At 35.1% G+C, this 67,687-nt stretch overlaps 1 pseudogene; it reads right to left on the bottom strand.

Moving 5' to 3' along the window:
* Positions 1-30,578: 30,578 nt before the first annotated feature.
* On the bottom strand, positions 30,579-51,278 carry LOC102026267 (annotated as a pseudogene).
* Between the last annotated feature and the right edge of the window lie 16,409 nt (positions 51,279-67,687).

Below are 67,687 nucleotides of genomic sequence, written 5' to 3'. Positions count from 1 at the left end.
TCTAAATATTAAAACAGAAACACTAAATCTATTGGAGGAGAAAGTAGGTAGAAATCTTGAAGACACAGGGGTAGGCAGAGAGTTCATGAATAAAAAAAAAAAAACTGTAAGGGAAATACTTTAAAGAATCAATAAATGAGATCTCATCTTAGAGAATTTTGCATATCAAAAGAAATCACCAACAGTGTGAAAAGAAAACCCACAAATTGAGAAAAGCTTTAGCCAGCTAGCCCTCAGACAAAGGATTTCTATCTAGAACATATAAAGAATTTAAAAAAATTGAGTTCCCCCAAATTCAAAGACCCAGTACAAAAATGGGCATCTGTGAGGAACACACACTTCTCAGATAAAATACAAATGGCAAATAAATAAATCAAGAAATCAACCAATAACAAATGCTGGAGGGGCTGTGAGGAAAATGGAACTCTTTCCCACTGTTGGTAGGAGTGCAGGCTGTGTGTAATCACTGTGGAAATCAGGCTGGAGATTCCTCAGTAAACTAAGGTTAGAGGTCTCATTCAACCAGTTGTTCCCCTTCTGGGTATTTTTCTGAAAGAACTGAAAATATCGTACCATAGTGATATGTGTGCACCCATGTTTATAGCAGCACAATTTGTAATAGCCAGATCCTGGCAACAATGCAGATGCCCATCAACTGAGGAATGAATAAAATAAGATGTGGTATTTTGATACAATGGTGTATTTCTCAGCTATAAAGAAAGATAAACTAGGTTTGTACAGGAAAATGGATGCAACTAGAGACCACACTCGTAAGTGAAATAAACCAGACTCACATGTGTAAATATCGTATTGTCGGGGCTGGGGATTTAGCTCAGCAGCAAAAAGCACTTGCCTGGCAAGTGCAAGGTCATGAGTTAGGTTCCCGGTACCGGAGAAAAAAAAAAAAAAAAAAAAAAAAATCGTATTGTCTCCCTAGCGTAACAACCTGAGAGTAAAGAAAATCTGAAAAGTACAATAGATATTGTGAGAAAATCTGAAAAGTACAATAGATATTGTTACAATATTCAAATGGTTGTCTTTGACCTACCATGCGGTGAGAGAAAGAAACTGCTCAAAAGTAAAGAACACCTGGGATGAGAGAAAGGAGAAAAGAAAGAAAGAAGGAAGGGAAAAAAATATATATATGATAGCTAATGTAATTATACTACTAAGTTTTATTGGTTTATTGAAATGAACATTTAATGTTTAATTGTTTCGTCAGTCTTACATGCCTAGATTTGGTTACCTGAGGAACCACTTTGAAGATAGTAATACGTAATACAACAACCATTGTTTATTTCTGATCACCTTATTTTGAAATTCTGTACTGTTTTTATTATGTTTTTTATGTCTTTGTTTTTATTATTTTGTTTTTGTTCTTTTCTCTTTAAAATAAGACAAATAAAATAGATATAATCAGGTATGAAATAATTCATAATCTGCCAAAAGCTTATTATTTTATACTTCTGCATCCTAGTTCAGTTGTTAGCCAGAGAAAACAGAGCTGATCTACACAATAGAATCTGGAACTCAGAATGCTCAATTTGTCTAAAGAAGCCAAACTTTTTAACTGTCCATTTAACCATAAATTCTCCTCCATTCAAAGGACTTCCTGAGAAATTGGTTGTTCTCCCAAATTTAGTATTTTTCTGGCTTTTCTAGATTATTCTTCTCAGCAGAGAATATGTGAAAATTCTTCTCATTACAAAAATACACCGCTCCCTTTATACCACTTCATTTGTGTGCTTCTGTCTTCCTTTTCAAAGCATTAACTCTGTTTCAAGCTTCTTTCCTCTGTTTCTCTTTGAAGCTGCTGCAGTAAGGAAGTATGCATTGCATCCTGCAGAAACTGTCATCAAGGTCTCCAGGAGCACAGTCTGGCAGTTTCTACAATGACTAAACATAGAATTGTGCATGGATGCTCACATGAAAATCATTTCTGATAGACAAAAATATAAACAATACAAATATCTATCAACCAACAAATAGGTAAACAGAATGTGACATTGTCACACAACTGAATATTAATTTGGTAATAAAAATATGGAACTGCTAGTACATGTTAGAACCTAGATAAACATTGAAAATCCTATGCTGAGGAGTCAGTCACATAGGGTCACATATTGTGTCACTCAATTTATGTGAAATGCCCAATGTAGGCTAGTCCGTAAAAACACAAAACAAATTAGGGATTAATTTGGGGAATGAAGGAGCAAAGCAGGGAAGGGTGAAATTTGTATAGTAATTTTGAACAAGCATGAACTTTCTAGAGGTTATGAAAATATTCTAAGGTCAGGTGATGTTGAGAATGCTACAACTTTTAAATACACTAAAAACCAGTGAAGTGCATACTTTTAAAATCTATTGAATGATTCAATGGTAGATTTTACCCGTAAATTACATCTTGACAGAGATGTCCTTTAAACAGAGTGTTTCAGAAAACAAATACATTCAACTTTTATCCTAGTAGTTCATAAATTGCTTCCATAATGTGCATACTGGCCACATTACTATCAGCAGCATTCATAAAAGGAGCCCCTCTTTCTCATCTGATGCTGACACTCTTGAAAGACCATATTACAAACTAGGATACTCCATTCTCAGATTGCACTCTTTACGAATCACATTAGAGCTTTCTCCAAAAATCACTTTGCACAGAATGGCTCACTGAGTGGTTACTGATTCAAATGGTTGTCTTTGACCTACCATGCGGTCTTCCCAGCAAATACACTTTTAGATGTTTACAAGGCTTAAAACGTCTTTCACATTATCATATTCTTTATTAGGTATATTTGAGGAAATGCAACAAGCCATGCTGAATCTTCAGGTCATGCATTTGCCTGTGTGATAATCCTTGCAGTTTCCCTGACAATGCAGAGTTGCTGAGTGTGACGACGACAATCCAGCATTTAAAAAGTGCATCTACTTTCCCACAAAAAAGCCAGTTTGAAGAGGCTGAAGCACTTAATTATGATACTGAGTCCAGAAACTTTACACTTCCTCACTAGTGACTTGAAAACTCTTTCACTGTCTTATAAACAATATTAATAGGGCTGGGGATTTAGCTCAGCCGCAAAGTGCCTGCCTGGCAAGTGCAAGGTCATGAGTTTGGTTCCCGGTACCGGAGAAAAACAAAACAAAACAAAACAAAACAAAAAAACAGTATTAATAACAAGTCTTTAATAAGTACTTACTCTATGCCAGACACTGTTTTAAATGTTGTAACTGAATTAGCTCCCATACAAAAGCATGAGTGAATATTATTAGTCTTTTAAAAATGAGGAATATAATAGTTCAAGTAATGAATAAAACCCCACAATTTATAATTGGGTAGATGTAGGTATAGACATACTGTTTAAATATTATACAACTACAAATATAATTGAAAATTGATATACTTATTTCAAAAACTTGTAATACCTTTTTGTTGTTTATTTCATTATTGAATTTCTAGTTTAACTTTTTTAATTGAAAGATTCACTTTAATATATTCTTATAGCATATAAATGAGCATTTGGCGTCTTATAAACTACTATGATATTTTGCCTAATATTCAATATACTTTTACAAAGTAAATTTTAAAGTAATATTTACAAATGAAGTTTCGACTTTATCTGAGACTCAACTGTGAACAAATCATTCATTTAGGAACCTAGTACTTATTTATATTTATACGAAAAAGGAAAATTCTATGCCAGCACTCATCCAAGCTAAAAGTAAAATTTCAAAGACTACGTCTTCAGTGTTTTTTACTTACGTTTAAAAATGTTCAATTCATCTTTTAAAGACAATACATTTTCTATTTAATCCTGAAGAAATTTTTATCAGCATAAAAATTATTTCTTTATAAAAACAAAGAAATTTTTCTTTATAGGAACAGAAAATTATTTAATTGGCATTTTATTAATGAACATGCCCATATTTATAAAACATGTTATATTACATACTTAAATGTTAGGATAATAGTTTTTAAATTAAACATAAATTTTAATATTTTGTAAATATTTTTTCTAAAGTGATCCTTAATTTTTATTTCATATATAATAAAGGATAAAGTAGAGATACATTTGTTCAAGTTTTACACATTTCAATAAAGTCTAATGATTTCATATTCTTAATATGAAATATTGCTCTACTCTCTAAAACTAGGTATTGAAAAGAACATAGATAAAGTTAATAACTTTTGGATGACCACACTTTTGAACGTTTATCAAGGAAGAATTAAAGGCAATACTCTAATTAGTATCATATCCTAAATAGTGCTTTCGCAAAGTTGCTGAAGAAGTGGAAAGTTTTTCATTTCTAAGATTCTCTTCAATAGCGGCAACGTCACAGTTTAAGTACTAGACACTTTACTTTTACCAAGTAGACCTAAGAAGAAATGAACATAAAAATGTGATAGGTGAAAATATTAGACAACTGTAAGATGTGATGTTTAGAATTAAAGATTTTTTCTGAAATTTTTTTTGAGTGCAAGTATCTTTTTTCAACTCCAATCACCAATTTTGAAATCTGAACATTATTTTTATTTATTTTGTTGATATTATTTGATTTGTAAGTTATTGGGAAATTATAAATACAGAATATATTTTTAATGAAGATTGTGTTTCATTTCATTAATGTAATTCTATAAAATATGATTCCCACTAATAAAAATTCTGAGCCAGTATAGATAAAAAATATATCTCCAAGATAGAAGCTTTGCATAGATTCAGCTCCCTGACCTTTATGGCTTGTTCCATGAGCACTCACCTTGTCTTAGTGTGGCTCTTGAACAGCATCCCTGCGAAGAAAAGTTACTATTCCATGATTACATACACGTTTTTGAACCTGTGACCAACTGTAGTATTATTATCAATTTTAAAATATTAAAATTAAAAATATTAAAATTACTTCTTGATTTCATCAGAATTAATGATAAGCCCAGAACTGTGCATGTACTTATGGCTGCTGCTATGATTTATTCAGGTTTATCAGAATAATTAGTATAATTTAATTTCATTACAGATAAAAACAAATGTAACATTGGAAAGCTCTTTACTTTTGTAAACAACATAATACAATCAACAACATAGAAGATGGAGTGAAAAAATAACCTTTCTCGAGTTCACTTTGTCATCTGTGTTAAGTGAAAAGAAGGAAAAACTATGATGTAAACTTAACGATAATATATAAACTCTATTACTGATAGCACACAAAATATATTACTTGCGTACGTATGTTAGAAGTGACTGCAGATAATTTTCTTGATTAGCAGAGACAGATACTCAGACACAGAGAGTTAAATGTTCTGCCCAGTATACTCTGCTGTTTGAAATCAAAGCAGGGAAAAGACAACTTCTTTCACAAGTGGCACACATTTACCCTGAAGTAAATGTGAGTAGCATGTTTCATGAGATGTCGAAACCAGGACTTCACAGAGAAAAACCCACAGTCACACACATTTTAAAGACATTAAATTTAAAATATCTCTCTGAATTTTAATATAATTTAAATTTTATAGCATTATTATGACTTAGAGTAGAGATACAATGGTTAAACAAGAGAGTTCACTGCACAAAGTCTTTCCCTGAAAAATTGCATGTTTTGTTTAACAATCAGGCCAAACCAAGCACCGGAGATGTTTAAACTGCTTCCTTCTGCTTGTCCACTCATTATTAGCTTTCTATAGAAGTATCTTACAATTTAATGGCTGTGAGTATGTTTTAACAAATTTTTCAAAGTTTTTTTATTTTAACATGTAGTTTATCAATTTTCTTTAGCATTTTCTTGAGTAAATAATGATAAAATGTATAAGTAAAATGAGGTAGTAGACATAAAAGTAGCAGCTTTCAGGTTAAAATTGCCTATTTGTGGTATAAGCAAACATCATTTTATAAGCAAATAATTTTTCTTTGCCAAGATAATTTCACCTATTATTATAAAGTATTTGGTCTAAAAATAGTTCATGCTATGTGTTTTTGAAAGTTTTACTTATAAAACATAAATCATTTGTTGCTACATTTTAAAATTATAAATTCTCAGATTATGTGTATATTAAATAATTAATATAATGAACAAAGTGCATATTTTTGTGTAGTATGACAGTTATGACACAGAATGTTAGTTTTGCCTTTCTGCAGGCCAGGATAGTTCCAAGTATAACTATTTACACTTTAAATTTGGTTGTCAAAATTCACTTTATGAATTCAGCTCAATAAAAATCTTACTTAAGAAGTGGGAAGTTTAGTGGATGAATTCACATATCCTTCTGCCTTGGCTCACTGGGATTTTCTTTAGATACTTTTTATACCTCTGGGAAACATTCTGAACTAAAAGTTGTCAAACTAAGTGCAATAAGATTTGGCTATAAATTGTTTGGAACTGACTGCTTTTGAGTTCTCAAGGACCAGGTGAATAAGAAAGGTTACATTTTCATAACTGAATGGAAGATTCTTATGGGAAATTCAAGATGTAAGAATTATAATCAATAGATATGGGGTTTTTAGTAGGGATTCCTTTAGCTTTCCAAAAGTGGCTGAGAGCAAACAACTAAACCTAGAAAAACAGACCTAACAAGTTTTTAAAATTATCCTCTATGTCAATTTAAAATATTGCATTGTGAAATACTCTTGACTTGAAAATATTAGCACCACAAAATTTATAACATTTATGTAATTTTATTTGTTTTATTTCCTCTAGTTTTAGCTAACTTTTCTTAGTAGTGAAGAACTGGATATTGAACCCGGGTCATTTGCACTGAACTACATCCCTTTTATTTTTTTCTGAAGCAGGAACTTACTAAGCCAGTCAGTTGCCCAGACTGGTTTCCAATTTATAATCCTCCTATATCAGCTTCCAAGACTACTGAGATTTATAGGCACACTCCACCATGTTAGGCTTTGATTGATTTAAAAAAAGAAGAAAATTATTCCCAGGTTTTACCAGAAGCTTATTAAAATATGCTGAGATTTATGATGCTTTTAATGAACAGTTCTATTTAAAACTTTAAAATGCTTCAATATAAAGCAAATGTCACACAATGTACAAAGTGGTAATTTAAGAATAGATTAATAATGTAACAAAACTTATTTTATCTTAGCGAATAATACCGTGTCCTCAGTTTCTAGTAATGTATGCAGGTAAAATTTAAAAATATTTCAAAACAAATATTTAAAATTTAAAATTATGTAACTTTGTCAGACTGTGGAATTTGGGATATCCAGCTGGGAACTATAGTGGTTAATATGAAAAAGATACAATTAGTGAGGGGGACATCACATATAGGTGATATAATATCTAAAATTTATTAGTTAAGAAAAAACTTTTTTGAGAGATTTAATTCTTTTAGCCCAAGAATACCCAGTGATGAAGGGTGCAGCCGCACCATTGATCCCAAGATAACATGCACACCTCACTCCTAACCTTTCCCTCAGTGATCCCACAGGATCATCTCCTTTTATTACTATTTCACATTGCTCCAGTATACCAATAGTCTGGGGAAACAAAGCCCTCATTCTAGTTACAGCAGTCTGTGTTTAGTGGAAGTGTATCCATTTGCAAAATTCAGCAATTCTCAGTCACTGAAAATTCAATGAAAGCTGGTAACAAAGTGCATTTTTTTCTAAATGCGGAAATTAAGAAGCACGCATTTTCATGACATGAAAGCAGAAACTCTGAACTATGAAACTCCAAAACATCCTGAATTAAAAGGTAAAAGCAGTTTCTTGAACAATTTCAGAGCGATTGTGACACTATTACCTCTTTTCTCCCAGCATTCCCATCCACACAAAATTTAGTCTATATGAAATGAACTTGGCTTGGACTTTTTCATTTCTTGAGAATCTCCTACATCTACACATTCTCATACCATTAAATTAGAAAGAATTTCTGAAGAAAAATATAATATTTGTTAAAAGCAGAAACAAGTATCTGACCCTAAAAACATTAAAATTAGTATAGATATTGGAGGAAAAAAGGGAGAGGTGACTCAAACTTCCCTAGCTCCTACCATAATAAAGATGGGAGTGGCTGGGAATAAAAAAAGCTGACAGATACACCACATAACTGCATTAATCTGCTTTCCCATCACTGGGACAAAATACCAGGTATCTACCTTTGTTGGTCGTTGTTATGGCTTATATGTGGATGTGTCCCCCAAAACTCATGTGATCCTTTTGGCGGTGGCTGGGTCTAAAGTGTGCGGGATGCTGAGATTGAAGGTGAAACGCTGGGGTTAAGGGTCCCCCCACCCAACCCCGCCAATGGAATATAGGGGACAGAAAGAAAGGTTGCTGCTGCTGCTCCTTCCCTCTCTCCTTCCTGCTTCAGTATTTCTCCTCTGTGATACCCTCTGCCGTGCCACCACACCCTAAAGCCAGCCAGTTATGGACTGAAATCTCTACAAACTGTGAGCCGAAATAAAACTTTACCCCTTTCACCTTGAGTGTCTGCTATTTCGTCCCAGGAATGAAAAAAGTAACTAAGACAGCCGGTTCTGAGGTAGAAACGGCATCATGAAGGTCATGGTGCGAGAAGCCCCTCACAACTTGGCAGGCAGGAGACAGAAAGAAGAGAGACTCCAGGGACAAAAACACAGCCTTCCAGGTCACACTCCAGTGGCCCCCTTCTCCGACAGGGCCCCACCTCCCAGAACGCTCAGCTATGATTAACCTACTATGATTAATAGAACCCAGTGATCCCACCACTTTCCAAATCCATGAAGCTTCCGGGGGACATTTCAGATCTAAGCCATGACAAAGATGCACCCGTGAAGCCACGAAGAGATCTGTGCCCACTGTTTCCTCAGCATTTCCCAGGGGAAGGGCTCGAACGTTGCAGAGCACCAAGTCTCCTGCGTTGTTTAAGGGGAATCCAAGCTCTTCCCAACACAATCACAACCATACAAGATTAAAATTAAATATTAGGGGGTTATTAGATTAGAAAACAAATTGCATTACATTCATTTAATTATATGACATCATATTATTCAAAATTAGAATTCCTTGTAATAATTATAAACTGAAGGTTCCACATACTGAAGCTGGTAAAAACAATCACGCCGTCCTTTTAGTATTGACAATAAAAATGAGGAGAAGACTCTGTTGATCAGTGGGATATTTTGGTGTCAAATAAGGAGGTAAGGAGCATCCGATCCGCGTGGTTGTGAAGTGCAGCAAGATTGAGCTGCAGCGTGCAGTGGTCACGAATAATTGGTAGTCATGATGAAAAGTATCACACGGGACAGTGCAGCTCTATTTCACAGCAAAGAAAGCTCTAGACAAGTAGAAAAAGAGCTGAGCAAAGCTGCACTGACAGCGTCTTCACACGTTCTTGACTAAAGCTGACCACGTGTCATCGTTGCTGGGCAAATATCGACTACTCCTTACACTTGTTACTGTCTGTGCAGCTGCTACCACTCACATGAGAAAGGCGCCCTTAAGTCACCGAGCAAACACCCCAAGTCAAGCCTGTGCCTGGCGCCACCAGCCTGCCACTCCCTTGCTCCGTCTGGAATAAAGGACTGCCCAAGGAAGGTAGGGTGACACAGCAAACTGGGAGTCCTGACTAATTGTGACATACAGCACAAGGTGACAAATACTTTTTCATGGATAATATTTAAAGTCCTGAAATTTACAAATGCTTTACTTTCAAAGACTTTTAATTAAATGCATTTCAAGATGTTCTTCTGAAATAATCCACGAGTACTGTCATTATATCTAGGAGGTGAGAGGAATTAAAAATGAACAGAGTTTGTGCAAACAGTACTAGAATCATGCACAAGCCCAGAAAAGTCAAAAGAAATGTCTTTCACAAGCTAAGGCATCTTTTTTGTGTGATGAAATATAAAACAAAAAATGTTTGGGAGTTGCATATCTAAGGAAAATCACATCTTTTTAAACTGGCTTCCAGGCAAGGTTTAAACTGGGTTCTTTCTTTGTTATATGTTTCTGCAGATGATAAATTGCAGGAAGAAGAGGGTGGCGAGTGTTGATGCGTTTGATTTTTGTGATGTGGGCACCAAGGCCTCCCGGAGCCTGGGGACAGCAGTAGATGCCAACGCTTGGCTCCCTGTTTCTTCTGAAGATCAACCCAATCAGCACCCTAACTGAAGAGTCTTTTGGGTATTACAGTAAGACCAGGACTGAAATCCTCAGCAGAGGAACCAGTGCTGAAAACTGCAGCCGTGGGATCTCACCGTGTACTTTGATTACCAGAGGCAGTGGATATATTAGTTATGTGAAAATAAACAATGGCAATGTAAGTTAGTAAAGAAGGCAGGGGGCGTTACAAGCCACAGGACACTAGGCTGATGTTACGCATTTCTATTCTCACCCGTCTCTAAGAGTTTTGCAGAGACCAACTGAAAGCTTTAGCTTTTGTAAACTTAAAACCTGTTGTACAAAAAATATATATTTTGCACAGATCATTTTAAACCATGGAGAAATAAAATAGAAGCATGTGAAAATTTTCCTTGAATTCATATTGCTAGAACTCTTTTCAGTTGAGAATAATTAAGTTTCATTTTTAAACTAAAAGTTAATGTACTTTAATATCTGTAAAATTATTGTCTATTCCTCAGCCATTGCCAAGTAGTAGATCATTGGTTTCCAATGACACAGAATAAAGAATTACTCAAGAAGCTTTTTAAAATATGGATTTCATGGTTCATTCTAGACTAATGAATCAGAATATCTGTGATTAAAGTCTGGATATCACTAACACTTTGCCAAGTGTTCTGTTGGTTCTGAGGTAGCCCTCCTTGAACTGCTCTGTGAACAGAGTTTGGAAAACACTGAATTCATTACACCGAGGTCAGGGTTTACTAGAGTGATGTCTGGAGGCCTGCTTTTTCTCTTCTAAAAATATATGTGTTGATTTCCTCGAATCCCTTTCTACTTCTTTTTTGTTTGTTTATTTTTCTTCTGGTACCAGGAATCGAACTCATGATCTTGTGCTTGCCAGGCAGGCACTGTGCCTCTGAGCTAAATCCCAGCCCCCCTTTCTACTGCTTGACATTATAACAGCATAGCTCATTATTCCTGAAATATTGACATTATCTCTCATTTCCATTTATTTAGATATTTCCTAAATATAAGATACTGAACTCTTTTTATCTTTACAATATGTATTAAGAAGCCTAAATTATAAGCAAAATCATAAAATAGTAACATTGCAATAACATAGAAAACAAAGAAGGCAATTAGAACACAAAATTGATATTATAAGTGTAACTGACTTTGAAAAACCAATAAATCAGTGGGATCCTGGATATACAATTGAGAATACTGTTTTCTATTCTCGCACTGGCCACCACGCTGGGCTTTATTTTTAAAGCACAGGTATAGAAGTAGGAGATCTATTAAATAAAAATAACCTTGTGTGGCACCGTGTTAAGGACATTACACTCAGGGAAATCAAGCCTCAGAGAAGTTAAGGAATGTGTCAAGATCACAAAGCTATTGAGCTCTGGTGCCACGATCTGAACCCCTGGACAGCACAGTCTTTGGGTCACACTGGAGACAGTTAACTGCACAAAGCATAAGTTTTTTTTTCATAAAAACAACTTTTCCTATTTGCTATAATCTTTTTTTTTTAATACATGATGTTCAATGTAGTAGAATAGCTGTCATAAGATCTAATAAAAACACTTCCTAGGACTCAGTAAATTTTTGTAATGCAGTTGAAATTTCATCTCAGCCTAAATTAATTGATGATTTATGATAGTAGAGAAATAATCTTATTTTGGGCTTTATTAAATCTACAGTCTTTCTTTTATTTTAAAAATAAAAGGAGGAAAACATTAACAGACAGACAACCATTTACAAAATAGCAAAAGAACAGTACAGACAATACAGAGTTACAAAGTGGTAGGAAATTAACAATGTTTGTTGTATCACATATTGATATCTTCAAAGTTTTTTCTCATGAAAACAAATAGAGATATACGGTGTTGATCAATCAAGGACATTGACAGTTTCTTTCAGCAAAGAAACAGAAGACAGTAGAACAACTATGTTAACTATCCTGTATATACATACATACAAAATTTTTCCTTCTTTCCCTTCTCTTTTCCCACATCCCAGTTGCCCTTTAGCCTTGAGTGTTTTCCTGTCATTTCACAATGTCTATCATACCTCCATGTTTAAATTAACTCTTTCAGGTTTTATACTAGTGAGACAATGCGGTGCTTGCACATGTAGGTCTGATTTATTATTTCACTTAGTATGATCTCTAGTTGTGACCATTTATGTACAAAGGCCTCGAGTTTATCTTTCTTTATAGCTGAGTAATATTCCATTATATAAAAGTTCCACAATTTTCTTATCCAGTCCTCGGTGGATGGACATTTGGGTTGCTTCCACAATTTAGCAATGACAAATTGTGCTGCTATGAACATGGGTGCACATATATCACTGTGATATGATGTTTTTAGATCTTCTGGGAAAATACCCATAAGGGGAATAGCTGGGTTGAATGGGACCTCTAGATCTAGTTTTCTGAGGACTCTCCAAACTGATTTCCACAGTGGTTTCACCAGTCTGCATTCCCACCAGCAGTGGAGAAGGTTTTCTATTTCTCCACAGGCTCGCCTGCATTTGTTATTGGTTGATTTCTTACTGCTAGCCATTCTTACTGGGGTAAGGTGGAATCTCACTGTTGTTTTAATTTCCATTTCTAGAATGACTAATGATGTTGAACATTTTCTCATGTACAACCTTAATATGTCCTAGAAAACATCCACAAAATAAAGATAACAATATTGGAATACGTGCAATATGCTAATATTAGAATATGACCTTTCTTAGTGTGGCTTTTCCTTGCATTAACATGAAATCCTTTTTTCCTTTAATTTAATGAATAAGAAATGCACCTGTGCATTCCTTCTATTATTAGCAATACTGTAATGCATGCTGTGTCAGTTATCTATTGCTACATAACAAACTACAGCAAAACAATGATTTTGAAAACTTTCTGCTGACTCCACTGGCTGACTGGACATTTCTTCTGCTGGTTTCTGCTACTTCTGAATTTCAGTTTGAAGGCTGGAGTGGCTGACATAGATGGACCTCTCTTCTCTCTGTGTAGTTTTTTATTCAATGCTTCTTCACAAACTACCAGAAACCTTTCAAGAACATGAGATTGGAAGCCATAAGACATTTTGAAGCTGGAACATACAACTCATGAAAAAAAAAAGAAGTCATGAAATATTGCAAGTCATATATAAGAAAAGTAATTTACAGAATAGGCCCAACTTAAGGGGTAGAGGAATATTTTTACATCTTGAGAGCGTGAGATGAAAACATTGTGGTCACATGAAATGAGGCCCATCTGAATTAGTCAGACTAGCCACCAAGACGTGTTGCTGTGGTCATGTGCAGGATGACGTGAGAGGCAGGGCAGGGCAGCCTAGAGAGAAGAGGCAGACTTTGCAGAGCACACATCTGACCTGATGCCCAGCCACGATCTGCCTGCTGAACAGACAGATTTAACCAGTGCCTTCACCTCATAAACTTGGAATTTTCTTTTTCTCAACTATTAAATAAAGGTGGGAAGCACTCCTGCACAGGGTGGTTGTGATGACTCAGTAAGATTACAGACACAAAATAAGTTCATAATGTATTAAGTACTACATTAATATGAATTACTGAATAATAACAAGGTGAAAAAACATGATTTTTAGTAAGCTTTCTTAGAATATTTTAGGATGAACACTGCTGTTCGTTTGTGTGAAATATTTTTGTGAGCCACAAGCAGGGAAAGTGACATATTATTGAATATTTAGATGTTAAAGGTGAATGTTAGAGTCTTTGTATCATTATTAGGAAATGATTTTGTTTTATACTTTAAAGGAAGAAGAGGGAGGAAAAGAGAGGTGAGGACAAGGGCAGATATAGAGAGAACAAAAGAGAAAGCAGGACACTGAATGTTGAACTTATGTACAAAATGATTCCTTCTATTAACACTATACACTGTGTTACTTTTGGCAAAGTAAGTTAGTTCATTGAATTTGGACTTTTTTAGTTAATAATTTTCCCCACATTGTGGTTAGACAGGATATTACAGAAACAGCATGCAAAGGCTCAAGAGTCTGGCCAAATAGACCAGGGTAAGGGTAATATCATAGAGATCATGAGGATGGCGTCATACATACACAAGCTGTGGAACTGGTTGTTACGACCTAAATTTGTCTCTTTCAAAGAGCAGGGATTTAACAGCTGATTTCTAGATTAAATCTCAACAGATCAGAGGAAGATTTTCTAGACTGTCTTGTGATTTAATTTCAAATAAACAAGATTCACATAAACAAGAGGCTAAAACTTCCATTTCCTTCTTGAGTTAAAGTTGTGATTGTTTGTTTTAGAAAACAAATGGTGCAAACTTTCTGGTTTATAGAGGAGCATCAGCATTTTTGCCTTTCCTAACCACAATGGAGAATAAAGGTGAAGCTTGGAAAAGGGCCCCACTTAATTAACCTTTAGGAGACCAGAGGCAAGTGTATCATATTTATGCTGCTGAAATGTGCAGTTGTCACTGTTACTAGGACAGGTCTCACTCACTAGCTGACACCGAGTTACAGAGCAATGAGGCTTTCAAGAAAGGCAACTACAAGTTTCATTGGTACAAAGAGAGCAATGTTGCAAAATAATGACTTCTGTCCCTTTAAATTATGGCCGGCAGGGGTTTGATCCAGTGAGGCAATCTCTCTGAAATGGCCCATCAACATCACCTCCGCTGCCATCAGCGTCAGCAGCACTTTGGCCCCTGCCCTTCTGGAGCAGGGCATCTCTCTGGAGGCAGGTTCAAGCCCTTCATTTCAGGCTTAGTTTTATCTGTGAAATATTGCAATGCCTGTGGGTGAATGGGGGAATCCATAACTTTGATTTGTTTTCAGTTATCATTTTTAAACTTTTCTCAGAATCTCATGGTGGAATAAATTGCAGATTGGCCTGAGACCAAATAGCATGAATAAATGTTAATCTTAGTGCAGCTGCAGCCTGTGTTCTCTGCTATCCGCCTTCCAGGTACGCAGTTTGTCACCAGTTGAGGCAGCAACCAAGTGCCCCTACCAGACACCATGCGTTTCATTCCTTTACATTTTCCCTGTTTCTTCCCCAAAGTTCCTTAATGGAAATTATAATTTATTACATATCTCCTCCATTGGGAATTCCTTTAGGTTGTAACTCAAACCTTATCAACTATTTTAAAACATTGTATGCACCACTAATGTTGACATATTGTCAAACTTTTAAATAAACTGTTTCACTCCAGGTCTAACAGTGACAAGGCATTTACATTTAAAAGTAACTTTTTAAGTATTTACACAAATGAACAAGGAAGTGGAGACTTCACTTTCATCAGTATGGCTGAAGAAAGTCACGTCTGTACTCAGACCTATTATAAAACCTCTGAGCGAGTACCTGCCCCGGCTGGAATTTCTGCAGTGCTCATGAATTTTGCGTGACTTTCTCTAGGCAGAAGTCTTCTCATGTCACTCTCTTGCTTTGTTTGATAGTCACTTCTTTTGAAGATGCTCAGTAAAACAGTGATGTCTGCACAAGGCGGGACCTACTTCAGAAGGTCCCTGTTCATGCTCCTTCTGAGCGCATGGACCGAGACCCACCTTTACTACAGTACTGGCTCACCACCGTTTATATCACAGCTGCACAGCCACCCACGAAAAGAGAGCCTTAATCTTCAAGCCCTTACCCTCAGTCCCTTAAACACGACTGAAGACAAAAAGGATACATGTCCCCTAAACACACAACAGTTTTTAGATTGAAAACGGTCCCAGTGCTTGCTTATGAAACAATAAAAGCTCTCTCAAGGGACCAACATCAAACCCAGTTCAGCCTAGTGCACAGCCATCATTTTCTGTTATTATGCAGAGTAACGTATTCCTCGGCACCACCGTGCATCAGAGAGATGCCTTTTTAGGTTCAATCTCTAAAGTATTTACGCATACCTGAAGATGTGGTCATGGGTGATTCCCTCTATACATCAGATTTAGAATCCTTAAAGTTGTCTTCAAGGTTTTGCTGCTTGTAAGAGGAAATCTATACTTTTTTGCTACTTTCCACGACAATGTTTCAAAAATCTGATGGCCGAGTTTCACTCTCAAGAGTGAGCATCTTTTGCCTTCAGCCATCACTACCAAAAATGGACACTGAGGCTTAAGAGACAGTGCAGTGCATTGTCTTAACAGGTCTCCTGATGTGCTTTTGGGTCTTCCCATCAGCTATAAAAGGGGAACTCTGGATTCTGCTTGGTGAATGCCAATGACAGAGTCAGCTTCACAGTATGAAAGTGAATATCCCTAAGAGAGTGAATAATCTTCCTCCATTCTCATGTCCAAGAACACCTGTAATATCCTTACTTCCTCTGCCTGCCTTTCATAGGCTGTTTCAGGGACTCCAGTAGCTATGACACCTCCCTACTGCTTTACTTGAGCCAGAAAAGAGAACACAGTTATTCATATTAACGGCAACTACTCACTATCTTCTTTTGCTTAGTTCTCCCATTCCCATGGTGCTGGATCCAGATATTTCCCTGCTCTTTTGGAAGAACTCAACTCTGTGTTCTTGTTTAAAAGAAAATTTATTTTCCTTTGTTAAAATGCAACTATGTACAGAGTATGAGCTTCTGTGCAATTTTTGGATAACTGTCAGATTACAATAAATGCTAAATTTTAGCTAAATACAGAAATAATTTTAAAAACTTTTGCTGTTTTTTCTCTTTGGCCTTAAAGTGGTCATGGTATTATGTGCTCTCAAATTAATACATCACAATAGAATGTTGAGGAAAAGGGCTTTTTCTCTTTATTCCTCTCAGTCTCTTTCGTGCTGTGCACATGCACAATACAGAAGATTGCAGGGAGCAATAAGAATTAAAGAGGAACAGCTAAGAACTTAATGCTTTATAGCCTGTGAGACATTTAGCTGTCAGAGGACAGCACATTCAGTGGAGTCAAGTAGAACTAAGTGCTTCCCTTTTTATTCTAATTTAATGACTTGAGTAACAAAAGAAGAACAAGATAAAAGACAGAGGGCAAATCTTCATGTCATCAACCCAAAACAGAAAGGTTAATATATTTCCAACTACTTGAATTTTTTTCTTTTAGCTTAAATGTAGTTTTCCTCTCTTCTGATGCATGTTTAATGCGAATGTCATTCTTTCAATTGGTTCATATAGACCCACTGAAAATTAGGTGTAGCTATTGAAAAGAACATTAGTGTATATATTTTTACAACTTCAAGAGCTACATTTTTATGCCATAGTTCACCAAATATTAGTCACGTTTGATTCCCTTATGAATATAGAGCTCCGACAAGATCGATTTTATCATTTTGCTTTAGTTCTGGTGATGAGTGATGTTGAATTTTAATTTTTTCTGCCAACAAATCATTACTGCAGGTAAATGTTTTCAAATGAATTTTTAAAAAATGAATGGTATTTTAAAAATACAAACTTTGCCAGAAGTTTCGTTATTGATATTTGTTAAGATTATGGTTAATCTGTAAAGAAGAATGTTCTGAGATTTTCAAACAGCAATATACAAAGAAGGTCTTCCTACATAATTAAAACTCAGCACTGAATACAATACAAAGCTGTGTCGACTAGTAAGTGTGTAGGGAATATTGAAACTGGAAAAAATCATCATTTTATAACCATGATAATAATGATTAGTTCAGATATGAACCATCGGTAGATGGTAAATACAGGGCAATATTTTGATGAGAAACAAGACAGTTGCATGGACTCAAATTATTTCCACATGGATCATCAGTAATCACATTGAGGCAAGAGGTTGGGGCATGGCAAGGTGGCTAGACAGTTGAGCATGGTCTGTCAGTCATGGAGCCCTGTCTGTCTCAGCTAAGATGCACATACAGAGCCCTGTGTGGGGCAGCTTGGATCTGTGTCAGAGGAACATTTGAGAAGTAGTGGCTATTGGCCACAGGGCCACTGTTTTCTCACTCTTACGGTGGCCTGCCCTGCATTCAAGGCATATCTTTTCTTCTCTTGTCTTCAAGGTATTTCTTTAGAGCACTTCTTTTTCACTTTTTTCTTACTCTTGTATCTTTAAAAAGAGTAAGAAAAAGCTTCACTTTTTAAATGAAGCTTTTAAGTACTTCATTTATTCTGTCCATTTCTTTGAACAGGACAGTAAGAGCCTGGAAAGGATCTCTGGGCACCACAGCTGGTAACAGTGTAAGAATATATAATTTTATGTTATAGAAATGGACAATATTTCAATAAAGGGATCAAACTGAAGGATAGTGTACCGGAAAAATACAAATTGATGGGTTATGTTTCCAGCAGAGCTACCTTGCAAAAAGTGATAAAAGGAGTTATTTGAAGGAAAGACAATACTACAGATCAGACATTACGATGCATGTAAATAAAGGCAGAGCACTGAACATGTAATTAGTGAAGGAAAATTAAAGTTTTTATTTTTTTACTGACAATTAACCTGAGCAATAGCCATTTTGTCAAAGGTAATAGCACTTATTGTATCTTATTAGTATGTCCATGTATCCCTTTTGTTTAAAATAGTGTGATTATGTATGCTCAAACATAATGAAAGATGAATGACAGCAATAATACAAGGGAAAGAAAGGAAGAATTAGCATTATTTATTATAAAGTAGTCAAAAATGCATGAAGTGGCACTGTGGAATTCTGAATGGACTTGTGTGAGTTGTAAATATATATTCCAAACTCTAAGAAAGGAAAGAAAATGATATTATGTACAGTGGTCAGTAAAGGCAGAAAAAGAATAGAATTGAAAAAAGGGAAGAAAAAACATGGGCAACAAATAGAAAACATATAGTAGTTATTCATCCAGTTGTATCTGCAATCGCTGCAAACATCAATAGCATAAATTTAAAGCAGAAATTGTCAGACTGGATCCAACCCAAGCAAATGTTGTTGACAAGAAGCTCACTAAATATAAAGCCACATAGATTAAAAGTAAATATGTGTAGAAAGACATATGATGCTAGCATCAATCAAATAAATCATTAGTAACCATATGAGTTTCAGACAGAACAGAATTCACAGCATGGAAATTTGTCAGGGGCAAAGGATATCACATAGTGCTCAAGGGGTCAGTTATCCAGCAGCACACAACAACCCTTGATACATAAGACTGGGTCCAGGGGCTGGGGATTTAGCTCAGCGGCAAAAGCACCTGCTTGGCAAGCGCAAGGTCGTGAGTTTGGTTCCCGGTACCGGAGAAAAATAAAAAAAAAAAAAAAAAAAAAAAAACTGGGTCCAGCAGGCCCATCCCTTACTTTTCTACTGTAAATTTGTATTTTAGTGTAATACTAGCCAGCTGTTCATCTGTGTACCTTTCCTGAGGTATACAAGGAGCATTGTATGTGTTTACCCACTCAGTATGACAAACGGCAAGGCCGTGGGAATGTGTGCAAAAGTGGCAAAATGGGATTTTTACCCATTTTATGCTCCATGTAGCTTTGTTTGTGGTATTTTTATCTGGGCTTCATAGAGGGTCCAACAGACCCACACCACTCCAAGATTTGTTAAAAAAAATAAGTTTTCTTTTCATTTTTCTAGTAGAAGTATTCCATTTCAGTACAATGGCATATGAAAAACCAGATTTGCAAGTTTTAGAGGAGGTCAAAAGTTAATCCTCACATTATTTATGCATGGATAATGAGGATAATCCATTATGATAACATATATGCTTTTTTTAACAGAAGAGCAGTGTGGGTGTATGATGATGATAATGATGATAACTTTGACTTTGGCCATGTGTGCCAAAGCTTCTGTGACAATGACATAGAGCAAAACTTGACTAACACAGACACAAGAAATTCATACCTCCTTGATTTAGATGACAAAATTTTAAAAAGCAGCAATGTGAATACATATTTGACTAGGTAAAATGTTATGAAATGGCCATGCAGCTAAACGGAACAATCCAATGTTAGAACTAGGTCTGAAAATATAGTGAGGTTCTTAGTAGGGGTGAAAGATACTGGAGAAAATGCGAGGACTGCTATTCAATGCTGGAAACTGTAACAGATAAAATACTACAAGATGCTGTGAATTACACAAAGGCAAATGCAAGTAAAACATTCTGTATGCACCAATAGCTATATTTAAAAAAATCTCTTATGACATCTCATTAGCTGATCTGAAAGCATTCGTAGGTCTGCCGTACTTAGCAGGGATTTTTAATGATGATCACAGTAATGTAAAAGACATTGAAAGCAATGGGTCAAAATATGACATAAAAAAATTTATGCCCTTATAGATGCAAAGGCTTATTATGCTTTCAATTTAAACATTTATCCTGAAAGTCAGCCCTCAGGTCCTCATTTGTATAGTACGATGCTGTGAACAGACTTGTTGCTCCCATCTCCCAAACTATGTCGAATGTGACACTTGACAATTGGTTTATCAGTTTCCAATAGATGTTACGTTTGTCAATGGAGCACAAACTGACCAATGCAGGGACTGTGCAGAGCAACAAAGCAGAAATTCCAAATGAAATGTTGCAAGTTTAACACAGAGAACTGAATAGTACAATCTTTGTGTTTCAGCAAGATGTAACAATGGCCTCGTATATAGCAAAGAAAAACAACCTGGGACTGCTGATGTCAACATTGCACCATGATGGAAATATTGATAGGGAAACTGACAAAACTGAAGCCTAAGATGCAAATGTTCTATGATAAACCAAAGGCGGGGTAAGCGCTGGTGATGAGTTATGCAGAAACTATGATGTTACTGGAAACAGAAAACATTGGTCAATGGTTGTGTTTTACTTGATCCTAAACTTGTGTTGCATAAAAAGTTTAGTAGTGTTATATTGGTTTTTCGTTGTAGTTAATATAGAAATTTATTTCTGATGCTACCTTTTGGGTTTTTTAAGCAAGTACATAGCTGCTGTGAAATTGTTGGTATTTATTCTAATGCATAATACATATTAAGAATCTTGTACTTTATTTTATTGACATTTTATATTCCTGTTAACAAAAAAGGCCAGTGTTACACTGTATAATATAACTATAATATAATATGATATAATATAATATAATATAGTTGATATGATATAATATCCTATATAACATAAAGGGCCAAAGTAATACTATATAATATAATAAGAACTTCCTAACAAAACAGTTAGACCACTGAGTAGTCCTACCATAAAGCCAGGAGAGGAAACCATATGCACTATCAGTTTAGGGAATATGTGTGTATGAAGCTTGTTGTCATGTGTGTAGACAACCTTAGGTGGGATAATTGAAGGAAAGGGTGTTTTTGTAAATTTTTATTGGTATTTCCATTTTAGTCCACATAAGAATTTATTTGTGTTGTTCTTTTTTAGACTTAGTACACCAAAAAAAGTTGATGTTGAAAATTTTGATACTTTTTAATAAACACTCAATAAACATTAAAAATTCAATATTATATTTTTATGATATTTTTCCTTTTAATTACTCATTGTTTAATGTGAAATTAAAATTAATAGTTATTCCATAGAAATATTCTAAAGAATAAACATAGGTCTAACAGACCCATGCTTATCCACCTTGATGACAAAATTATTCTTATGCCATTAATGTGTATAGGCCCAACAATACCTTATCAAAAGACATGAGGCAAAAAATGATAAAACTTTGAAGAAAAAGATGTGGATCCACTATTGTAGCTTGAGACTTTATGCTGAATGAATGTGGGTTAAAGAAATATTTTAAACTTCCCTAGAATCTTTGTATCATTTTCAAATAAAATGTTTCCATTATCAGGAAGCCACTATATTTTGAGGACACACATGCATATGCACATTTACATTTATTCTTATTTTAAAAATTTTCCCTGAATATAGAATCAGCATTGTAACTAAAAAGATGCCTGCTTTTATTGGACAAATTAAGTTGCAACACTCTCTGAAGCCCAGAAGATCCTTAGGGTATGAAAGCCTTAGATTGCTACAAAACCTTCACAAATGAACTAGTGCAAGAATTGTGAATACTCCTTACTTCCCCAACGCAGAAGCACTTAGGAGCTGAAGAAACTTGCATTATAACTGAGCCAGGGAGCAGCTGGACCTTATGGGGAAAGAGCAGGTCCCATGCCCAGAGGATTGCTGGAAGTGAAAAAGGAATAAATTCTGGGCTGCCTGTGAACTGATAGTTGTCAAAGCAACCAAACACATTCAGCACACTTTTGGACAGTGCCAAAACTATGATCACAGGAGAATAAAATACAGCAATAGCTGTGATCACAAACCTCTCTTCATATCCATAGGTCAGAGACTGTGAGGGAAGCTTTGATTTATACACTAAACACTCACCTATGAACACTACACACACCCCCATAAGGCAGCAAAACAAAAGGGTAATATAAAACAAAAGCAGATTTTCTTTTGTGGTTTTTTTGTTTGTTTGTTTTGGTTTTTTTTTTTGTTTATTTGTTGTTGTTGTTTTTTTTTCTTTTTTGGAGTGCTAAGAATTGAAACCAGAGCTTCAAGCATGCTAGGCAAGTTCTCTGCCACTCAGCTGTATCCCAAGCCCCTTTAAAAATTTTTTCCAATTCCTGTTTTATGTTGTTTGTTTATGTCCGTGTGTTTGTTAATATGTTTTGGTTCTTTTATCTTTAAAAATAAAATTTAAAAAATATATTTTTTCCATTCATAAATATAAAGGCCTCAAACAGAGTAACAAATCAATGTGAAACCAGAAAGAGAATGCAAGTCTTCTGGTTTTGCAATCTGATTGTCTAGAGAGCGCTGCTTTTGGGACTATAAATAAAAACTATCAAACAATGTCCTTCAAGAGTTCCCAACAACTACACTGAATGCAGATGTTTCTCTGCTGGATCACACAAATGCTTACTGAAGAGAAAGGAGAAAACTTGCTTAGGTGTACATCTCCTACATGTGGGAGAGCTTTTAGAAAAAAATTTCCTTAGAAAATATTACTACTTGCATCTAGATGTTTCTTCAAAGCCTCATGTGGTCATAGGTGGGGCTTCTGGGGGTAGCTGGATCTAGAATGTGTGATCCTGGGATTAAAATTGTCTTGCCCTGTGTGTAGGTGCCACCAATCAACAGGCTTACAGCCCAGATGGAATGCAAAAGCAGGTTCTGCTGTACCATTGCTGCTGTGCTTGCTGCTTTGCTGTCTCCTGCATGCTGTACTCTGTGATTCCCCTCTGTCATGCCACCCTGCCTTGAGATCAGCCAACTATGGACTGAAATCTCTACAAACTGTAAACTAAATGAAACTTTTTCTTCGTTTAACTTGTGAGAGTCAGGTGTTTGGTCTCAGGAATGAGAAAAGTAACTGAAACAGAACAGTACTATTTAGGGAAAAGGAAAAATTGGAGAAAAGTAGATAGTATCACAAGAGGTAGGCTCAAAAGTCTTAAGAGGGGAGTTCATCTGAAAGGAAGAAAAAAAATAAAAGAGAAATAAGATCGTTATAACGTTATAACGTTATCTTACCACTTCCCTGCTTTCTTTGAACTGATTTTTAAGTCATATTCCATGGACATTGTCTTTGCAAGTGAAAATAAACCACAAGAGAGGAGAGAGAAAACATGAACTTTGGCAAGAAAGTATTTGTCAGTGTAGTAGAAAGGAATTTTTAAGTGACATTAAAAGTAATGAACTAATGAGGCATGTTTAAACTGCTTCCAGCTCTCAATGGATCCGCCAGAGTTAGCAGACTTTAAAAAAAACCCCGAAAGGTCTTCACCTGTGAGTTTGTTATAAAATCAGTATCTCAAAACCCATTTACTCAGAAGCCCTGCTTATTAAAACAAAACCAGTAACATCGCTAATCTTTAAAAGCAGTATTTATAACAAAATGTGAAAAAAATGTTTGAATAATATACATCAATCTGAAATGAACCAATTTATCATAGAAATACTCTAAGGCAGACAAGTTTAAGTAAGTTTGAAATGTTCCTTATACTATTTATGTAAGGGTTCTGGGCTTAAGCAAAAGCTGTATGATACACTCGCCTGTAATCATGATATACTGGAGTTAGCAACCACTGCTGCTGAAAGAATATGGGAGAACAGCAGTCTATCCACAAAACATCAATGGTGTCCAGCCTCATATATGGGTCCAGGCACACTTTCAGTCCTGTCACACACGACATATAGATCTTACCTACCTTCTGCTAAAACATTCCTTCCCCAGAACAACTTTCACAAAATTTTAGTGCTGATCTTTTTAAAGTACCGTGTTAAGTTTTTTTCTTGCTAAGAACAAGCTCACTTTTTCTATTGAGGAATATAAAGTCAGTGAATGAGATCACTCAAGTTCCTGGGTTTCTCTGATTTTCCATCTCCATCCTAACTAAAAAGTGTTGGGGATGTAGTTCAACAGTGCAGCACTTGCCCAGCAAAGGTAAAGACCTGGATTCAATGTCTGATATCAAAACCAAAAAACAAGAGAAAAGGCAAAAACATTCCTGATTGATGTTTCTTTTCTCAGATAAGGAGATAAATGCTCCAAATTCTCAAGAATATTTCAGTTCTTTGGGTTTTTTTGCATAATGTTCTGCTCAATTCCAGATATTCCACAATTCTTCCCAAAATATTTTGCCTATTGCTTGCTAAGGTTTCTGATGTATGATGTGAAATAGCTTAGCTATCATAGCCTCTATAAAAAATCTACATTTAGTAGAGATTGAATTTTGCTCCTCAAACAGATGTATTTTCAGCTCTTATTCCCAGAACCCATAAATATAACCTTATTTGTAGGTAATGTCTTTGCAGTGCAATTAAATTACAAAAAGATCACACTGAATTAGAACAAGCCCTAATGCTTAGTGTCTGTATAAAATGGGAGAAAGTGTGACACGAATGCATGGAAAGGAGAGTATCACAGAAAGATCTAATAAGAGAGTTTCAAAATGAAGACAGCAATGTGAAGACAAAAACAGAGTGTGGAATGACTCATTTAGAAGCAAGGAAGTCTGTAATTTCTGGACACTCCAAAAGCTAGAAGAGTATCATGGAATGGATTCTCTCCAAAGCTTGCAAATAAGACAAATTATGCCAACACCTTAGTGTTAGAATATATTTTAGAACATTAATTTATGTAGTCTAAAGCACCCAGTTGTGGAGTTTTGATATAGTAGTCATGAGAAGCAAATAGAGGAGATAAAAATATTGTTACATTTATTTTTATGCAAGGATACTACCACAATTGCATAACTCTAGTTGAATTTAATATATTTTATTAAATTTTTAAAAAAATTTTAATTTTATTTTATGGAATAAAGGTAAAACAAAATTTCATAACAAAATAATAGGAGAATAACAATAATTAATACATGGCATGTTGTTATTGTTAAAGTAGTTGCTCAGGGTACAAGATAGGTGTGTAAAAATTTCTCTAATTGATATTACCACATTTTATAACACTCTGTGATTGACTTCCTGCTCTGAGGAAATAACTAGTTTATCTTTATTTTAATCGATCGGTTTTATGAAGACTAAAAATGGTGTGAAAAGCAGAGATGTTAAATGAGGAAAAAAGTGATGTAAAATGCTGTCACTACTGCATATGGCTTTTTTTAAATCTCAAGGTAGTACTCGGCAGTGATATTACATGCATCATTGACTAAGCTGTCACATTGCTAAGCCACTTTAAATGTATACTAAGCTTCACTGAATCTTTAAGAATTTTTGAACTCATTTTCTGATGGATTTTGAATCTTATTCAAGCATTAACGTTAAAAAACATGAAGTATTAAGGTTGTTTTTTCATAAGAACCTGAAACAAATATAAAGAGAGGAATCATTTCTTGTATGCTGATAATGTGCCATGCTCTGTGCTAAGTATTTTATAATGTCTTTATGTCCACTCTATGTAACACACACCACTCCTACTTTAAAAATAAGCTGGGCCTCAGGAGGGCTATAAGTGACCTTAAGTTTCACAGGGAATAAAGTGCAAACTTTACTGGTAGGTCTGCTTTAGACCCTAGCTAATGCCATTCTATTCTACTGAGTAGATGGGGCATTTGCAATCAAGGTAAGAGCTTAATGTATAAGATTCCTGCTCAAGAATGAAATGAAGTACAAGAAAATGTATATTTTAGAATAAAAGTAATAATGGTGCAAAAAAGCAAGAAACGGTTTTAGGAGAAGACTCGACTTTTGAAAAGTTGAAGAGAAATGGCTAGTGAGATTGATAGCTAAACAAAACAGACAGCCACAGCTCCAGCTACAAGAAAGAGTGTGGACCTTTCTCTCACAGCAGATAAACAAAAGAAACAATATAGAGACACAGGGATAAAGGCAATTTAATAAAGAGTTTCTTGGGGACAGCTGTCTCTGTTTTCTCCATGTAAAAGGACGGCTAGTAAATGTTACTTAGAGCCACATGAAGAAGCCCATGATCAGCTCCCTAATGAAAGAAAGCCACCTGTGCAGAAATCCCTTACCAAAGCCAGTGGGACCCAGGAAAGAAACAGAGCATGACTGAAGCATGATAGAACATTGGTTCTTCTGAAAAGAAACAAAAAACTATTCAAAGGTTTCACATTAGACCAAAATTTTTCTTACTTTGCAACGTGGTAGTCCTAAAATTGCCTGCATGGAGTTGTGAAACATGCTGTGATAAGGAACTCATTCTCGAAATGCTGGGGTGTTGACCACTAATAGCCTTAAATGTGTAGAATTTTGGAACATCACTTTGACTAAAGAAAGCCCCTCACTAAAGTCACATCTTCCTTCCATCAGCAGTCCAGCTTCTCAAATAACTGGGCACATGCAAGGGAATAAAAGTTTATCCTAGGCTAAGGTTTTGTGTTAATTCTATCATGGTCAAATGTCTCTCTCTAATCGACCTCCCCCTTTTGCCTTCCTCTCAGGGGTTACTCTTGAGAGAATCCTCAGTAAGCTTCCCATTGATTCTGTATGTTTCAGGGTTGGTGTTCTGAGAAGCCTCATTCACCATGCTGAAGCCACACACTCTCTAAGAAATATTCATTTTACCTACATTTCTTGATCTTCCTTTCAAAGGAAAAGCTTATTGGGGTACTAAAACTTCTCAGGAATAAAGAAAGTAACATAAACCCTGAGTTACTGGTTGTATATCAGTGCAAAGGCTCTATGTGCAAGCCCTGGTACCATTAATACATCACAGCATTTATATAAACAGAAGGATAACATTTGTATACAATATTGTTTTCAAAGTACGCTCAACTATGTAAGGAAATTTTCACAAATAGGAAGTATAATAAATATATTTATTTATATATATGAAATATATGTGAAGGAAAGAACAGAAAGGAAGAGAGGAGAGAGAGACAAAGAGAGAGAGAGAAAGAAAGAGAGAGAGAGAGAGAGAGAGAGAGAGAGAGAGAGAAACTATTCAGGAAAAGGGAAGCATATAAGGTCAAAATCTCACCCTTGGAAAGGACAGCTCGGCTTGGTACCTGTCACCCACTAGAGATGGAAATAACGGCAAGGGCTGCACTACCGCAGGGTTGTCAACACTCCAGAGTATTTTAAAATAATGATAATTTATTCCCCTAGCTTAAAGTTTCCTGGATGTGAGTATTAGTGTCAGAAAAGTAAATTTCAAATGTCTTTAATGGAAATCATAAATTTTTTTTTCATGCTGACTGTATAACTACTCAAAAACACCATATGTTATACATTTCAAGTTTGACATTTTCTTCATGAGAAGAGGTTCATTTTATTGTATACCTTATTTTTAAAATATAAATGATTTGAATTCTATTTAAAACAGCATAGAAGAATTTTTCAAAATTCTGTTTACATTGTCATATTATAGTCTCAGTTCAATTTTAAATTAATCACATTCAAACTTCTTACCAGAAATATTTATTTTATTCTTTTTGATGCATATGAATGTAACAGTTTTAGTTGGCTAAATTTTTCTTTTGATCAAAAACAGTAGACCTAGAATTTCTTAGCTGCAAGAAGCTTATTTTATTGCATTTTGTTTTGTTTCATTTTTTTCCCCAGGGGCATTATGAAAAGAGTTGATGTTATGAACAGTTCATACTGTTCTGTCCAGGAAATTGAAGGCAATAATTCAACAATAAATTTCTTCTTCTTTCACACAATTAAAAGTCCCCAACTGTCCCCCAAAAGTTATTGTGGAATAATGCCTTTTACATAAGTTATTTGCTGCTGTAGGCAGTGGTATCAGCTGTTATTTTAGGAGTAGTTCAGGAAAGAATGCTGGACAAAATCTGGGCATTCAGTGTACTCAACAAGCAATTTTGAGCCACTTTGCTGTCAGAATCACACTAGAACAATCATAAACCTGCAGCAATCTAAGGTCATGCAGCAATTTATAATACACAAATCCTCCATTATAGTAATATATGTTCACTGGTAGAAGAGTGGCAAAGCTGTCATCAACCTCTGCTATCATAGGGACACACTGCCTTATAATCCACTGATTGAAACTTGAAGCAATAGACCAGATAAAGACAGTGTAATGCTCAGGAGGTGGGTATCAAGGGGTGCCAGTGTGGCCGCAAAAGCATCCTGGACTGAGATGTTGCTGACAGCTGTGTGATGGGCTCTACTGCAGATGTCACATTTGTCATCTAAAGCAGTTCCATCATGTCAATTTGTGCATCACACTTAACATTAAAGCAGACCACAATTACCAGCATAGCAGTTCTGGAGGCCTGCTAATTTCCTTGCAATGGAATTATGCTTAGTTAAATTGCTCCTGCTCAGCGCTGCATACCCTGGGAAAGGTGTGTGTTGCATCAGAAGGTAACTGATGGAAGATCCAAAAGGGAGAGAGATGTGCAGCAACTTTTCTGTGAGAAAGTAGAATACCTGCACAAACAAAGAGGACATGAAATGAGGGAGAGACGCACTAAAGTGCAACCTTAGTAATGAGCAGTGACAACCTCTCCTTCTGGGAAACTGAAGTGGACAGGCAACACTGGAAATCAGAGGCAGAGAATGTTGCAGGGATTTCAGCCAATTTACTGTAATTCTGAAGTGCTGATGGTCAGCACACTATTTTCTACCTTTATACTTAATATAATTGATATCTGCCTTTGCATTGCTTTGTATGCTGTAACAGAAAAGTACTGTGGTATTTATAATGGAGAGAAATTTATGCAGTGACAGTTCTGGAGGCTGAAAAGTCCTATATCAAGGTTTCAGCATCTAATGTGGGCTTTGGAGTACATAATGGGAAGGCACAGAGAGAGAGAGACAGAGAGAGACAGAGACAGAGAGAAAAGGGCACACATACAGATAAAAAGGGTAAAAGCAAGCCAACTTACTCTCATGATAATCGCAATAGTTCTACCCTTGACAGGAGAACTCCTGTGATATAATGGCCTTCTAATGGTCCTACACCTCTTAATACTGTCAAAATGACAATTGAAATTCCATATCAGCTTCAAAGGGCAAAATATTCAAGTCATAGCAGCACCTATTACAATACCCCACTTCATCCCTGCCTGCTCTCTCTCTCTTTAATAAAAAAATCCAAACTTGTTTCAACTCAGCATTTGTCACAGGCTTGCTGTATGTCTGAAATTGTGCAAAGGAACATGAGGACGCAAAATAAGAATGATAGGCTTCCTCCTTTAGGGAATCTAGTAATTTTGGAGAGACATGATCCATGAAAGATATGGAGAATGATTTAAGACAGGACGCAATCAAATGTCATAGAAGACATTAGCGGAAATAAGTGCTCTGGCAGGAGAAGAAAAGTAGAGAATGCGGGAGAAGTAAAAGGGAAAGAAGCAATAAGAAGTGCACCACAAGGAAGTAGATGTGGACAAGAGGAAACAAGCACACAATCCATTTAGTGGATAAGAATTTCACAGACAGAGGTAGCAAGGACACCAGGTGCCCTGTGTCCTCCAAGAGACAGACAGCAGATGTAGCCCCTGAAAATCCTGTCCCTGTGGATGACAGCTACTTCTAAGTTCAGGTATCTGAGCAAACTAACCACGGAAAATATCATTAATGAATGATATGGGGTGGTTTATCTAACAGGTGAAAAAGCTGAGACCAAGACATTTTATAAAAGCGTCCACATTGTTTATCTTTCCTCCTACTTTAATGTACTGACATGAAGAATTACATATCTTCCTTAAAACCCAGATTAAAATATTTTGTACCCTAAGAAACAAAAGGAAAGGACGGATTGTGGAGAACTGATCTTGTACTTTGTGATAAAATAAGAACATTTAAAAAATATTAATTATAAACACAGACAAATAGGGACAAGAAATGTGTAAAAACAAGAATGATGCGTTCCTCTGCATAGATGCGAGTCATTGTCCCATTATGTCTTGCAGCTGGCCCAGGAAATCTTCCATGCACTAGCACGCAGGTAAACAACTGAACACCAGTTCTAACCCACAAAATAGGTGAAGTTTTGAGCCATCATTCCTGGAAATGACTGACTACATAAAGAAAATGGCTTTATTCCTAACTTTTTACAACATTGACTATATTGCAGCATTTTCAAATACAGAAATCATATAAAAAACTATTATTTTTCAACTAAGAATAAACTAGTAATAGCCTCAGCAATCTTTTTTATTTTCAGGTCATCTTTTTATTGAAGTATTTTATGTTTCTTAACCAGCTGGGTACTCCACAACACAGTCGCTGATGTCATCCTTAACGTCATGAGGGTGCCGGTTCTCCACGTTGTAGCCCACAGACTGGATGGTCCCCAGGATTGCTTTAATGGTTCCGGAAGTTCTCTGGCTAAAGACCAGTGCCGCATCTGTTGGGCATTGTTGACAATCTCATCAAAAGTGATATTTCCACTATGTTTAATGTTTCTCTGCTTCTTTCTGCCTCTTGGAGGCTCGTTGAGAGCTTTAATGATCAGGGCAGAGGCAGAAGGCACCACCTTGATCTGAGCCTGTCTGTTCCGAATGGTCAGTGTCACCGTAATCCTCAGACTCTTCCGGTCACCAGTTGCCTTGGCGATGTCATACCTATTCTTTTGGAGACAGACCCAGGGGACCGATCTTGGGAGCAAGGGCAGACGTAGCACCGACTTCACCACTGTTGCACCTCAGATACACGACTTTGATCTCGTTGGGGTCGAACTTGGGCAGGATGGTGGAGGCAGCTGGTGTCAGATGAACCTGGAGTCTGGAAGACCAAAGAAAGTTGCACCTTAGCCTCCTCCTAGTCAAAAGCCAAATCTTTCCTTGTCTGTTGAGTGGATTTACATAAGCATATTGTCAGCTGAAATGGGTATCACTTCAAAAATTACAGGAACAGAACTCTAGATTGGCAAAGATTAATATTTTTTATCAGGGCCAAGTATGGCGAGGTAGCTCAGCTCAGATGATTGGCCAAATGAGGAAGCCTGTTGTCAGAGGGTGGAACTCTGAGAGCCCCAAATATAGGAAGCCACATCCTCTTGCAGGATTTTTCTGAATGGTCTAATATGACGCATAGGGTACTTTAAATTCCTTTGCCTTTAATTAAGCATGTTCTAAGAGCCAGCATGTGGTCTGTTTTGGAGAACACAGCTGCGAAGAATGTGTATTCTGATGCTGCAGGGTGGAACACTCTGTAAACATCTACTAAGTCCATTTGTTAACAGGTTCAGTTTTGATTTTTCTTTGTTGATTTTTTGTCTAATTGATCTATCAGTGATCAATTGATCTGAGCCTGTCTGTTCCGAATGGTCAGTGTCACCGTAATCCTCAGACTCTTCCGGTCACCAGTTGCCTTGGCAAACCCTGATCATTTGTTAACAGGTTCAGTTTTGATTTTTCTTTGTTGATTTTTTGTCTAATTGATCTATCAGTGACAGTGGGATATTTTATTTAATGCTTATTTGATCTTTCATGTCTGTTAATATTTGTTTTACGTAGTGTGGTGTGCCAGTATTTGATGCATATATTTATGATTTAATGTCTTCCTCTTGTAATTTTTGCTTAACAAGTATGTAGTGATCTTCTTTGTCTCTTTTGATCAGTCTTGGTCGAAGTTGGAAATGAATGGTAAGGTAAACCTCAAAATCTCCATAAACATATGGAAATTAAATAACACTCTCCTGAGCAACCAATAAGTCATGGATAAAATTAAAGAGGAAATTAAACAGTATGTACAATTAAATCATAATGCTGATACAACACACAGGAACTTATAGGACACTATGAAAGCAGTCATATGAGGCAAATTTATAGCACTAAACTCCCACATTAGGAAAACGGAAATAGGTCACATAAACAACCTAATGTTGAAACTCAAATTTCTAGGAAAAAGAATAAGTCAAGCCTACAGCTTGTGCAATGGAGGAGATTATAAAATTATTCTCTTTCCAGCTCTTGGAGAGAAAGAAACACACTGAGAAGGAAGAGAAGACATAGAAAAGAGGCCCACTGACAAGCCAGCTGCAACAGTAAACATAACCTAGCTCCTGATAAAGTTTAAATCCACAGTAACTGAGGGTAGCTATAGCAAAAAAAACCCTTCAATCCAGATCAATTTGCTGATTAGATTACTCAACTTTCCACACTAAAGACCTACAAGAAGAATAGCAGCCCCATTCCTAAGCATTAAAAAGTTATCTCAATCTGTATAGTTCTACAGGAGAAATCCAGTTTTCAACTCCCTCGTCAAGAAGCATATAAAGCAAGAGAATAAACAAAGACCTTTCCCATGGAAATACACAGTCACACAAACAGAATTCAGTTGCTACCAAATCTTGTAATATCCAACAGAAAATTAAGTAACCATGATCATTATATGTTAAGGCTCTAATGGATAAAGTAGACAGCATGCAATACCAGAAGGGTAATTTCAGGGGAGAGGTGAATATATTAAGAAAAAAGGAATCTAATGGAAAATTCTAAACTTAATCACAATAACAGGTAAAAATTGTCTTTCAAAATGGTTATTAGTAGAATCTTCAAGTTGAAATTGAAAATAGTGCACTTGAAAAGTCTATAGCAGTTAAAAATAAGAGTTCAGAAAGTTTAGAAGGAGAAAGGGCAGACGAAATATCTGTAGAAATGAATGTCTGTTGGGTTGTTTTCCTTGGCAAACCAGCTCCTCTAGAGCCATAATCTTTTGCTAAACTTCTCTCCAAGTAACCTAATTTTGTTTCCCAAGTGCTATTGTCCTTTACAGTGATGAGGAATATACAGGCTGGAGTTCAGTTCTAGTTCCGTTCTTATCTCTCCCTGTGTGAGTTTTTTTTTTACCGTGTACAACCAAGAACAGTGATTTCTAAGGGGATTCAAAGAAACTCTAGCACTAGAACATATTCTATAAAAATTATCAAGAATTATATATTTTAAAACATTATAATCATAAATTTAACACATCAAATTATAAAAGATTTAAATTCTACAATAAAAGAAACATACTTACCAATGCACTGAATGCATTACTTCTTAAATCTGTCTGACCATGTACTTCTTCTTCATACATATTATTTATGAAAATTCATGCAATTGATGTTAAAATGGGCTGGGGATATAGCTCAATGGCACAAGCACCTGCCTGGCAAGCACAAGGTCCTGAGTTCAACGCCTAGTACCAAAAAAAAAAAAAAAATGGTATTGGATATTAAAAAGCCCCCATTTCCAGTATTGATAAGGAGGGTTTGATTTGTCTCGTTCTTTTTGGGTATTGGGGGAGAAGGAAATTATTTTGTTCTCTTCAGGACTGATGAACAGCCTTCCTTTTTAAAACTGTTTCATGTATTCTTCAATTTGTCCACCATATTTTACTCACAGGTCTCTTTGTACATTAGACATTCAAGCCCATTTCTTCCCAAATACTTGGCACTTGTTCTTTCTGCTACAAATGCTTTTGTGTTGAATATTTGTTTGTCATTCTCTCATTTTAATCAGCTTTCTTGCAAACATCATCCACTCAGTAGGTCCTCATTAGCATCCCTTCTAAATTACCATCTCCTTCTAGTATCCTGTATCCCTTCATTCCTTTTTATTTTCTTCATATAATTTATTATAATTTTATATTTCACAATATTATTTTTCACATTTTGTTTCATATTTGACTCTAATAGAAGAGTGTAGACTACATTAAGGCTAATGATTATCTCACCTTAATCACCATCTCCTTGATTCCTAGAATGACAGGGACTCGATGAATATGTTTAGAAGAAAGGGAGATGAACACATCATTGTGGAGCACCTGCAAGAGCTCCGTATTTCTCCTTAGTCTGTTCCACACTGGCCTGTCTAACTCCTGCCATAGTGGATTGGTTCAGCCTTCTATCAGAGGTAACATACAAATTGTGTCTTTGAGTCTTGATTCCTAAAAGATCAGTAAGTATAGGTTAGAGATTCTCTGACTTTAACATCTATAATTTCATTTCTCTAATGCATTTTCTGTTAATTGATCATGCACTACTTTCTTCAAGTAATGCCTTTGGAGAAGGACCTTTTTCAGCATTGTGAGTAAAACATCCTATAAGACTGATTTGAATAATTTTGTATAGATTTCCCTATATTTCAGGACAGAAAAATTGTTATTTAAGAGATTATTCAGTACCTCTCAAAACATGGTTCCTGGTCATTCATTCTCAAATGCCTTGGATGGAGAAGCTGTATTAATTTTACTCTAGTATCTTGAAATAAAATGCAAATGAACTGCCAAGTTTCTATTAACTTTTCTTGTTTTTATAACTACGTCATGTAAAGTTTGACCTTATCATTTCAGCACAATGACATACATTAGACTACCAAAATGTTTTAATTTTTTTCAATTTTTTTATTATAGTACATATTTGCAGTGCATAATCACATTCTTCCTGGGGAGTCAGTTTCTGTACTAATCATCTCAGTTCTGCTATCTGTCCCCTTCTCCTTCCCTTTCTCTGCCCTCCCTTTATCTCTCAGTCGCTTTCCCATTTGCAAAGTATCTGTAGCACTATGTTCTATCACAGTGATACTTTAGTTCATCTGTTCCATGATTCTGGGCAGGATGCTCATGGTCTTGTTTGTCAACCAATGCAGAGTTAAAAATGGAAGCAAAGGGCTGGGGATTTAGCTCAGCGGCAAAAGCGCCTGCCTGGCAAGCGCAAGGTCGTGAGTTCGGTTCCTGGTACCGGAGAAAAACCAAAAAAAAAAAAATAAATAAATAAAAATGGAAGCAAAATTTTGCTGAACACTTCTATTTGTGAATAAAACTGTTTGTGAACTGAGATATTACTGTATCAGTATTTCATAGGTTTCTCATATAAGAGAAATCATGCAATATTTAAGCTTCTATGTACGATTTATTTCACTTAACAGTATCATCTCAAAGTGCATTTGTTTCTCTCCAAATGACTCAAATTTAGTAATACTCTATTGTGTATATTCTATTGGGTATAATAATATTATATGTGTAGATATCACATTTTTTATCTATTTTATCTGTTAATGGACAAAGGCTAAGCCCAAGATTTAGCTATTATTAATTGTGGTACTATAAACATGAAGATATATTGTCACTATAATATGGTGTCTTTAACTCTTTGGGGAAGATATATAGAAGGGGAATAGCTGGAAAAGATGAAATTTCTAGGTTTAGTTTTTTGAAGAATATTCATATAATGAATGTATAATGAATATATTCTGTAATGGTCATCTTAGCATACATTCCCACCAACAATATAGAAGGGTTCGTTTTCCTCCATAGCCTTCCTGCATTTGTTATTATTTAATTTCTTGGTATGAGTCATTCTCTCTGGAGTTAGATGGTTGTTTTCTTTGACAGTGTTGTTTTAATTTACAATTCCCTAATAGCCAGCAATATTGAACATTTTTTCATGTGTTTATTGGCCATTTGTACTTTTTACTTTAAAAGCATGCATAAATACATAGGAATTACTTCTAGGGATTGTGATTGAATAAGTATAGAGGTGGACTTAGGCATTTTAAGCCTAACACATTGATCCTAGTATGTACCAAGATTGTGGACCAATGGATGGTCTACGTTATGGCAAATGCAGTACTACGACTCAGGCAGCTGATGTCTGACAAGATCTGGATCAGAGCAGCCTGCAACTACTAGGAAAAGCTGAAATAAACAGGATAAGCTTTCAGCAAGACCAAGCAATTAAACATTAACTGACACAAATAGCGCTGATACACTAATCAAGTCCAGAACAGTCAGGGTTACAGTTGTCCAGGTCTCTGTGAGAAAAGTGGATTATCTAAGGCAGCAGAAAGCTGGCCCTAGGCTTTTTTTCTTAAAAGCTCTAAACATATAGTTTGTCTTTAGATTGTTAAATGGCTTGTACTCCTATATGGAAGCCTTGGTTTCTGGAACCATGATATCATCCCTTCCTCCTTTGCAAAGTCCTTCACAGCTGCCTTGACCTGGAATTTCCCATTCTGCTCACAACACTATCACTCAACAAGTACCCAAGGTGCTTTATCTGCTACAGCTACTTGTCCTGTAAATTCTTCTCTTTTCAGAGGTGAGAGGAGTGATGTGCTCAGCTTCCTGGAATCTTGGTCTTCAATTACTTCATAGTTATCTCATCTCCAAACTACCTTTACTACAACTAAATAATTTTAAGCTACCTGTGCAAATGAACTCTGGATAATTAAGAACTTATGAACATTTTTGACTTACAAGTTTGTGAAGATATAAACCCACTATAAATTGAAATGCATCTGTATGTGTACAGATACCACAGATAGATGATGGATAGATGATAGATAGATGGATAGATAGGTACATACATACATACATGATAAATATACCCACACTCCATACTGTGAGGAAGTACAACAAAAGCTTTCAATGAATTTAGGTGAGAATTTGAAGCATTCTGAAATTAAGTCTTTCCAACACACAAAATTCCAGTTTTAGAATGATAAGAAATAGGGCTTGGGATTTAGCTCAGTGGCACAGTGCCAGCCTGGCAAGTGCATGGTCATGAGTTCGATTCCTGGTCCTGGAAAACAACAACAACAAAAAAAAAATGATAAGAGACTGCACAGTATAATTTAAGCATTTTGAGCTGCTCAGCTGTGTGACTCAGAGCCAATTATATTTTTCAATCGTGATTACCCCATATATAAAATCAGAGGTTTTGGATAACAAGGACATTAGTTACTAACAGTATAAAACACTAACTTATCTTTTGCTCTAGTAACTCATATTTAATTATGAATATCCAGCACCTCAGTTAGGGGATATAGCTGATCATGTGAGAGAGATGATTAAGAAAGAGAAAAATTGTAAGTTGCTGTGGACAATATATTGGCTTTCTTTTACTCTTTCTGTCCATGAAAACAAATAGCAGAATTGATTTGAAATGACTTCTCTGCTGTTCAGTGGCTTTTCTGAAGTCCATGTCTCTGTGAGCATAAGTGGTGTGGGTTCATGCTTTACTGGGGTTACTCGGCCACATGCTAAAATCGCTCTGCTCCATAATTGCCACAAATAACTGGCAGTTTCATTTCTACTTCTCATTTTTCTGGGAGAATTATGTCAAAATGATACAAGAAAGGTAAGAGGAAAGTTTCTACGTCTAGCTCATCTCGACTCTGTATATTTCAATCCGTACAAATAAAGAGCACTTGAAAGCAGTGAACTGGCTTGTAAGTGAAACATGAAATTGTCTCCCATATTTCAGTGGTTTAATGGTTCCCAGCCTATCGTCTTTTAATTGAGCCCCAAATTAACCTGGATGGAGCATATGATGTAGGCTCGTGTTGCTATGGTAAATCTGAAGAAGAATATGCTACTTGAAACACTACCATGTGACTTTTCTCAGACTGTCAGTTCATATAACAAAGTAGTTGGAAATATCCTTAAAAATTGTCACATGTATTCATTTTAGAGGAAAGGCCCAAATGAATAGTTATAGAACCAATTGTATTAAAATAATTAATTACTTCTAAAAATGATTCTTTTTCAAAGACACAAATGAAATGTTTGGCACTTGGGTGTAAAATTAAATTTCAAATAGCCTTACATTTAAAACAAATCTTAAATATTAAATTTTCCTTAGGCTCAGTAATTTTTCTCAATCCAGACTGTTAGGCTACAAAAGTGCATGTGATTTAGCTTTCATAGCATTTGTCAAGGTAAGTGAAACTGAACACAAAAGTCAGTTAATACGAACTATTATAAGACACAAGCAGCAACTCTGAGGTCAGAATAGCTCTTAATTACTTTGCAGTTTACTCTTCTGCACGTAGTCAGCTAAAAACCCTATAAGCAAGAAAATTAAACTCCCTTCCTTGGACTTAATCTTTCTTAAAGCATCCTAACAATGTGGTGTCACAGTTGGGATTTTTGGACAGTCTTCCTGGATGTATGAAGTTTATCTCCTGGGCTGCGATCAACAGCTTTGCACCTGCATTTAACTTTCTAAACCTGCACAGTCACTTTCTATCTATAATGAATGGAAGAAGCTATCACTTTGGAAAGCCACAGCATGGAGAATATTGGCAACCGAAGCTCTCTGTGCAATTTGAATTACAAAGCGCACAGCACTTTTGAAGGAAAGTTTATTTACTTTTATGTTTCCTAAGAACAGTTTTCTTTTAAATCCGTTCTATGCCTCTTGTTCTTTATTATATTAATTAATTAATTTTTTATTTATCTCTTTGCATAGTCTATGTTTACATGAGTACAATAAAACCCTCTGTTTGAAAAATAAGAATTAATTTGAAGGCAGCCTTTTGCTAAGAGGATTTTTGCTGATGGCCAGTGGCAGAGCAGAGCAGAAGTGTTGGGTTAAACTGACAGAAACGACTTGCTGTGTAACTCTTACACACCCGAGGCTCACTTCTGGTTTCCTTTTCTTAAATGTTATGATTTCTGACTCTCTGCAGACATATAACTCACGATCAAACATAGAGACCTAAGTCAAGAGCATAAAGTCCTGATCAGACTACAAAATCCTGTCTGAACAAGAGCAGTCAGGTAGGGCGAGCCAGCGGAAACTGCATGATAATTGATGAGCTCCTATTTTTGTCGTGTACCAACCACAAAGCTTGAGCCAAGTCTTAGTACAGTTTTGGGGTCTCCTGCCAACTAGCAGATTAGAAAGAAGTGATTGCACCGTTATTCTGAAGCTCAAGTGTGATTATAACACATTGCTGACAAGTTACTTAATTCTTAGTGCTTGCCTATGCGCTTATAAATCTGTATATCAATTAATTCTTAGAGCAACATATGAGATAGATAATATCATCTTATCTTCACTTTACAGACAAGACAACTGAGCACAGAGACCTTAAGAAACTAGATCAATATTACTTAGCAAACAAGAAGCCAAGTGGAATTTAAACTTAATTCAACCTCACTCCTTCAGCCCTAGCCTGTCCAGGTCGCCTCTCAGAAATGTATATAAACACACCTGGACCCAAATCAATATCATATTTAGCTTTATTTTTTCACTTTATAATGCTTATATTTGTTATCATAGTTTCTCCTGGGAACTTTGAGATTTTATAAAAATTACCATTGCCCTCAATATCCTCTACTTAGCTCAATTCTAATTCCCCTGATGTCCCATATTAAGGTTCTTTCATGCTGCCCCAGAGTGGAAAAGCAGTCAAGAAAGAGCTTGTCAACTAATTCCCATTAAATTTTAAGTGAGAATACTTTCAGGAAAATTTACAATTTGAGACAACATAAGGATAGGAAAATGATCAGCCCAAGGGAAATAATCACTAATGCAATTTCAACGGTCCTGGCCTAAAGAAAAACATTTGAATTCCTGATGAAGAGATTAGGAGCTTCCAAACAGCCCTAAAAACAATATTTTTCTCTTAATTTTTTATGTTATCAGATACTGACAAATTATTAAGTACAAAGTGTGGTTATGCAATATCTTTTACATTTGGAAAGAAAATTAATTGAACTCACAGATGAGAGCAGCATGTTGATTACCTCAGGCTGGGGCAGAGAGAATAAAGAGAGGTTGGTTAAAAATGCAATGTTTCAGTTAGCAGGAATAAAGAGTAAATATCTGAGGTGATAGAAACCAGAGGGTTTTAAGTGATCATCCAATTTGCTTTAGGGAGGCCATAAGGTAGCAGTATTACACACAGCTAAATTGGATAAAAGTTCACAGGCAGTCAGAGAGGGATCGGCCCCTTGAGGGAGTCAGTGCAAAAGACAAGACACATCAAGACCGTGGCTGGAGGTCAATCTGAAGCAAGCTATACTTTAAGACAGAGACATGACAGGCCTGCAGACCTCTCCAGAGATAAGCAGCAGCTTGAGATCCTATTGTAATTAGCACCCCCTGGCCCAGTGAGCTCACAAAGGCATCAGAAGCATAGGTGAGTGACCAGAACACTGTGACCCATACTGCTGTACATTTCTAGGAATGCCTTTGTTCTCTCTACATGAAAAGTTACTGGTAAGCTAAAGTTATGAACACCATATACCTTTGCTATATGCTTCGCTTCTCTGTTGGGCCAATATTAGTTAAGTAACTGTACTTCTAACCCAGTAGGTTGATTGTAGTTTGAGCCATAGTTACACAGGTTTCTGTTTGTGCTGTATCAAATGCCCTGACAGAGTCCTAGAAGCCCCCCACTCTAGACCCCTCTCAAAAATTTGGGAGCTATTATTATTTCCAATAAAATTCTTCCAACCTCGGCTTTTGGTTCATGACTTCAAACCCTCATGTAGGACCACATGCTTGGTACCTAAGGTAACCGCTGAGTAAAGTGAACTCTAGTCCCTGGTCCTTTGGGCCAGTATGTGGTTACTTTCTGGATGAAGCAATGCTCTGGTCTGTATGTAAAATAGGAAGTAAAAATCAGACACAAACTTATATCATTTTTAAAATGATTTTTCCCTCTCCTCTCTGATACAGATATCTCAAGTAACATAAAACATTTTCTTCTGTAAAAGCTCATCACTTTCTTTTTTTAGTTTCATCTTGTATATGTTTCAGATACACAGTAATCACATTCATGCTGAGGAACAGGTACCTATCTATATCTTGTATTAATAACTTTTATTTCTTCTTCCCTGCCCTGCCATTCCTAGATCTCCTTCCCATCTCCACAAAGCCTACAAGCTTTCAATCTTCCTTCTATAGAGAGGAAGTCTGAGAATTTATGTAATGGGTGGAAGCACTGCCCTTGTATTACTGTTTCTGCATCCCAGTTAGGTGTAGAGGGATGTGGTATTAAGCAGCCACTGATACATAGAGAACCATCTTAAAGGCTGGGTTATACTTTCTTTCAACCTCTTTTTGTTTTAGCTTATTATTCTTCTTCCCTTCTCATTCAAGAATCTTGAATTATTAACCCTCAAGTTTCACTGTGTCACTGTGCACTCCTCTTAGTGCTCTACAGTTTAACATCTACAAATGCCATGCCAAGCAGCCATGACCCCCTGTTGATGCAGCTGATGGAAATTTACTGATCTTGCCATAGTCAAGCTTAAAAACCTTATGGAGTATTTGGAGGCATTTGTGATGACCACCCTGTTTGCAGCCCTAAGGTGCTGTTGTTCTTGGGTTTGCGGTAACTCTTTTTTCTTGATTCTTACTCTGGTTTTAACGTCATTAAATCTCCCATCTTTCTATTCCAAACCTTAGTGTGTTGCATAAAGCTGGCTTGGCACTGTGGGAGACCAGAATATGCTTCCCCTACCTATACCCCAGTGTTGTGGTTTGTGTCTGGGTGTTCCCCCAAAGCCTCATGCGGTCATGGGGCAGGCTTTTAGAGTTTGATTGATTATGGGTGTGAGAGCTACACCCACCCTGGGGTGGATAGTTTGTATATGTAAGAAAGAGGAAGAGGGTGCTTCTGGCCATTTCCTCCCTTGTGTGTTTTTGTTGCTTTGCTGTGTTCTGCCGCTATGAGCTGTAGCCTTCTGCCATGTGCCACTCTGCCTTGTAATCTGCCAAGTATGGACTGAAACCTCCACAAACTGTAAGCAAAATAAACCTTTCCTTCCTTAATTTTGGGGTTCAGGTATTTTGTCCCAGCAATGAGAGAAAAGTAACCAAGACACTCAGTGATGCAGCAATGATTTGAGCTGAAAGTAATTGAAGGGCATATTCCTGATGGTCTCACTCTTTCTGTGAGTCCCTGTCTCCTTCAGTAGCACCATTCACTAGTGACAAAGACAGTAGCACATGAAGCTTGGGAGGAAACTAGGAGCCCAACTATCACAATGCTGTAGTTGATGTTCCTTAAATGTGTTAGACTCCACTTACTTACAGTGGAACAGGTATAATCTTCAGAAACTGTGCTTCAAAAGTCTGAGACTTCATTGACTTGACAGTTCATGTTTGAAAGTATATTCTATTATGTATAGTTAGAAAATACAGAATAAAATTTTGATTGTCCAAGGTAATCTTTCTGAAAGAATTATTTGATGACTACTTGAAAACTCAACCTAGGAATTTATTTAAAATTCAAATTTCTGGCTACATATACAATCTACATAATGTAGGCCACTAATAACTAAAGGTTTATAATATGAAGAGAGGAAAACGGGCCAACAGCACAGAGCTGATCTGAAGCTATTCCATTCATATGATGCAGGGGAGTGCAGGATTTAGTAGTGAAATAACTACCAAATTTTGCTATGCTTTTTCACAGAATTTCAGCAAGTATACCACTTTCCTGAAAAATATAACAAAAAGATATATATATGTAAAACAAAAAGATAGATATATATAACAAAAAGATATACATGTATAGATATATACATATATACATATATATATGTATATAAATGTTACTAGTAAAAGAATGTTTGTATTTCAGAAAAGACTTGCTGGAGTTCACATACAATACCCGCAAATATGTCACCTTTGCATTTGAGAAAAAGGCAGAAGCATGAAGGTCATTTTCACCTTCTCAGGCCTGCTCTCTTCTGATTTCCTTCATGTGATAGGTCTCCTGCCGTACACTCAGATGGCCAAAATGTCACATAAGGAATCCAAGAAAATTTGCTAATGTCCCCTCAGTTTATTATCATTAAAACATACCCTTTTGTCCTTCAATAATATTTCTGCATGTCAGTCCATTAAAATACTATGTGGGTCTTTTTATTTGTAACAGTTCTTTTGTCACATAAAACTTACATTAAATAAATTAGTGTGCTTCTTTCTTTTAATTTGTCTTTTGTAATAGCCATGTCAATCATGAACCCTGCACTAAGTGAGGAAATATTACCTTTTCTCCCTGATGGGTTCAATGACTGGACAAAATGAATTATTTGAGCTAAACTGTTGTTTCATGGTATTTTTATACATGTTCATATTTGTCATTTAGAATACAATTTGTGAAATTCAGGTAAGTTACATCCATGTGCAAATGCACTGTCACTAATAAACAACTTGGTTTATTTGCTAGAAAAACACATCAGACAAATTTTGTTTTATAAAAGTACATAACATGCTTAACATCAACATTTTATGCATGTGACTTTATTCATTTTATATATTTGTGAAATACAGTGGTAATAGCATTAACTGTTACTAAACAAATCTTAAATGGTACAAAAATGCATATTTGTAAGTCTGTCTATATAATGTGCAAAATTTTAGACTTTTTTTAGTTCACTGAATTTGAGAATTTTACTATTTTTGCTATGGACTAGAAAGATATAAAGTACCTTAGGGAGAAACTGTAAAAGAAAATATTACTCCTTGTAAAATGTGAACACTTCTGTGGCCACTCAGGTGTAAGAAATACATTTCTTGTGGGCTAGTCTTTCCCACAGGGAGGTGCACCATGGAAACGGCAGAGGAGAGCTGGGAGCAAGTGGCAATAACAGTGGTGGCTATTTAATTATTTTATGGGAGTGCTGAAAAGCGATCGACTCCCCGCTTTAGAAAAAGAGGGCACACTTTAAAAAGGGCTAGGTCCTCCCATTGCACTTACTCCTTTCCTCTGTTAAATACTCAAAATAAATAGAAGACCATAAATGAGAATTGTGTGCATGTGTGTTTGTTACCGTTGTTTGGACACAATGAAGCTATTAAACTTTTTGCATTAAACATCCAGGCTTGCAAGTTTCTAAGATTGTGACTTTGTTCTTGTTGTCACTGAGAACTACAATAGGAAGGACTATTTGTCAAATGTTCACAATAGCTCAGATATGGTTGTCTGCACATTATACTTACACCTAAAATGGTGCTTCACTTTACAACAAACTTGAAAGATATATTCTGATTATCATCCTCAAATGAGGAAATCAAAATTTAGTAAATTTTTATCACTAGCATCAACCCTTTAAGCTAATAAGCCATAACTCAGATACATGATTTATATTTGTCAGAATCTAATACCCATGCTATTTAAAATGATTAACAAAAATCTAGTTTTCAGGGCTTTGCAACATTGAATTCTACATCAATGATGTTTATGTCTGTCAAGGTTAAAGAGTGGCTCAAAGATGAATTCCAGTCTTCTACAAGATAAGACTGAGGAAAGAAGACTACATGGACATTACATAAAGAGTAGCAGGCTATGGGATAATTTAGTTTCTGACCCTCTCACAACCACTCTTGTTTTAAAAGAACAGGGAATGAGTCTTAACATTCTCTTTAGGATCCACATAATAGAATTTTAGAGTATGAGTTTTTGAGATGGAATCTTGCTGTATTTTCTTCCCTTACCTCTCATTTTACTAGGCTTTTAATTTTGTCATTGTTTTATGTGATTTTAAATGTTTCATATGTACATTGATTTATACTATTTAAACTACACTGCTGAACACCAGGAATGGTAGTTTCAACCATCAATCTCTACCCACACAATAATATAACACTTAATTAGCTTTATCACAGATGTTCTAAGGACAAATCAGCACAGTTCATTAAAATCCTCTAAAATTAAGACAAGGGACTAATGAATCCTTTTAAATTCTAAGTTTCATTACTAAGACCGACTCGTAAGATATAGTCAGCAGGAAGTGTTCATAAGACGAAGTGAAAATTTGATAGGATAACTACATCCTCCAACTGAGGTACAAGGACAGCAACAAGCCCTTTTTTTTAGCAAGTTGATTAATAAAATGTTTCTAAAGAGAACATTTTATTAACTTTCTAATAACAAAACCTATATTAAATAAATTAGTATGTTTTAAACCTTTGTACCCAGTGCAGATATAAAATTTAAAAATTTTAACAACCACTGAGAAGGTAGGAGAAAGTAAGAATTAAACAAAAAAGACCAAAATTGCAGAACCACAGATGATTCTAATATTATATAACAAGGCATTTAAAATAACTAAAATAAATGCACTAAATGTGTTAGTGTGGAAGAAAGAAAATAAATGAATAATGAAAAATTGTAATGCAGAAATGGAATTGGAGGGAAGAATCTGATACTCTGGAGTAATAAATATTAAAATGATGTTCAATAAATAAATATATATTAAGAACTATTAGATGGATTTTACAACAGACTGATCATAACACAAGGCAATGTTAACAAACTATAAGCCAAACCAGTAGGAAATATCTAAGCTGATTACTGAGGAAACAACAAAAGAATGGAAACAAAGGATAAATTGCAGAGAATTAATGTCTAAATATTTGACCATGTGCAGTGGGAATTCTAAGAATGCAGAATGAAAAGGATGGAGGGGGAGCAGTGTTTGTAGAGATAAAGGCCTTAAAACTAATGAAATAAATGTTTGTGCAGCTCAGCAAATCCCAAGCAAAACGGATGTAAATAAATACATACACAGGTGCATCATAATCAGACTACTAGAATTTAAACATAGTGACAAAAATCTTAACAATATTAACTGGGGATAGAGATTTCACACTAAAAGGAGCAGCAATGATGAGATGAACGCTGACTTTTAGGAAGTTATTTAAGGCAGAAAGGAATGAAATGATTTCTCTAAATGCTAGGAAAATAATAGAGTCAAACTGGTAAACTACATTTTACTGAAACATCAATCAAAAATGAAAGCAAGTTATATTTTCTAAAAATTAAAACTTCAACAAGTTCAAGTTTACCTACCATTTGACCTGAATTGTCAAGAAACCCTATTGATCCTATGTCATGCTGATGGAACAGAATCCTAGATGGAAACACAGAACTGCAGCAGTGCATGAAGAGCAGGAGATAGGAGACATATTCAGGTAGCTCTAATGGATATTGACCAGAAATGAGCCTGGTATACTGCAATTTCTGACATTGTTTGGCAGTCAGTACAAGTACTAATTTAAGGTAGACTAGAAGTCAAAGATGCATATTGTAGAGGGCAACTGCGATTATAAAATGAGAAAACTTTAAAAGAAATAGAGGGATAAAATGAAATGCTAAAAAGGTGATTAATTCAAGAAGGAAAAGCAAAAGAAGAAACCAACAATTAGTACAAATAGAAAACTAGAAACATTTTCTATCTAATCCAACTGTACCAGCAATGGCATTAACTATAACTAGTCAAAATATTCTGGTTGAAAGAAAAAGCATATAAGACCAAATAAAAAAAGCCACTTGTCAAAGACATTATATATTCATATAACTATGTAGTCATACTTACATAAGTTAAAATTAAATTATAGAAAAACATATTCTATATAGTTATTAACCAAGAAACATCAGTACTAGGATGTAATAGTACATATGTGTATTAAAATTATTATATCATTATATATTATTGGAATGGATTTTAAAACATGTTTTAAAGTTCTGATGCTTTTTCTTAAAAAGTAAGAGTCTAAAGCATTGCATTGAATGTGCATTGGACTTAGTGACTTGAATCTCAAAAACAGGATAAGTAGAAGCAACAATGTATAAGGAAAGTCTCTAGGTAAAAAAGACGGCCTCTTTCTTAGTCTTTTTCCTGGCATTTTGCTGATCATGAGGGAAGCCAAACACCATGTGCTAAGGACAAATATCCTCGTGGAGAGACTAACATGGCGAGGTAGCAGCAAGAAACTGAGTTCTCTACCTCTGCATTTTGGAAGTGGATGCTTCAGCCTATATTAAGCCGTCAGATGTCTGCAGCCTGTTCCAAAATTCTGACACAGCCAGATAAGAGATATGTGCAGAGACTGCCCATCTGAGCTATTCTGAACTGAAGCACAGAAATTGCAAGATATGTAAATTAAACTATTAAACTTGTGAGTAAATATTTACACAGAAATAAAAACTAATATATCTGAAAAACAGTTCGGGGTATTATAACTGTTATTCTGTCAGTTGTTGTCTATATCCAGTAAAATTTTATTATCTCTTTAAAGTAATATATAAGAATTCACAACAGTTGTTGAAAATATTTTTCTCCCCTTGGACATAAAATTTTGATGCCATTCATTGTGTTTTTGTTTTATTATAGCACATCTATTTCTCCCAAACTCTAGGATGTACCTAAATCTTTCCTTTCCTTTTCCCACATCCTCCTAAGTAGACACATCTGTGCTCTCACATGTAATGTATTTAATTTTCTGAAAATTAAATTCTCTAGTAAATCAAGTGTTATTTAAAAGAGTCAGATTCTTTGATTCTGCAAGTTATCAGTTTCTTTTTCTGCAGATAATTATGGAGAAAATAATTACCAATTACTGACAATAAGCACACTGTCCTCTGTTGAAAAAGGATGAATAGATACTGTGTATGTTTCTATGTCCATGAACTTGAGTTACTCATGTGCAATTATGTGTGGGAATGGAGTAGTGTTCATGATTTGTATTTACATCATCATATAGATATATATTTATTAATAAAGTCATTACTTTAAAACAAAAAAAACAAAATACTAATATAATCATTGAGCTATGTGATGAATACTTCTGCATGACATAGAGATGTATATGAATGCCAAAAACTTTATATATCAATGAATAATCAAAATTGGATGAAAATATAGTCCAGAAATTGATAAAAAGAAGAAGAAAAATGAGTAACAGTCAATGAAAATATTAAGTAGAAATATTTAAAATGTTATTAAAACTAGTGGGTACACTTTTTGACCTAAAATTTTGTAAACTTGTAAAATGATCATATTCTGGGTTGCTATAAGGTTGAGAAAATACTTATTCATAAAATCATTCTATTAAAAAGCATTTTGTATATTACTTTAAATTAATATGCCTCTGTTTAATAAGTTCTCTTGTAGGAATATAAATAATGTAAGGAGCTAATTTTACAAAAATGAATATACAAAAGCAATCTCATGGTATAACTTATAAAGACAACAATACAGAGCAATTTAAATGTCTAAAAGGAATGCATATGTAAAATAAGTTGTGATATTCCATACTATTGACTTATACATAACTATTATAAATGGTAGAGGAAATGCATCTAACTCAGAAAAATAGAATTTTCTTGATAATATTTTTCTTTTGTATATTTTCAGTTAATGTAGAGACTCTCAGAAAGGTTCTAGGATGGTTTAATGCAAATGCTCTTTTTAAAGATACCACCAGAGATTGTAGAACACAAAGCTTGGGCCAGTGGTGTGCTTTTTCAGCACAGGAATTTAGTGTAATAGCAAACATTCTGGAAATTCATCCTTGGTGGAAATGTCTAGTTCAAACTGTGAAGAATCAGTGCTCATTTGCTATTCCTGAGGGAAAAGGAAAACACAATAGACAAAAAAACTACAGACCTTATTATCAACCATTGTTCAAATTCTATTTTTGCTATTTGCTGCTGTAATGGTTGATACACTGTAAGTAAGTATCTCAGCAGTTCTACATCCTAGGGTGTAGAGGACACGCCTTTACCACTCTAGGATGTTGTTCATTGTGTCAATTTGGGAAGTTTAGCTGTTTAACTCAGGAGGGGGCCAGGGTCCTCACTTTGTAAGGATCCTGCACCTGTCCAAGAGGAGGGCACAGAGATAGTGTGAGTGCTACACCCACCCAAGGGTAGATAGCCTGCATGCAATATAAGGGGTGAAAAAAGGCTTGTTTGCACCTTTTATTTTTGCTCTTGATGCTTTTGCTGTCTTCTGCTGCCATGAAGTGCTGCTCCTGTGCCATGCCACCCTGCCTTGGAGCCAGTTGATTGCAAACTGAAACCTCCACACACTATGAGCTAAATAAACCTCTCTTTTGTTAATTTGGGGAGTCAGGTGTTTTGTCTCAGCAATGGGAGAAAAGTAACTAAGACAACTGCTTTTGTGACATTGGCCAAACCTTTTAATATCACTGTTGCTATTTCCTTTGGCTGTAAAACTGATAATGTTTTCTCAAAATTTTGGGAAAAATAAATTTAGTGTGATGTTCTAACGACCAGGCACCAATGATAAACCATGACTAACTGTTACTCATCATGGATAAATTTTAAACAAAGCTTAACATTCCTCCAGATTAACATTGCTCAATAAATTTTCCCGATTGTCAGATATACCTAAAGTAATAATTGCCTACTGACAGCCTCTCTGTAATGGATACTCATAGGTTTACACCAATTCTGTTCAACTATGGACTTCCTTAAAAGAAACTTCTTGTGTACAAAAAACTTCTTGTGTACAAATTCACTTTTAGTTTTTCTGTATTTGTATTAAGAAGATAATAAAAATTTAGTGTATTATTTGAAGAGCGTGTCATATATTTTAGGATAAAAAGTGGTAATTTTTAGTGATAAAATTATTTTCCTTCCAAAATGCTATCACTAAGGGCTAATTATAAAGTTGTTTTTAGTAACAAATACAAAAGCATAGGAAGTTTGAAGGAAATTATATTCATACTATGATTTTGTTCTCTTTCCTTCTTTAGAAAGTGATTTCGAAGTAGCAGTAAATCTTTAGAGAACTAAAGTTAGGTGATTTCTATTTCTGTTAAACTAAATGTTATGGAATTATTTTCAGGTAGCCAAGCCATTTTCAGTCACACAGAACAGTACTTCCCACCAGAAGGATTTTGTAAATGAGCACCTTGCAGATGTGTGTAAACTCAATCAGCAGTTTATTATAACATCAAATACCTCAAAGTGCCCAAGAAAAAAAATAGGCACCACGGTAATTACACTAATGAGCATCAGCTTGCTAAGTCCAAACTTATCTTCTCTAAAGTCAATCTCCTTATTACTGTTTTTAGTAAGAGTAAGTGAAAGACGGTGTTATGGTCTTTGTCCGCATGTCCCCCCAAATCCTCATGCAGTCGTGGAGGGGCTTCTAGGATTTGTGATTGATCCTTGATCCAGTGCTGGCATTGTGGGTGTGAGTGCTACACTCACCCTGGGGCAGGTAGTTCGCATACAATGTAAGGGAAAAGAGGCTGCTTGCTGCCACTCCTTCCTTTTCCTCTGGCTGTTCTGCTGTCTTCTGCCGCCATAAACTGTTGCCTTCTGCCATGTGCCACCCTGCCTCAGAGCCAGCCAAGTATGGGCTGAAACCTCCACAGACCCATAGTACATAGAGCTAAATAAATGTTTCCTTCCTTAATTTTGGGCATCAGGTATTTTGTCCCAGCAACAAGAGAAAAGTAATCAAGACAGATGGACTTTCTTTCCTTTCTTCCTCTTTCCTTTCAGTGGTCAGTAATTCTAATTGCCACTGCCTTGTAAGAAGTCACATGTTGTTGTCATCTAAAATAGAAAATGTTTATTTCTATATTCACATTTTCTACATCCCATCTTCCTAGTGACAAAACCCATGAAAAACAAAATAGTTCTGATTCAGGATGTGAATATAATTCTTTACCAACTTTACTCATTTTTGTGTATTTAATTTTTCCTGTATTAATTAAAATTTGTATCTACCTTGAACTGGTCAGTTGGGTTTTGTTTTCTGTTTATTTTTCATAAAGATTAGGAGGGAGGAGAAATCTACATGTGTACAAATTTTTTAAATTATTATTTTTATGATTATTCCCTAGATTATTAGGTGAGTGAAACTAACATTCTTTTCTTGGTCTGTGTTTTGCAGCATTTTCATGAGTTCTCTTACTGATTGTCTGATAACTTTTGTTGAATTAAGACTTCTCCCCGTTGATTTCTCAGTCAACAAGATAAATACAGGTATGCCACTGCCTGTGCTGAAAATGAGAAATTCATTATTTAGAAATTGAAAAAAATTTAAAAACTGGTTAAGACATGTTTTTCCTTTGTAGCACAGGTTTCATTCCTTACAAAGTTAACTAAAAGCACACAGAAAAAGTAAACCATAACATTACATTTTCTGAAAAAACTGAAAGAATTGTGAGTTTCTACTTGATTTTTAGTACACTTACTTTTAATCCTCAATTACCTTGTAAAATAAAAGTCAGGGGTCCCAATATCCTTTTTAAGATCACAACATTCCCATAGATCATACCTATCAAATATTCCATCAAGTCTGGAAAAAGCCACGTGCCAATGACCAAATTTTTCACATATGGGCTTTCGAAGGACCTTCAGCATCCAAACTGTAGAACGCTGATGCGACTCCATACTGATGTCACATAGAAAAGTCACAGAACAACTATTTTGCTTATTTAAAGATATATTAAACTTGTAAGAACTAAGATGTGTTAGGTACATGTGCCAACTGCACTCAATAAATGTGACCATTATGTACTGCAAAATGTACTAATAAAAAAGAATAGAAATAATTTTTTTAAAAATATATATTAAATTTGTAAAATGTCTAGAACTAGTAAGGTTTACATTATACTAAGTCTTGCTTGTATCAAGAACTGACAAGTTGGGAGTTCTTATCTAATAATGAATAGCTTGTAACTCTTTAAGTTTCCCAGGAGACAAAAGTCATGCTTTTCTGCTTATAGTTTTAAAGAATTTTATCCACTTAATAAAAGTAGAAACACATGTTAAATAATAGCAATAACAAGAAAAAAATAAATATGCAGAGAATAAACACAGTAAAAGACATGATTGAGAATTTTTAAGACAAAATTATAAATTTTTATTAGTATTTTAATATAAAAACATTACAATTTCTTAGACTTTTGATAATATAATGAATTACAATTACACGATCACACAAATTACATCATAGTAGGATAAACATAAAGAACTAAAGCAAAAAGGAATGACACATTTCTCAGGTTGCTCCTTTAGCATATGTAATTCCACATAAAATTTTATATAACAAGGTGGCAGTAGAACTATTCCAAACTTTAAACTTTTATTAGAGAAGAAATAAAAATTAGTGTATTTTGACCAAGATTTACTAGTTGATGTAAACGTATTCTGAAAAATATTATATAGTAGTTATAAGCTCAATTCTAGACATGGCTTTTCCAGGTAGAACTAAAGTATACCTTCACAAATTGACACTTTGCATCTGTACACTTATGTAACATTTCTTTTTGTCAACCATAGCCTGTAATGTTCCCCAAAGGGAGGAAATATTCCCACTAGAGGTGCCTGAAAGTTATATGCAGCTACTATAGATATCTGGGTCATGTCAATCTTTAAAAGTTTAACCATCCACATGGACCTGTGGTGACTTATGTTTCTATTCTGTTTTTCCCTAATGCCTAATAATGTACAAGTTTAATTGTGCTTACTAGCCATTTATGCATTTTCATTGGTGGAGGGGCTATTAAAATGTTTTCTCCTTTTTAATTGAGTTGGTTATGTTTTTATAATGTAGTTACATTATACTACAGTGTGCAGCATTTTGTCAGATATTTTCTGTGCAACACTTAGGGTTATTCTCCTGTTTCCTTAAAAGTATTTAATTAGGATCAAATATTTTCAAGTTTGACAAAATCCAACTCATCCATATTCTTTTATGATTTGTTCTGTTTGTGTGCTGATGAAAAACTGCTTGCCAAACCAAGGACACAATATTTTCTTTAAAAATTGTTTTGCTTTAGTTCATAGATTTCATCTATAATACGTCGTTTCAATTTTACATAGTATAAAATATGAGTTAAAATAATTTTTTTCTATGACTACCTTAATGCTTCTACATCATTTTTTTTCCTAGCAAAAAGGAGGGAAAATGAATTCTGTTGAATAGGACAGTCTGTTCTTAAAGAAAGTCCTCTCAAGAGAAACTGCCCAGAGCCTACCTGCAAGGCTTTATTAGTCTCCTGACCTGGGAAAAGGTAATACCTAACACCACCCCACTAGAGTCATTCTGGGCCACCTAAAGAAGAGGCAGAACAAGCTGAGAGGCACTCGTGAAGTTTGCAGTCCAGAGGCACAGGTCCACTAAGTCGACAGCTCAATCATAGGATGAGAGAACATGTCACAGCCTGACACAAAGCTACTGGAATCAAGACAGAGTAGCCTAGTTATAAGGACAAAGGAACAGGATACAGAGTTCAAAAGCAGACATGTACACATAATTCATTTTTGAAAGTGTTGCCAAGATAGGTTATAAGAATGAATAGGGATTTTTCTTTCTGCTATATTTTTTTCTTTGTCTTTTATTGTCACAACCTGGGGAAACTCCTGGGGATAAAAGTCCTAAAAGCTCAGGTGCCCCTCGATTGCTGGGCTCCCCCTGGAAGCGCTTTCTTTCTCTCTTGTCCACTCTAACTTCACGCGATTCGCCGTTTTCAGTTTAGGCTTCCCCCTCCCTTGCTATTGCATACAGAGGGTTGTTATTAGGTTAGTGAACCTCTTGAGAAAGAGTCTCATGTTGTGTAGGAGAGGTTTTCACTTGCGAGTGTGTGTTCTGCTGTGACTCTCAGTATTCACCTGCATGTCTCCAGACCAGGGAGAGCACTAGTTTTCCACTGGTCTCAAAGCCCTTATGGACCTAATAAGAGTTGTTCGTTTTGTTCAGTTTTTTGTTTGTTCTCAGAACAGAAGATCCTTCCAAGCTCCTTACATACAGAACTGAAATTTATAATCATCTTTTAAAGAGACTAAAACTGATACAATACTTCAACAATCTTGGTGTGTTTATTCTTGTTCATAGATAAAAATGTCGGTGTTTGACTCCTTCTGCCAGCAAAACCACCTTTAACGAACATGTATGCATGTATGTTGATTAAAAATATCTGCTTTTTTTGGCTGGGAAAATTATTTCACTTTAATTTCTAATAACAATTTTCATTAAGTTTTGAATTTATGGTTTGCAGTTAGTTTGAAGTTTTTTGTCACCTAAGTCAACTGACTTAGGACAGGTGTGATTTCTAATTACAGTTTCAATAATTTTCTGCCACTTTAAGTTTGTTATTTTGTATATACTATGTCTTTTTTCCTCATGTAAGGTTTTCTCTATAACTGATTTTCACAAATTTTGTGTTAATTTTGCTCAACTTTTTAAAAAATAATGCTTTGGTTAAAATGAGTTGTTTTTTGTTTTTTAAGCTTCTGAGATTTATCAGTCTCAAGTTTTAAAACATTTACAAAATGTGAGGCATAAACTTTAAGTCTTTTCCTTTCCCGCCTTGTTCACTGGAAATCCAGTTACACTTGCATGTCAGGAGATTTGTATTGTTCCAAAGCTCAAGGGAAGACTGTTTCTTTCTGTTGCATTTTTCACTCAGTGCTTCATTTCACTTTTTACTCTTCAATTTTTCTTATTTATTATTGCATGTGTGAGGTACATGATGATTATTTTCCTCCTGGTGAGCTGTTACATGTACAGAACATCTTAATTTTGTTCGCCCCCTTCTCTTTCTTCTTCCCTCTCTCCATTGTTTGATCCTTTTCCATTTTTTTATATCACCTTTTTTCCTGTTATCTTATCATTGCTAAACTATCATTTGTTGATCTTTTCTTCATGATGCTTTTCATGTACAATATGTTTTCACTGAAACAAAGTGGAATTTTTCTAGAAAGTTTGCTTTTTATTTCTAGAATTCCACTTGAAGCTTTTTATATATTTGACTTATTGTGTTCATCTGTCTTCTGTATCTTTGAGCACATATATAAGACAGAATATTTTTAAGATCATTTTCTGCTAATTTGATCATTTTGAGTCTATTTCCCTGGATTCATTTTTCTCCTACTTATGAACCAGAAGTTGTTCTATTGCATGCTTGGTAATATTTATTGGATTATAGACACTGAATTTTATATTATTTGTACTGTTGTGTTATATTCCTTTAAAGAGTATTAGATTTTGTTTAATAAAGTAGGTAAGATATTTACAGCTTAGTTTTATCCTGCCTTGTCTTATTGAATTTTATAGTGTAGATCCAGAACAGCCAGTCTTTGTATCAACTTAGTCCTTCTAATAATTTTGTGGATTCCATACAAATTCCATCTATTATGAGTTCTTTCCTCTCTGGCTGACAGAAGATGAAGTATTTCTAACTCTTTTGTGCTGCAGAAATATTTTGGCAGCCTTGTGAAGCTTCGAGTCCTACTCAACAGCAAAATGAACAAATAAATCAACAAAACTGAAAATGTCTTTTCCGGAGATCTTGGAAGTTCTCTCTATATTTATCATTTCCAGTAAAGCACTTTAGTTTTTAAAACCTAGAAAATAGTTGCTGCAACTTGGTATTCAGTGTCTACTCAACTATGAATTCAAGAGTTCTAAAACTGAACAGTCTTTTTCCACTGCTATAATTTATCTCAAGCTATTTTCCTTGTGCTATAACCTGAGAAAATTTCTCTAGGCGTTAAGTTAGGAAACATTAAGTCTTACTCCATGTGTATATATTTTTTTACACATATTTCTGTCCTGTGCTGTTTGTCATCTAAAAACTACTGTTTCATTCCATACTCCCTGCAGGTGTCTAGTGAATCACTCACAGAAAGCAATATCTACAGCTATTAAGCCTGCATGGGCTGAACTGAAAATCTCTTATGTGTTTAGTTAATTTCAGTACAATATTATTTAATATTTTTGCTTTGATATTTTAGTAGGTTTGATTTGACACACTTGTAAGTTTGTTACACCCTTAAGCATAAAACTCTTTTCAAGAGGTGATAGTATTTAGCAAAAAAATGCAGAATTTAGATGCAAAACAGCATTTGGAAGTATCTGTCTAACCTAAATTACTTAACTAACTTGTTTCTCACTTTTGTCAGCTACAAGATGCTGTCACTTATATCTATCATTCAGTTTTGCTATTCGGATTATGATTTTTTAAATGCTTGGAGTTCAATAATAAATAGTCATCATTTATGATTTTTAACCAGTACTACATGCTTCTTCACCCAGTGTTAAACATTGCAAAGGTGAAACATTTATCTTTTGCATGTATATAGAGTGTTCAGTGGACACAAATTTATTAAAGTTAATATAATAAAAAGGATCTTGTGTTATGAAGAGATTCATAGAGAAAATATTATGATAATTAATTCTGACATTATAATAGCAAAGTTAAATTTAATTTACAGGAACCTATGCCTAGAAAATTTGAGAAAATATTTATAATAGAATAGGGCATTGTGATCTTACAATTATATCCATGAAGAAAGTTACTTTAATCATCATCATGATGTAAGAATTGATTTTGCTTAGAAGAAAATATTTAGTCTCTTCTCTCCCTCTTTTTCCTCTCCCTGCCTTTTTCCTTCTCTTCCCTTCCTTGGTTGAGGCTGAGATACTAAATTGTTGAACAGCGTAATGTTTGTCAGTGTTCTATTCATTTAAGTTGGATATGAACCTCTTTATTATTATCATTCCATAAAGCCAAGTAGTCTATAAATTAATAAAGTATGATTGAAAACAGGGGTAGATGTTATAAAGTTTATCAAGCACTGAACAAATGGGTGTAGTTAATTTCCGTGATTAGATTGAGGAACTAGTATGCAAGGGAACAGAGGTAACGAAAATGATTAGAGAAGGTTCTTCCTCACCCAAATTTCTATACAAACTTTAAAATTTGTGTTCCTGTTTTAAAAAGTAAAATATTTTGGAAGATATATTGGCTATAATCTCTGCAAAAAATAACAAAAGACCTTTTCCAGTAGGCCAATATTCAGGAGAGAATTCTTGACCATAAAGTAAAATTATAGAATAAATTTACAATCATATGTTTAAATTTAAATCAAATATCTATATTCTAGGTCAATTTTTAAATTTTCTTTTTAACAGCCCTCCGTAAAAATCAATCTAGTGCTCATCCTCACTGTGTCAGACAAATGTTTTATACGATATTGTGAGTGAAGTGTCCAGCGTATTTCTCAGCCCTCCCTTTACTTTGTACCATCTCCTCATGTTAAATCTGTACAGGCCAATCTTCCTTATCTCTTATCTCTTTAATATCTCTTATCTCTTTAATATCTCTTATCCAATTTGCCACCTTCATAGAAGTTTGCCTTTGGAAAAGATCTAAAAAATCTAATAAATTTGCAACCTTCATAGAATTTTCCCTTTGGAAAAGGTCTAATAAATATTAACTAAATGCTTTTAAAGTCCATATTTCTGGACAGAATTCAAGTAAAACTTTTTGAAGAGGAGGAGTTATAATAAATAGACACCCAAAAGATTGTAAATGTTAACAGTACATTTCTTCTTTATCACACATTCATGAAATTATTATTTAGTTCTTCCATAAATATTAGCCACTTCTGGTATTCTGAGCACTGGAGAAAATGCTAAAGATGCAAGAAGTGATTAATACTACAGAAAGGATATGGCAAACAGATCAGTACTGATGATTGTCCAAGTTCTGTGATAGAAAAACACACAGGTTGGTACTGCAGCTCTTCCTATTTTGATGACGATTCAAGAAAGATTATCTAGAGGATTTAATATGTAACATGCTTTTGGGGAATAGAAGGTTTAAAGGTATGGAACCTTAGCCATAGATATAAACAAGAGAGAGCATACGGGAAAAGAAAGAGCAGGAAAAATGAGCAAGACAGAGTGACTCACATTCACTGAATGGAAAGCAATTCAATAAAATTACATTACAGAGTATCAAAATGGCATCAGAGGTTAGATCACTTATCACCTGTGCTGGACTTCTAAAATTGTGCTGATTGTAAAAATTTTCTAAATGTTTGTATAAGAGAATGAAATGAAAATGTTTTCTTTAAGAAAGATCACCCTATCAGTAATTACTAGCTATAAGATTATGATGTCATAAATTATATGTTCTGGTTCCTCATAGCTGCTTTGGGCATCTTAGTTACATATCTTTCATTATGTTTTGAGTGTGTATGTGCATGCAGACATTTATTTTAAAGTGAATGAACCCCTGCATCTTAGGCCTCCTGAAAAACTCCCCTCCTCAAAGTTCCAAATTACAGATAATTCAAAAGGAATTATTTAAACATAGGGATTTGATTTAAACTTAAACATATGAGTGTAGGGGCTGGGGATAAAGCTCAGAGGCACAAGCACTTGCCTGGCAAGCACAAGGTCCTGAGTTTGATTCCTAGTAAAAAAAAAAAATCATATGAGTGTAAATTTATTCTTTAACTTTTACTTTATGGTCAAGAATTTTCTCCTGAATAGTCTGCAACTGGAAAAGATGTTGAGGTATTTTATTTGATAAGTAGCAGCCAACTATCATCCAAAATATTTTCCTTTTAAAAAAGGAATACACATTTTAAAGCTTGTATAGAAATTTGGGTCAGGAAAAAACTTTCCTTAATCCTTATAATGATCTCTGCTTCCCCGACTACTAATTTCTTATTTTAATTCACAGAAATTCAGTCACACATATGTTTTCCAGAACTTTATAAACTTTACAACTGAATAACTTCTTTAATTCATGTAAACATTTGATTGATTTTTTTTGATATATCTATTGTGTATCAGTATATCAAGCAATACAATAGGTGCTAGACATCTAGAAATAATCAAGAGACAAAAACTTCAAACATATAAAGCAATTTATTCACAGGAAAAAATCAATATGTTTTTCATGCATGAAACTAGCAGTTTTAATATATTATGGTTATGCAATTTTTATTAGAAAATTTTGTATAAATTCACATTTCTGAATGTCCTGGGAAATACTAACACAGTTTGTTCTGAAAAATATCACTTCAGGGATATCAGTATAGTATATAGCATATCCTTGGAAAATACCACGTTAACAATTACCTCCACAGCAAAGAGCAGGGTTGTTTATAGCCTTGAAAGGGAGTTCCTCTTTCAAAACAGAATAGAAGTGCTTAATATCCATGCTAAGAAATAAGAGTTCCCAAAGGTCAATCTACTACATGAGTAGGTGCTGTCTGCCTCTCTTTCACAACACCTTGTGGAAGTAGCATTCCTAGGACCTACAGTTAAAGTCCAGTCTAGCTCTTGCTATGAGTAATAAAATCTTCATCTTAAATGCAAGAGCCTCCTGTTGCTTAGAAGCATTAATGAAATTGGAAAAGCGTGAACTTTTAGCTTGCAAGTCACAATTCTGGGTGACAATTATCTCATTTTTGATAATTCATTATCAATTTGATCTAAAATACAAGTATACCAATCTACACTCCCACCAGTAGTGGAGTAGGGTTACTTTCTCCCCACAGCTTCTCCAGCACTTGTTATTAGTTGATTTCTTGATGATAGCCATTCTTTCTGGGGTGAGATGGAATCTCAGAGTTGTTTTAATTTGCATTTCTCAAATGACCCATGATGTTGAACATTTTTTCATGTATTCCTTTGCCATTATTGTCTCTTCATTAGAGAAGTGTGTATTCATCTCAGATGCCCATTTTTGGATTGGGTCTTTGAATTTGGAGGACCTGATTTTTTTTAATTCTTTATATGTCCTAGATAAAATCCTTTGTCCAAGAGGCAGTTGATTAAATTTTTTCCCAATTCGTGGGCTTTTTTTTTTAGTTTGTTGGTGATTTCTTTAGATGTGCAAAAACTTTTCAATAAGATGAGATCCCAGTTGTTGATTCTTTGAAGTATTTCCCATGCAGTTTGGTTTTTGTTCATGAACTCTCTGCCTACCCCAATGTGGTCAAGATTTTTACCTACTTTCTCTTTCAATAAATTTACTGTTTCTGTTTTAATATTTAGATTTTTGATCCATTTTGAGTTTAATTTAGTGCATGGTGAAAGACATGGGTCACTGTGGAAATCAATTTGGAGATTCCTCACAAAACTAGGATTGGAAGTCCCATTTAACTGAGCTATTCCCCTTCTGGGTATTTTCCCAGAAGAATTAAAGACATTATACCACAGCGATGTATGTGCACCCATGTTTATAGCAGCACAATTTGTTATAGCTAAATCTTGGAAACAACCCAGATGCCCACCCACAGAGGAATGGATAAAAAAGATGTGGCATTTTTATGCAATGGAGTATTACTCAGCTATTAAAAAAGATAATCTCAAGGCTTTTGTAGGTAAATGGATGCAACTAGAAGTCGGGCATGGTGGCGCATGCCTGTCATCCCAGCACTCAAGAGGCTGAGGCAGGAGGATCGTTTCGAGTTTGAGACCAGCCTGGGCTACAAAGTGAGCTCAAAGCCAGCCTGAACTGCATGGCAAAATTCTATCTCAAGAAGCCCAAAAAAGAAAAAAAAAAAAAAAAATGAACCTAGAGACCATACTCATAAGTGAAATAAATTGGACCCAGATGGGTAAACATCATATTGTCTCCTTGGTGTAGAAACCTGAAAGACTAGGTAAAACTCAAAATGTACAATAGATGGTAGGAAAGGGAAAGAAATTGCTCAAAGGAAGGAATGACTAGGATGAGGGAAAGAAGAAAAAAGAAAGAAGGAAGGCAAAATATAAATATATAAAAGAATACCTGTGATAATTGTATTGCTGATGTTTGATGGTGTATTGAAATGAACAGTTAATGATTACAATTTTTTATGTTCTGCTTGATTGTGCATGCTTGTGTCTGATCAGCTGAGAAACTGATTTGAAGGTAACAATATGCAATGGAATTACAATGGTAAACTCCTACCATCTTGTCTATTGAAACTCTGTATTATCCCTATTGTTTTATCAAAGAATTATTTTCTTATTCTCTTCAATGGTTTGGGCAATCTTTCATTCTTACATCAGGTAATCTGAGCAATGTAGTTGATATGTAATGTAATGACCACTGCTGATTCATATTATTCTGTCTTGAGACTCTGTATCACTTTGAATGTTCTTGCTTTGATTTGTTTATGTTTGTGATACTGGTATGCTGCTGCTGTTCTATTTCTTTGTTTCTCATTTACTACTCTCTTTAAAATAAAAAATAAGTAAAATACAAGTATAAAGACATCAACCAATAATAATGCCAATTTTAGTTTCTTGGAATTAATATCAAGAACAATATAATATTGCACTGATAGTTAATATCTAAATAAGTGAAACTGTATCAGTATATCAACTACTATCATATATATTAGAGGTTTATTAGTAACCAAAACAAAACATAAAGATGTCAATTGTGCCCAAATTAATATTTTAGTTAATTGCATGTAAATTAAAATTATAACAAGCTTATTTTATACAATTCCTGCTGGTAAGCTGGTAGAACCTGAGGGAGGAAGAGTACAACTGGGATGACGAGTGACTCATGAATTGTTATAACATTTGTATTTTGTGTGCAACTTGTTTTTACGTATCACATATACTGTCATATATAAACTTAAAGATGAATTAAAAGCTTGAAAATGTTTTAACCTTCTTATAAATAGTCTGCATTGCTAAGAAATTTAGGTATTATTCTTGGGTATAGCATTGGATTCTGGGATGGATTATTCAAACATGCTTTCTTCTTTATTTTTGAAATGTTCATGAACATAGTTTATTTTTTACATGACCATGCACTTTGACAGAAAGTACATTTAGTGTTCACACTCAAAATTTTTATTTGAATAAAAATGTCAAAATTTTAGAGTCAGTAACTAAATTATATCTTTTACACTGTTACTAGGCAGATATTTAATATATGAAAAGGATTTTCTACTTCCTATTTTATGACATATTTCTCTATTTCTCTAGTTTCTGTTTTCTATCTTAGGACATACATTTTCCATGCAGAAGAGAAAAGATGACAGTTTATCCAGCCTCATGTAGTGAGAAAACCCGACATGTTTACTGTAGCCTTTATTTCATTTTGAGAAAAAGACACAGAATTAAACTTTTTCCTGCTTTGTTCTCCATTTATTAGTCTTAGACCTGACAAATCAAATCAGTATAAAAGAAACTCCAGCAGCAAACAGTGATAAAAGTGTTTTAAAGTACTTGCTAAATATTCTACATTCAAAGGCTTCAAAACTCAAAGATGTCGGGAGTCTGTATTTGTAGCTGTTAATTCCATTGCTGTGTTCAACTTTGAAAGAATGAAGTCACGGGCCTCCAGTGATGCTCTCTGCATAGCTCTTCCGGGGCACCTACAGCAGGGACTTCGAGGCTGCCTTGGCGCTGCTCCTCACCTGTCTCCTTTGCTGTCTTAAGTCTGTGTCAGGTTTCCCCACGCTGCCCATGGGCACATTAATCATTTAAGAAGCATCGGTCTAAAAACTGGTAATTCAAAGTTCTTAGCCCTGAATTTACCTAATCTCTCTCATCCCACTTCAAGCCTGAAGACACTGAGAGAAGACTAAGACATATTCAAAATTCCAGAAACAGTGAGCAGTTCAGTTCAGTCACCTCATGATAGGAACCACGGCTGCCTACCGGCTGGGAACTACGAAGCCTACCGGGGAACCAGCTTGGAATGTGGATTTCCCAGGAGCCAATGGAAACTTCCTGAGGACAGGATTTAGGGCTCTACTCATAGATCCTCTGCGTTTTTCACGCTGAAAATTAAAATATCTCTCTTTCTATCATTCTCTCTCAAGGTGCTAGGTGGCATAGACTAGATCTGTTGGACTCCTCCAGTCAGGCTTCTGGCCTAGAATGCCAGTATTAATCCATTTATTTTAAATTCACCTGTTAATGTATAGCTTCTTCTCTTCCCTTTGAATACATATATATATATACATATACACACACACACATACACTTCATTGTGGCAATATTCACTGACAATGTCAAGAGACAGGGAGGGTGACGCACCCTTTTGGATCACACCTGCAAGGAATCGCCTCTTCTAGCAGCATATTCAGCTACAGATTAATCCACTGCTGTGAACAGTGGCCCATGATCCAATCAAGTTCTGAAGGCCCCACCTCTGAGTGCATTAGTCTTTGGGGGAACATTGTGTATCGAACCATAATGCCAAACTTTTCTATTTAATTTGGATATCACTGTACATGAGGAGAAAATATTGACAACCAGTAACTTCAGACACTGCTAAAATCACAGTGTCTTGATGAGATGATGCTCTGTTAATATATTTGGAGAGAAATCTTTGAGTTTTTTAAATAATAACATGTAATTCTAGCATTATATTTCTTTAAATGTAAAACTGACCTCAAAATACCCGTGGAATTATTTCTTCTCAAGTCTTACTTTCTAGCCGTATGCTGTTTAGGATTTTTCCAATTTTCCTTTCTGCCATCTACTCTAATCTTTTTGTCACATGTCTCATGTCCTCTAATAGCTCTCCAATTGAATTTATTCAAAATTGATCATTTTCTTTTAGTAATGTATTACTTTCCTTTCTATGAACTCTAGTTAATTTTAACCACACTTAACTGCTAGTAAATAAAATTGCTTAATCAAAACTTTTATTTAGATTGTTTACTTTTATATTTTGTTAATAATTTTAAAAAGAATTAGAAATATCATTGCATTTTTTAATAATTGCCACATCTCTTTTTTATCAGCCTATAATTTTTAGTTCAGTGAAGCCATACTGGCTATATTGTATATGCGAGTGATATTTAAATCTGACTAAACTTAGGGAATTTCCCCAATCTATGGAATTTGGGCTAAGCCTTGTTTTGAGCTTGAGTGTTCTTTTAGTATAAATTAAATGCAACTTGATGAAATCATTAAGGCTACTTCTTGATTTTCAGAAAATATTCACATATATTTTATATGTTATATATATTTATGGTACAAATAAATTACAAAGTTACATTTTACTACAGAATAAATTGTTTTTAAAATATAAAGTTAAGCAATATACCTTCATTTTTATCTTTCACCTTAAACAAACTCTACTGCTTCATGAAATGAATCCAGCTAATTCTAAGAACAATAAAGCTTTGGAAGTAGTCTTTAAGAACACTGCTACATGGTCCCAGACCCTCAGTCATTTTAAGAAACTGAATTGAATGTTAATTAACTGAAAATAAAAATAATTCAATGAACACTGCACTCTAGGAATTTGAGTCTCATTCCCTCTGAAAAATGCAAAGCATCTTAGGACTGGTAATCTTGTGCTGGAACAACTAGGAAATCACTAAGTCACACTAAGCCCAGAGGCAGGTGGTGGGAGGAATACATCTTTTCAGAGCCCTCGTGATAACTAACTTAACTACATGAAGTTCTGTGTTTGCTGTCATGATTAAACTAATTTTATCCCCTCTCAGAATTGCATGTTTTGTCACTATTCTCCCAAATCAACTTACAAGAAGATAGTTTATTACTTGTAGCACTATAGATCTATGATTATTTATTGTTCTGACATATCTAGATGTTCCCCCAAAGCCTCACGAGGTCATAGATGGAGCTTTTCTAAGGCAGCTGAATCTAGAGTGTGTGCGACTGGCTCAAACTTGTGATGCTGGGATTGATTCAGGGTGTGATTCAAATTCTGTCTGTGTATAGAGAGTCATTTATTTTTAATCATTTTTACTGAGCATCTACTAAGCCAAAGCATACATGGCTTAAATTTGAGCTCAGAGCTTAGTAATAATAACAGTTATTACATTTAAGAATCGAAGGGCATGAAGTCTCTCCAACAGAGCTTCAACAGATAGAATCCTCATCGTTCTCACTGTGTGCACACTCGAACATCCGTGCTTCTACTTTAACATCCTCAGATTCTTTTTCTTTAAAGATCTGTCTTTTCCTCTCTGTCTAAATCTTTTCAGTCTTTTGAGTAAAAAGGCCAAAGCTCCACTTCTCCACTAAGCCCATTTTGTCCTTCACACCTAACGAGAGTTATCTTTCTGCCTTTGAATTTGAACCATCGGTGTTTCTCACAGTCATCTGAGAAATGTAACTGTGGAATCATCATTATGATTTGCTATTTGGCACTTTTGCTTCGTCATATTCTGATATTAAGTATGAGAGAGCAAGAATGATGTATTATACTTATTTCATGCCATCAGAATGAATATTTGCTAAAGAACCAGACAGCCCTAATACCAGAAAAAAACAAAAGAAGTCCGCTAGTTGTCTGCATTTAGAGATGGTTAATTAAAGAATAAATAACCATTTCCCTAAGGTTACCTAGAATTCACCTCTGTAAATGAAGAGTAAAGGGAAAAATAATTCACTGGTGAAACTTCTAGTGTTCAGTTTCTCACAAGAGGTTTAAAAGAAAAGAGAGTAACTGAGCATACCTTAATGCAGAAAAAATTAATGAGAAATAGTGACCACAGAATGTTACTGCTGATGATGGAAGATACCTTTCTTTCCCACATTTTTCTATCTGTGTAGCAATTCTTAGTTTTAGTTACTCTCTTTTAAATGACTGCAATTACTTAGTATTGACTAGTGATGATACAAATCATGGAACAATACAGATATTTAGTCTTGAAAGTTTTGTTTTTGTACTCTCTTTTCATTCCTTTCTGAGCTTTCCACTGAAAATTAGAGTAGTGCCTGTACCCTAATGTCCCATAAGTTCTTTATTGAATGTATGAATCTGAATCTCTACATGAAAAATATGTGGGAGGACAATGAATTAGTGGTGTATCATAAGAGGAATGTTATGATGTACAGTGACCATGTGAAAAAGAGTCCACTGACCATAAACAAGTGAGCGAGTTTCCTTGTGCCTGTGTTTGAAAAGTTTATTCCTCTCTGGGCTATTATTAGGGATCTTAACATGTTAGAAGAAGCTATATCAATAACAATAAGAAAGCTCTTTCCTTATAAATGGGTATTGTTAATATTTACCTCCTTTAATAGAGAAAACCTTACAAACTGATTTTCTCAGGTAGTGAATTTGTATTTTGTGCCCTTTTACTGTTTTCTAATCTGTGTTGAGTGAATTGATCTTAATGACTACATGTTTTTATTAGCTGGTGAATTTCCATTGAAGTGACTTTAAGACATCATGCTGTCTGTTTCTTATTGTTTTTTGGTTTCAATAAGTTAGCCTTATGCAATCTCTTACAAACTCAAGTGTCACCCACACAATTAGTTTTAGCTGTCATGTATATTATGCACTTTAGAACTTGCTCATTCTTTGCACAAGTGAATTGCTCTCACACAAATGCCTATACTTGAAAATTTACCAAGGTAGGTGATGTGGCCCAGAGATCAAGCATACAGTTTCTGACATTAGTGATTGTGCTCCATCCCTAGTCTCTGGTTTAGTGTCTCTCTCTTACTCATTTTTCCCATCTATAAAGGAGAATGATAGATGAAAAGGATATCTTTCCCATTAGGTAAAGGAGAACTCCTTGGAGCTAAAGGCAAATGAAGCATTATATGTAACCTAATCTAATTATGATTATACCTGGACAATAGTAAATATTTTAAAATTTTAGTTATCTTGCTTCCATAAAATACTCAATAATATGCCTTATAATGTCTGTAACCTGTACCTTGTGAAGATGAAGCCTGAGACTAATTTACAGCAATGTGTCAGCCTTTTATTCAATGAAATAACACACAGATATGTTTCATAAACTGGAAAGTTCTCTATGGAAACAAGAAGTGAGGAAATTAGTATTTGAGATGGCAATGTGAAGATAGAAGAGGGTTCACATGAGAGGAAGACCACAAATTTTCTGAAGGTAAGTTCAACTACTCCCTACTTTTTCCCAGGGTCTTTCTTTATTGTGTATTAGAGAATATAATCTGAATTCATCTTTATGTAGTTATTTAATGAAAAGGGAGGATAGGGATTATTCCCCACATCGGCTGAAATGAACAAATCTGAGGCAGTGAGCTTGCCCTGCACACTGGGGAGAAGAAACTGTTGACCAGCACACAGCCCTGGAAAATGTGTGCACGTCCTGACCACCCCAGAGACCTTCCCTGGGGAGTGTGAGTGTCTGTGAGCTGAGCTCTGAGCAGCAGTGCAAGAAGCTTTACCTCCCGGGGAACAGACAGCGGTTACTAGGAATAGAAAGAGTGAGGCTGGCACCATACACTTGCCTTTGAGGTCACTCCCCAAGACCAGCCCTACTTACTGGAGGCCAGGGTTAACATTCACAGTAACATCTGTAGCTCCCCAGCTTGGCTGTAAATGCCCTTCAGTTGATTTCAAGCTATTTGGAGAGAGCATGGCCTGTACAACTGTATGCTTGATCTCAAAGGGCTTTGTATCTGCTATAATTTTAACTTCTAAGACAACTATTCCTATCTGTAGTGTGGAAAGAGATGTTATTATATTTAGTTTTAGTTGTTGTTTTTTATCCTCCCAGTGTGTCTTTCTATAGGACATTGTAATCATGGAAAATTTTTTATCACAGGCAAATTGCACACTACTTGCTACAAAATGTGTCCGTGATTATTGTCAAATATATTAATGAATGTGAGAAGTATGCATGGGATTGTCTTTGGCAAGTCCTCCAAAATTTGTGTGGGCAGTACGTCAGAATGACTTAAAATGTGGTCCAAGCTCAAAATTCACTGACACAGTTCCTTAGGAACTCTGCTTTATCATGGGAAGGATGGAGCTGGATGCTTATGCCACTGAAAGTTCACATGAATCCTCTAGCATTTCTGCTTAATCTGAGAAGTTATCAGATGCTATATTAAGCCAGCATTTTCGTACTTTCCAGAAGAATCAGAAGATTTCTAGAATTGACAATTATTGTAAACCTAGCGAAAGATACTTGCCTGTGAAGAACCATACAAATGTCTTTATAAATAACAAAATATTTTTTTTTATTTTAAAGATAAAAGGAGGGAAACATTAACAGACATACAACATTTTACAACATATCACAAGCACAATACAGACAATACAGAGTTACAAACAAAGTGG

The sequence above is a fragment of the Chinchilla lanigera genome, unplaced genomic scaffold (genome assembly GCF_000276665.1).
Source record: "Chinchilla lanigera isolate Chin_1 unplaced genomic scaffold, ChiLan1.0 scaffold00151, whole genome shotgun sequence".
In the NCBI taxonomy this organism is placed as follows: Eukaryota; Metazoa; Chordata; class Mammalia; order Rodentia; family Chinchillidae; genus Chinchilla; species Chinchilla lanigera.
This window is presented reverse-complemented; position numbering and strand designations above follow the sequence as displayed.